The sequence below is a fragment of the Pan troglodytes genome, chromosome 4, assembly GCF_028858775.2.
Source record: "Pan troglodytes isolate AG18354 chromosome 4, NHGRI_mPanTro3-v2.0_pri, whole genome shotgun sequence".
NCBI lineage: Eukaryota > Metazoa > Chordata > Mammalia > Primates > Hominidae > Pan > Pan troglodytes.
This window is the reverse complement of record NC_072402.2, coordinates 46,186,822-46,258,910: the sequence shown is the minus strand read 5'-3', so window position 1 is coordinate 46,258,910 and position 72,089 is coordinate 46,186,822. Positions and strand designations below refer to the sequence as shown.

General features: G+C 41.3%; 1 long non-coding RNA gene across 2 annotated transcripts; it reads right to left on the bottom strand.

Annotated features, from left to right (window-relative positions):
- Nucleotides 1-37,545: 37,545 nt before the first annotated feature.
- On the bottom strand, nt 37,546-63,354 carry LOC104006415 (uncharacterized). Of its 2 annotated transcripts, none has more exons than XR_001717653.4 (3): nt 63,228-63,354; nt 40,700-40,816; nt 37,546-37,813 (listed from the first exon to the last, which is right to left on the bottom strand). It is a non-coding gene; the product is annotated as an uncharacterized LOC104006415 (long non-coding RNA). The 2 variants fall into 2 exon arrangements; XR_010156912.1 differs by lacking the exon at nt 63,228-63,354 and adding an exon at nt 41,215-45,580.
- Between the last annotated feature and the right edge of the window lie 8,735 nt (nt 63,355-72,089).

Below are 72,089 nucleotides of genomic sequence, written 5' to 3'. Positions count from 1 at the left end.
ACCTGGAGTTCAAGGTCAGGGCAAGGGTACATACTCAAGTCTGATGACTTCCCATAAGAACGTTTGCATACTTGGTGGTAGGAACAGGAAGTATTTGCTAGACTGTGCAAAGTGACATGAAATTTAGCTGCAAAAGCTGAACTCAAGATTTATCCACACTGAAAACGTAAATCCATTGTTCCTATTTAGGGTTGCACTGGGCATACTTACACTAAAAAGTTATTTGTTGTTTATCTGAAATTCTAACTTCAATGGCCATCCTGTATGTTTATCTGCTAAGTCTGGCAACTCTACTTTTGTGCCTGTTTGCTCTGGCTACCATGAGTTCTGCCCATGAGTGTGAGCTTTGAATACAAGGGGCTAAGAAGGCTGTGCTGTGGGTGCCAACCTGTCAAGGTAGTACCCAGTCTAGCTGCTGTGCAGATGTGCAGGACAAACTTTGCTGAGAAGCACTCCTGGCGCTATCAGATTTGGCTAGTTTCTGCTGCTGGTAAGCTGGCAAATTCCACTCTTATTTCAAAACCAAAAAAAAAAAAAAAAAAAGAGGTGAGTTTTACAAGCAGTCTTTTGTGGTACAGAACAGAGTAGAGCAGTGATTCTCAACTGGGAGCAAGCTGGCAACGTCTGGAGACAGTTTTGGTTATTACAGCTGGAAGGAAAGGGGACAGTGCTACTGGCTTCTAGCTGGTAGAAGACAGGATAAACATCCTACAATGCACAGGACAGGCCCTGCATCAAAGAATTATGTAGCCCAAAATGTTAATAATGCCAAGGATTAGAAATCTGGACCAGAGGAAACTGAGCCATGTCCTAGAAGCAAAGCTAACCCTGAGCAAATTTGTTAAGAAGAGAAAGTTATAGTTTTCTATCCCTAACCTTCTTTCAACAATCCCCACCCTCAAAGAGTCCAGTGTCTCTATGTTGTCCTTGGTTCCTTTAGTTGAGGGAAAACAATATCTGCCTACTATACCCCAATTATTTATTAACAACTTAATATGCTAATCTCCCAAAATATGTTAATTTTCTAAACCATCTCCTGTTCAAAAGATGGTGTGGCTGACATTGCCAACTCCCTACTTCTGAGCTGATCTCTCCTTTTTCCTTGCTAACAGAGCCCCCAACTTTGTCTGGGGAAGCATTGTGTCCAGTTAAAAATACTGACCCTCTTAAACTTTCTTTCACAAGCGAATATGAGATGGAATTGGAGTTTCTGGAAGGAAATTTCCTTCCTAATATACAGACAGATTTTGCTGGCTCTGAGCTTTGTTGCTTTTGTTCTTTCTCCCCACTCTCCTGGAATGCAGAAGTGATGGGCACAAGAGGAGCAGCTGCCATTCACAACCATGAAGCCAAAAGCCACACACAAAAGGCACTTGAGTAAGAGGCTGGAAGGGGCCTGGGTGCTTGGCAACTTTTTCAAGGTGGTGCACCATTCTGCACTAGTTATAACAAGATTTCTCATTACATTGAAAAAAAAAATAAGTAACTTGGTTAATCCTCTGAAGTTGAGTTTCTGTAACATGCAACCAAGCTCAGCCTTAACTGATAAAAGACCTGGAGAGGAATATGTTTAACCCAAGCATTGAATCTAATGGTGAAATCCTAGGAGTATTGGAGATCCTAAGGAGTGATGAAATATGCAAGAACAGAGGATTTTCCCATCTCTCCTTAGCTCACCCAATGTAGACACTTCTGTACTTATGTAAATGCCCTTGTTCTGACCCAAGAAGCAGGTTAGATATTAGAATATTACTAGTGCCGGTCATTGCCACAAATAGTAGAGAAAGTTCCAAGGGGATAAATGATTATAGGAAGCATTCTTGGGTGCCCCCAGGAGGCCCAGCACGAATGACAAGTGGCCAGCCTTCATTTGGACCATATCTGTTCACTAGGAAAGATGCTTTTGACCATACTGACTGCTGAGAGAAAAGGGCCAGCATGGCTCCAAAAAGAGTCTTAGGTCCACCTGAGAATTGACACAAAGCATTTTATGTATAATCAAGGTAAGGATTATGATGAAGAAAAGGTCATCCTCAATATTAATGGCCTGTTTGCAAAGAGAAGAAAAGGTCCATGGTCATTCCTACTTTTTGAAGAACTTGCCTAGCCATCTAGCCTCATGGGGATGGAAGCTGTGGTGAGGCACTACTTCATCTGTATATTCTGGACTTAATCAGAGAAATAGCCCCTCACTTCCAATTCATACCTGCTCCTTGGCCTCTTTCCCTTTCCAGGCGCTTGTCAGTGTGTCCCAAATAGGGTAAGGCTTAGCCAATGAGAAAGTGGGCATAGCAGTGACACCAGGGATACTTGCAGTGAGGCCAGTCCCCTCTCCTGTCTCTATGTCCTTTCATGAGCCTTATTAGGATGTGACTTAGACCATGTTTCTTGATCTCTCCATACTGTAAGATTCTTCCTCTGCATAAATGCTGTCAATCATAGTACCTACTGTTAATCAAGTTTAGCCTAAAGCTGCCGCCTTACATATTTAAGATAGGCCTAAAGGTTTTTCCATACATCGTGAACTATAACAAGTAGAGGTGTAATCTGACCGTAGCCCACATCTATGCCATTCACTGAGTTTGGGCCAATCAAATGTAGCCAACTGTTCAAACCATGTTCAAATGAGGCAGACACCAAGCTGTAACCAATCCAGTTGTTCCTGTACTTCACTTCAATTTCCGTATGTCATTTCCCGTTTTTTTTAACCTATAAATCTTCTTCCACCACGTGGCTGCGATGGAGTCTCTCTGAACCTGCTGTGATTCTGGGTGCTGCCTGATTCTCGAAACCTTCATTGCTCAATTATACTCCTTTAAATTTAATTCGGCTGAAGTTTTTCTTTTAGCACTACTTCATAAGGTACTTGTGAGGATTGATTGGGATTATCCCCATAAAGAGCCCAGCCCTGGCCTTGGCCCTGGGCTGGACAACTCTGAGAACACTCATTGAATGTCAGCTTGCATGATCCTCATTTTATCCCACTAGAGTTTCATCATGTGGCAAAGAGGTGAGGGGATTTCCCCCATCGGTGTTAAGGAAGGCAGCTTGCTTGTATTCTCCCGAAGGATACATGAAGAATCAGACAATGTGTTATTTTGTTATCTGATTGTCTTCTTGGGCAATCTGTAGAGAATATGCAACAATCAGTTGTAGCTCTCAAAGAGCTAGAAAGTCACCCCTAGCAGCCACTGAAGCAGCTACTTCCTTGGGGGTGGGAGAGGTGCTGCTCTGGGCTGTTTACTCACCACCTACCCTCCACCCCCCAAACCTCGTGATGCTTGGCTAGACCTGAACCCTGAGAAGGGCCCTGAAGGCTGAAAGTCACAGGAGAAGCCAGCCCAGCTCCAGGGGGAGGAGACAGACAGTGGAAGAATGAGGAAGGGGGAGGGGAAAGGAGGTCCTCTGCACCCAAGTTTTAAGGTCTCCTTGAATTCAGACCATCTGCACAGATGGCCAGAAGCAGCCCTCAGGTTGTTCCCACCTAATGGAATGTGTAGGTTTAAATGGGAGGACTTGGGCATGTAAACCATTAACAGGACTCCCAGCCAGGTGACAATGATACAATATGCCCTTGTTTGGGAGCCCTGTCTGAATTATGCCTTTGTGTAATATAATCTGTGCAAACTGCTTCTGGGCCAGAAGCCACTGTAAGCAGGCTGTGTCTCACCTCAGGTTTTTATCTAAAAAGCCTTACCTAAGAAACACAATAGCCCAAGTTGACCTGGCGTGATTTCTTTTAAAGGTGAGTGTGCACATGTGCATTGAGGGGGAAGGGAAGTAGGTAAATGAACCAAACAACTCACTTGCATATTAAACTCTCACTTGTAAAACTCGCAAAGAATAAAGAAACGGGCATAAAACGTAGCATTGAAATCATACATAGAGGGAGATTTCATCAAACGCTGCCTTCATGAGGCAGTGTTCTGCACACACGTACAGATTGTGTGGTGTTTGGGCAGGGCATTTGTCATACTGGCAAGCACTTGGTTAAAAAGTAATCAGGTTCCAGGCCCTCTGTTCTTCCCAGAGAGAAGAGGCTGCTCCTGGATGTGGGCGTACCTGGCTATCTGCACACTAAGGATCCCCAAGCAATCTGTAAACATTACCTCACTGGTTAGGCAAGCTCATGCCCCCTGCAGTGTTTAAGAATGATGGCAAAGAGCCAACCAGGGATCTACCCTATTTCCTGGTCAGAGAGTGACCTTGGGTCCCCTTATAAGCCTGAATAGAATCCTGCTGAAATACTCCCAGACACAGCACCTCTTTCACTAAGAGATCATCTCCAGTTTAATAACAGCACGGGGCATACCCGAGAGCCTCCCTGAGGTTCCTTTGTGTAATTCTACCCATGTGCTGGTCTAAATGAGCCCTCATTTTTCTTAAAGTTTACACCTTTATGAAATTATGTAAGCCATTTCAAATATTTTGACAACCAAATGAAAACCCATAAGTAGAACAAACTTATCATCCATCAATATGATACCTGTACAATATATTCTTACCAAGAACAACTACGCAGTTGCTTAAAAGAATAAGGCTACATGTATTGATACAGAATTATCTCCACAGTGGGTTGAATGAAGGCTTCCAAAAAGATATGTTCATATCCTAACCTCTGAACATGTGAATGTAACCTCATTTGGAAAAGAGGTTTTGGCAGATGTAATTAAGTTAAGAACCTTGAAATGAGATCATCCTAGACAATCTGCATGGGCTCTAAATCCAATGACAATTGTCCTTATAGGAGACACAAGGGAAGGCACAGAAGAGAGAACACAGAGGGCAAGGCCATGTGAAGACAGAGACTGAAATTGGAGTGATGCAGCCACAAGCCAAGGAATGCCTGGAGCCACCAGAAGTTGGAAGAGGCAAGAAATAGACTCTCTTCTAGAGCCTGTGGAGCTCTGCTAATACCTTGATTTTGGATTTCTGCCCTCCAGAACCATGACAGAATAAATTTCTGTTTTAAGTCACCTAGTTTGCGGTAAATTGTAAAAGCATCCCTAGGAAATGAATGGAATCTCCAAGTATTTAAGTATTAAAAAAGATACAAGACACTGGTAAGAGTCTTGTCTCTGGGAAGAGGGGTACTTATGTTCTCCTTTGAATGGCACTCCCTAAAGTTGGGCACTGCTATGGACAGAATAATTGCCCCCCAAATATGTACTCATCATAATCCCCAGAATCTATGAATATGGTAGGTTACATGGCAAAGTTGAATGAAGATTACAGATGGAATTAAGATTAGTTAGTTGAGCTTAAGACAGGGAGATTGTCCTGGACTGTCTGGGTGGGCCTGATGTAATCACAAGGATCTTTAGAAGTAGAAGAGCGATACAATAGAATATTATTTGGCAATTAAAGAGAATTAATAGATGCTACAACATGGATGAATCTTGACAACATTATGCTGAGTGAAAAAAACTAGTCACAAAGGACCACACATTGTTTGGTTCCATTTCTATGAAATATCTAGAATAGACAAATCTATAGAGGCAGAAAGTAGATTACTGGTTGCCCAAGGCTGGAAATGATGGAGGGCTGGGGATGTGGGTGATGACTCAGAATAAGGGGTTTCTTTTAAAAGTGATGAAAATTACCTAAAATTGGTTGTGGTGATGAATGAACAATTTTGTGAATATACTAAAGCCACAGGATTATTATACTCTTAAATGGGTGAACTATCAGTATGACAATTGTATTTCAATAAAACTTTTTAAAAAGTGGAAAAAAAGAGAGGCAGAAAAAGAAAAAGCAGTGACAATTTGACTTGTCAATTGATGGCCTTAAAGACAGAAGGGGGCCGCAGACTAAGGAAGGCCAGCTACCTCAAGAACCTGAGAAACAGCAAGGCAGTGAAGTCTGTCCTAGTGCCTCCAGAGAGATGCAGCCCTGCTGATGTCTTAAGTTTAGCTCCCTGATATGGTTTGGCTCTATGTCCCCACCCAAATCTCATCTCAAATTGTAATCCCCACGTGTCAAGGGAGGGAGGTGACTGGATCATGGGTACAGTTTCCCCCATGCTGTTCCCATGATAGTGAGTGAGTTCTCATGAGATCTGATGGTTTTATAAGGGGCTCTTCCCCCTTTGCTCACTCCTTTCTCTCCTGCTGTCTTGTGAAAAAGGTGCTTGCTTCCCCTTCCGCCGTGATTGTAAGTTTCCTGAGGCCTCCCCAGCCATGCAGAAATGTAAGTCAATTAAATCTCTTTCCTTTATAACTTACCCAGTCTTGGGCATTTCTTTATATAGTGTGAAAACAGACTAATACACTCCTCGAAACTCATTTTGGACTTCTGATCTCCAGAACTGTAGAGAATATATTCGTAATGTTTTGAGCCGCTAAGTTTATAGTAATTTTTTTGTAGCATCATAGAAAATGACATTTCTCGCACCGTTTTTCCTTTCGAATTGTGTGCTCTGTACATACATTACCTACTCAAAATTTAAATGAAAACAAAACAACCTATTCAGGCAATGATTCAATGTCATCTGGCAAAAATTTTAAATACCTGTAACATCGCTGTTCAACAGAAATACAGTCGAAGCCACAAATGTGCATGATATATTGTAATTTTATATTTTCTAGCAGCCAAATATTTCAAAAAATAAAAAGAAACAGGTGAAATTAATTTTAGAAATAAATTTTGTTTAACCTATCTAAAATATTCCCACATATAATCAATATAAAAATTATTATTTTACATTTTTTTCTCATGCTACATCTTTGAAATCTAGCATGTATTTTACATTTATAGTACATTTCCACTAGTACATTTCCACTATAGTACAATCATGGCGGAAGGGGAAGCACCACATTGGAAGTGCTCAGTAGCCACATATGGCTAAGGGCTACTATATTAAACAACAAATATCTAAACATCCAGCAGGAGTGAGGGGTAGGGAAAGGGGCACTTAAAAAAACAATTCAGTGAGAATGGGAACTGCTAAAACTTTTTTGGAAAGGCACTTTCTAGTACTATTTGAAATATATATCATTTTAACTTAGAAATCCATCTTAGAGATTCATGCTACATCATTATACAAGGATGCAGCTACAAAAATATTTATTGCTCAAAAGGCAAAACACTGGATACAACCTAGATAATCACAAATATGTTACAGGCACACCATGGATGTTATGTAGGTGTCACAGAAAATGAGCTGGAGCTTTATGTAATAACTATAGAATATTGACCATGTCCAGGGTATGCCGCTATGTGAGAAAAGCTTAGGTGAGAAGTGTTTTTTGTATATTTTTTTGGGAAAAAGCCAGTTAAGATATAGATATACAGAGAATTATTCACACCAAACTTAATATTGGTTACTCTGTGAAGTAGTGTTGAGGTGTTATAAATACTATTGTTGACTTTCTCCTTATAGACATTTTGTTGTGTATTTCTTTGTAGCTTATAAAGAAAATCAATATATACATGTGATATTGATATGGTTTGAATATTTGTCTCTTCCAAATCTTATGTTGAAATGAGATCCCCAGTGTTAGAGGTGGGGCCTAGTGGGAGGTGTTTGGGTCATGATCATGGATCCCTCATGAACAGCTTGGTGCCCTAGGAAATGAGTGAGTTCTCACTCTGAGTTCACATGAGAGCTGATTGTTTAAAAGAGCCTAGCACCTCCTCCTCTCTTGCTCTTTCTCTCACCATAGGACACACTGCCCCACTTCATTTTCCGCCATGATTGTAGGCTTCCTGAGGCCTCACCAGAAGTAGACGCCAGTGCCACGCTTGTACAGCCTGCAGAACTGTGAGCTAATGAAAGCTCTTTTCTTTATAAATTACATTTATAGCAGCACAAAACAGACTGACACATGTGTATATTATATATATTATGTATATTATATACACACACATATATATACACATGTATGTGTATCGATACTTCAGGAGACACCCCAATGGTTACACCATCGGCAAATCATCAGTGACCACATCAAACACCTCTCCCCAACAATAACCTTAAATGGGACTGACCTTCCTTTGACCAGGTACTATTTTGCTAATTAGAGGGAATAGCTCAAATATGTTCTATGAAACAGTACTTCTTAACATGCACACTAAATTGCTATGCCTTTAGAGTCTATCAGTCTGTAACAGAAACCCATATATTCTGCCATTCAGAGAAACATTTCTTGTTTACCCAAGTTCACACCCCCACAATCCTACCCAATATCCAGGTAATAAAAAGAGTTTTTTAAAAGCTTGAATTTGCAGGAAAAATTAATTATGGACCAAGGAATTATCATGAACTGAATACTAAATATAAATTGAGAGTTTCCACACATGGATTTAAAAAGAAAAATCTCAGATGGTTTATAAAACCACTGAAGTTCAGACTTCAGTGTCTCTTCCACATTCAGTGTTTGGTCAGTATTATTTGTTAGACAGTGTCAGCTCTGGTTAGCATATCTGTTAGATGGTATGTATTAGGCTTTCCCGCATTGCTACAAAGAAATACCTGAGGCTGGGTAATTTATAAAGAAAATATATTTAATTGGCTCACAATTCTGCAGGCTTTATGGGAAGCATGGTGCCAACATCAGCTTCTGGTAAGGCCTCAGGATGCCTATAATCATGGCAGAAGGTGACGGAGAGCCAGCAGGTCACATGGTGAGAGCAGGAGCAAGAGAGAGAGGGGGAGGTGCCAGGCTGTTTAAAACAACCAGATCTCACATGAACTCACAGTGAGAACTCATTCATTATTGTGAGGACAGCATTGAGCCATTGATGAGGGATCTGCCCCCATGACCCAAACACCTCCCATGAGGCCCACCTCCAACATTGAAATCACGTCTCTACCTGAGATTTGGAGAGGAAAAAACATCCAAACTGTATTAGTCCATTCTCACACTACTATAAAGATATGTCTGAGACTGGATAATTTACAAAGGAAAGAGGTTTAATTGAATCACAGTTCCACATAGCCGGGAAGGCCTCAGGAAACTTACAATCAAGGCAGAAGGTGAAGGGGAAGCAAGGACCTTCTTCACATGGTGACAGGGGAGAGAGAGAGCCTGAGGGGAAAATGGCCAAACACTTTTAAAACATCAGATCTTGTGATTACTCACTCCCCATCACAAGAACAGCATGGGGGAAACTGCCCCCATGATCCAACCACCTCCCACCAGGTCCCTGCCTGGACACATGGGGGTTACAATTTGAGATGAGATTTGGGTGGGGACACAACGCCAAACCATGTCACAAACCATATCAGATACATAGGTGATCGTCAGCTGTTTACTAATATTAATTTATTCATAAGACATCTCTGCCTTAATTACATTTCACAAAATAATCATTTTAGAAAACTTGCTTTTTTCTTTACATCTTATAAAGTAATTTTATTCAAACCTTTTAAATCCACTTTTGATATCCCTGACTTTGTCATTATGTAAACCAATTTGAATCATCTCACACTGTTTCTGGAGGGTGTCGTGTTCAATTCTGTCCAACTTGTTTGAGATAAATGTGACGCTGAAACTAGAAATGTCATTGCAAGCCATAGATACCTGTTTCTGTTAACATTAGGGGAGTATCTTCACACATTTATTCTATGGGTGTGTCTACTATTTACTATTTGACTTTTCAAAGTGATCTTTAAAATATTTTCAGTGGCCTAGAACAGTTATTGCTGTGAAGTCATATTCCAAGAATAACGACCAAAGCTTCTTAAACTTGGCCAGGCACGGTGGCTCACACCTGTAATGCCAGCACTTTGGGAAGCTGAGGCAGGTGGATCATGAGGTCAGGAGTTCGAGACCAGCCTGATGAACATGGTGAAACCCCGTCTGTACTAAAAATACAAAAAAAATGAGCTGGGCATGGTGGCAGACATCTGTAATCCCAGCTACTCAGGAGGCTGAGGCAGGAGAATCACTTGAACCCAGGAGGCAGAGGTTGCAGTGAGCCGAGACTGTGCCACCGCACTCCAGCCTGGGTGACCGAGTGAGACTCCGTCTCAATAAATAAATAAATAAATAACTTCTTAAACTTTCTTTACTTCTTTTTCACTGATCACATCAGATGACCTCTCTAAGCATTCCCAAACAAGCAAATATTGAATTTGTTTCAGGTTTATATCTTACACAAACAATAGTAAAGTCATCTATCATATGCAGACTCAAATATAAGGCCACTCTCCTTTTTGAGGGCTAATTTTAGGGGGAAATATGTGCTTCTTATATTTAGGAACATACATTCCAGAGCAACTTAAGATTCTAGCTGGCGTACAGGAAATGTACATTCACATTGTTCCTGAAGCTAAAACACGTTCTTCACAGGACATGTGGCAGATTGTATTTTCCAAAGATGACTGCACCAATATATTACATTCCACCTGCTCTTCTTAAGATGTGATGTTGACACTCCCCCATTGAGAAGTGGGGGGCTTATATTCCCTTCCTTTGAATCTAAGCAGGCCTGTGACTATGAAGAAAATGACACTATATAATTTTTAAGGCTAAGTTATAAAGATGAGTTCCAGCCTGGGACACTTGCCCTTGGAACCCAGCCATCATGTCGTGAGCACACCAGGCAACCACACGGAGAGTCCACATGTAGGTGTTCTGATTGACAAGCCCCACTAAAGTCCCTCCAACAACCAGCATCAACCTCCAGACATGTGATGTATGAGCCTGCAGATGATTCCAGCCCCCAGTTTTTAAGCCGCCCAGTTGATACCGAGTGGAGCAGAAATGAGCTGTCCCCACCAAGCCCTGCCCAAATTGCATATTCGTGAGCAAAATAAATGTTGTTTTAAGCCTCTAAATTTTGAGGTGATTTGTCATGCAGCCATAGATAACCAGACACCACAGGTTTTTTGCAACTTGCAAATGCAAAAGTTATTTTTACAGACTTAAATGAAAGACCTTTTAGTTATTTCTGATAATGTTCATCTTAGTAGTTTTAGGATGAAAACTGTTGAGATTATGGGAAGTTTTTATAGTCATCTAATATATTACTTCTCTAGTTTGTATTTTTTGTAGATGTTACATATTTAGAAAGCATGTTAGGCATTCATACTATGTGGGCAGAAGCCTAAATTGGGGCACTCTTTCTGGAAGGCAATTCATGCTCCCCCCAAAAAGTGCAAAAAACATTAAAAATGTATATGTCTTATGTCCAATAAATTCTGCTTCAGGAATTTATCTTGAGAAAATGCAATGGATATGTGCAAAGAATAGCTCTAAGGATATTTGGATTATTTTTTTAAATATTGGAAATAATCTAAATATTAACATAGAATTAGACAACAAATTATGGAATATTAGTTAGCCACAAAAGATGTAGAAGATGAAGATTTACTAACGTGGAAACAGGGTGAAAATAGAGTGGTCCCTCCATATCCACATGGGATTAGTTCTAGGACCCACCAGGAATACCAAAATCCTTGCACGTTCAAGTATCTAATATAAAATAGTGCAGTATTTACATATAATTTGTACACATCCACCTGCATTCTTTCAACCATCTGTAGATTGCTTATAATATCTAACATAATGTAAACTCTATGTAAATAGTTGTTACCCAGTATTGTTTAGGGAATGACAAGAAAAAAAGTCTATACATGTTCAATATAGACACAACAATTGTAGGCCTAGCTACATTTTCAATCCTTTTGTTGCTTAAATCTGTGGATGTGGAACCCATGTGCACAAAAACATGACTGTGTATTATTAAGTGAAAAAACTAAAACTGCTTATAGAAAAATATAAATTATAATTCCATATTCACAATACTAAGTATGTATAAACATATTAATATACACAAAGATCTAGAAGGATATACATTAAGGTTCTTAAAAGGGGTTAAAGTTGGGAGGATTATGGAGCTTGTTATTTTCTTCCTTCTTTATCCCTACCTCCCCACCTTCATTTTTTTATTTCTGGCTTTTCACTACCTTCCACTCAATTTTTTTTTTTTTAGACACTCAGGCTGGAGTGCAGTGATACAATCACAGCTCACTGCAGTCTTGACCACCAGGCTCAAGTGATCCTCCCACCTCAGCTTCCTGAGTAGCTAGGACCACAGGCAGGTGCCACCACACCCAGCTAATTTATTTTTTATTTTACTTGTTTGTAGAGGCACGATCTTACTATGTTGCCCAGGCTGGTCTTAAACTCCTGGGCTAAAGTGATCTCCCTGCCTTGGCCTCCCAAAGTGCTGGGATTACAGGTGTGAGCCACTGCACCTGGCTTCATTTTTAATAAAGTTACTCTGCTTTTTATAATTAAAAGAACATTAAAATAACTTTAAAACATTTTTATAGCAATGTGTTAGTCAAGGCTTTCCAGAAAAAATAGAACCAAATGATATGTATTTATATATTCTTAGAGAAAAAGAGAGAAAGTATAATGAATTGGCTTGTGTGGGTATAGAAGCTGACAAGTGTCAAGATCTGCTGGGTGAGTCAGCAAGTTGAAGGCTCAGGAGAGCGAATGATATCATTCCAGTCCAAAGGCCAGAAGGCTTATGACCCAGGAAGGGCTGATGCTTCAGTTCAAGACTGAAGGCAGGAAAAAGGTGATGTCCCAATTTGAAGGCAGTCAGGAAGAAGAATTCTCTCTTACTCAGGGGAAGGTCAGACTTTTTGTTCTATTTAGACCTTCAACTGATTGGATATAGCCTACTCATGTTAAGGAAGGCAATCTGCTTTAGTTAGTCTACGGACTTAAACATTAACCTCATTCAAAAACACCCACCCTGAAATACCCAGAAAAATGTTTGATCAAATATCTGGGCACTCTGTGGCCCAGTTAAGTTGACACATAAAATTAGCTATCACAAACAAGAAAACAAAAAGCTATGTAAACCCCACTGAAAAAATCCAGAGAAATCAAGAGAAAAAAAAGAGATTCTTTTTGGATCAAATCTTTTTTGAACCTCTGACATCACTTGTTAAGTCAAGCTATTTTCATTTTTGTTTTAGAACATCATTTTATTGTATATGCAATACGGTCTGTATATACTGGGGATGAGCAAAAGAATATGTACATCGTTTCCATCCCCCTCATTTTGATTGTATTCATAATTTGTATTTTGGGAGCTTTCCCTAAAAGTTCCCAAAACAGTGCCTGACTGGTCTGCATTGTGAAGAGTGCACACCTTCTTCTTGTGTACTCCCATGGCCCTGGTGCTGACCTCTGTCACAGCATTTAACCTCATCATACTGATTCACATGTTTGGGCTCATCTGATTGTGAACAACCCCAGCCAGAGAATGGGACTCGGCACAGAAGCTGTGCTCAATTAACATGTCGAATGGGAATAAAACGTTTTTATCCAAATAATTGATGAAACTATTCAAGCAGGCAGCACTGAGTATTGAGCCCTGTCTTGCATCACAAAACACTTCTCTCCTATTTTACAACTATTCTTACAATCAACTGCCTTTGAGCAAGATTTTTCAGTTAGATAATGGACAATATTTCAAAGTTTTAAAATGCAAAATGCAGACTATTATAATTATCAAGCTATCAACTGGCACCACTATCTAGCCCAGTGTTTTCCAAACTGCAGGGTTGCAACTGATTAATAGGTTGTGAAATCAGTTGAGTTGGTTGTGAGTAGCCTTAAAAAATGTACAGAAAATATAAAAGGGCTGCTCGTGTGTTAATTACAAGTATTGTTTCAGGAAACTTTCATTGCAGAGGTATACAGGGGTGTGTGTGTGTGTGTGTGTGTGTATTCTGAGTCATAATGTAAAATGTACTTATATACTTTTTACTGTGGTTGGAATCTAAAACGTTTGAATGCCATTGATCTGGCCCATATTTTTCACAGCAGACAGATGTCTTTCTAAAATTAAGATAAAGCCAGGGCCAGCTTCATGGGTGTGATACCTGTTCCATCGATCAGTGCAGTTGCACAAGGCTCTGCACTTGCAAGGGCCCACACTTGGTTTAATGCTCTTCTGTCACCACTGTAGGATTCTTAATAATTCTATCTGAGTATTTATGTGAGCAGAGAAGATCTACCAGACAGCAGTGAGCACTCACAATTGCGATCCAGCAGCAGCTGTGCCGAGCACAGCAAGCTGCATGCTCCAGCAATTGGCCTGTTTGTCCAGCACATGAGTAGCCTCCAGGCAGTCCAGGGCACCGAGGGGTCAAAGGGGTTGGCTGGGGCTCGACTTAGGCCCAGATTCATGTCATCAACAGCAGCAGCAAAAGTATCTGCACAACGGGTCACAGCCCCAGGAGAAAGGAGAAGCTTCACCTGGGGACAGGATGGGGACCCGTGATGGGAGGCTAGCTTCTCCGTCTGACCACGCCTTGCCTACACAAATATGAACTCTTCCACTTCTTAATGCTGAAACAGGAACTGCCAGTGTGAAAGCAATAAACTCTGAGAGTAAGTTTTTACAAAACAAAAGTGAACACAGGAACATAAAGCACATCAGGGAGTTACAGGAATTCTTCAGAGCATTTAGAATCTTTGGTTTTAAAAACTGCCACCACAACATTACAAAGCAAATCTCTATAGAGATTTAGCAAAGAAATAGAACAGAAATATTATAGTGTTAAATGAGAAAAACAAACAAGCAAACAAACCAACCAGCCACTATTTTCACATGACACTTTAGACGAACCAATTATTAATGAAGAAAGCAATTTTAATACTAAAAATTTCCTTGTAATTGAAGATATGGCAACAGAATGCATAAGTATGTGTTTTCATTCATATACAAATCATGAAGTAACTTGTGGTTTCTTATACGACCTCCACAGGTTTACAGGAAATGTCAGAGGAAACGTTTAAAGGCCATTGTATAAATTTACATACATAACTAAATTTAAACTTACACAGAACTAATATATATGAAGAGTTAAATCATTTTAGAAAAAATATTCTAGAAAATCAGTTCTAGATGTGTTAAACAATTTATATTTTGAAATTATCAGAAAGTGATGCTTATGTTATCATAGCCTATAAAGAACTCTTAACTCCAGTTAGTTGTATCCAGATTCTTCTTAAAATTAAAAATTATCAAAAATTCTTTTTAATCTTGAATTTGTCAAGATGACATCATTTTCAATATACTTTAAAATGAAGTTACTGAAAGTATAAATTTGATAATGTATTAGTCCATTTTCACACGGATATGAAGAACTTCCCAAGACTGGATAATTTATAAAGGAAAGAGGTTAATTGACTCACAGTTCTGAAGGGCTGGGGAGGCCTCAGGAAACTTACAATAATGGTGGAAGGGGAAGCAAATACATCCTTCTTCACATGACGGCAGGAAAGTGAAGTGCCGAGTAAAGTGGGGAAAAGCCCCTTATAAAACCAACAGATCTCATGAGAACTCACTCACTCTCACAAGAACAGCACTGGGGGTCCACCCCCATGATCTAATTATCTCCCACAAGGCCCCTCCCCCAACACGTGGGGCTTACAATTTAGATTAAAATTCAAGATGAGACTTGGGTGGGGGCACAGAGCCAGACCATATTAGATGACTTAATAAATTTGCAAGAAAGTGAGCCAAAAACATCTTGTAAGCAGTCAAAATATTAATTTATTAAATTACCTTCTAATTCTGATTAATTTGTTGTATTTATTGATTACATAAAATTAAGGCACCAAAAATACTTTTTTCAATTTGTAAGTTTGTGTTGTTACTCATGTATCACTATTACTCCTATGTTTTGCAAGTAAAATATTTTATAGGAAAAAGCTTTATACTTTAGAACTTTGGCAGGATTCTCCTCCCCGCCCCCTTCAATAAGCTGGTCTTTTTTTTTTTTTTTTTTTTTTTTTTTGAGATAGGGTTTTACTCTGTCACCCAGGCTGGAGTGCAGTGGTACAATAATGGCTCCCTGCAGCCTGGAACTCCTGGGCTGAAGTGATTCTCTGACTGCAGCCTCCTGAGTAGCTGGGATTATAGTCATGAGCCACTGTGCTCGGCTATAATGACACTTCCTGTTTTTTGAATATGAGTCCTACATTTGCATTTTGCATTAAGCCCTGCAAATTGTATAGCTGGCCCTGAATACAAAATTGCATTTAAGTCAACAAATTATACTGAGTTGCTAATTTTACCCAGAAATATGCGAATTGATCAAGAAGAAACAGGATAAACAACTTTCAAGGGCCTCATGTTCTAGGATTCTAAGTAATTTTAATATGTGACAGGATCTAAGGATCATATAAGAAATGAAGGTTATGGGAGTGTTTAGATAGCTTAAATTAATTGTTTTATTTATGACCTCCTAGGATTATTAAGTACCTTTGTGGGATAAATCTAATATTTGTCATCTAAATTCTGACTTCATCAGGAGTTTTAGGCCTGGGTCCCAGTTTCCATTCACCTGCATTCCCAGTCAATTTGCAATTGTGTGGTTGGTTGTGTCAGAAAGGACAATGCCGTTATTGAGCCCTTCTCCATTACCAATAGAATGAAGACAAATTGTAGAATAAGTTCAGATCTGGCCTATTCTATGCTTCAATAATAGGTGTATGATATGCTATTTGATACCCTTCCATTTAATGTCATCAGAAGTTTGGAAGTGTCCTCAGGTCCAGTTCATGCATCACTCTAGGTCTATTCACTTTCCTTGATTTTGGCCTTGAGTGGAGCAAAAGCTTGTGCTCATGGAGCCCAGTCATTGCTGCCTCAGCCTTGACTGCAGGCTGCTTCATTGACTGCTCCCCCAGGCCTGCAAATGACTCAAGGATACACCTCAACAGCACCATACTTCAGTCCACGCTTCAAGCCTCTTGCCTCATGTTCTAGGAATTTTCTGTTGCTTCTGAGACATGAGATGCCTTGGACCCACTTGGCATCCATGTACCCGCAACCTAAAAAGTACAGGCAAGTTAAATATCCTTTGGAACAACGTTTACCAGTGGGGCCAGGAATTAGCAGAGAAATTCTCCCTACCTTCTGTCGAATGAGGTATTCAGAGATGAAGTATCTTTGTATAGTTTTTCTGAAAACATTCTGAGACCAAGCAGTTTTCTGGGAGCTATGGGCAGCTCAGTAGGGGTTTTACTTCTAAGTGAAATGAATAAAATTGATGACTTAATACATTTGCAAGAAAGTGAGCCAAAAACATCTTGTAAGCCATCAAAATATTCTATTGATATTAAAAATTATATTAATAGAACTTCTATTCCACTAATACATGCTTTTGGCTCAGGCTTGGCTTTTTAGGGAATGTGGGCTGAGATATTAATATGCTACAGTGGTATTTCTGACATGAACACTTCAGAAGCAGCATGGAAACTGACTGAAAGCAAAGACTCAAGCCAGATTGCTTGCATTTGAATCCCAGCTCTTCCATTCAGCCCCTGTGTGACATGGAGTCCGTCACTCATTCTCCTTTTCTCCGTTTCAATTACCTCACATAAATACATTATACCTTCTTCAATTTGTGTCACAGGCTTGTCTAAGCATTCTCATGTATTTACTCTTACTTTTGAGAATTAAGTATATAATTCTGAGAGACGTGAGAGAGGAGATGAAAAGGTAATTAAAATTAAACAATGAAAAGATGTTGAATTCCCAAGTGGTTGGAAATTCCAGCACTAAGTTGTTAATAGTGATTTCATCTACTTCCTGCCTACCTGAGCCACATTCAGCTCCTTGTTCTCCATCCTCATTCTAACCCCCTTTTGCAATCTGCTCATGTCTCTTCTACCTTGAGCACTCTTTCCTCCAATATACTTGCCTCCTTTCTCCCTAGCCCTACACATTGCCAAACTCCTTTTTATGGCACAGATCTCTGTTTATATATCACTTGGGAACTCTCCTAATCTCCAGAATCAGGAGGCAGTCCCCTTGCACATATTCCCATTGTAACCAACATATTTCTTACTTCTCTATCAGAAAAGCCAGCTCACTGTATTTTTTGTTTATCATTGAATCTCAACATAATTTTTAGTTCTTGGCCCACAGTAGGTGTTCAATAAAAACTGATAAGTTATAGCTTTATTTATTTTTTAAAAATAGATTTTTAGAGCAGTTTTGGTTCACTGAAAATTGAGTGAAAGGAACAGATATTTACCATATACTCCATATCTCCACACATATATGGCTTCTCCCACTGCCAACATCTGTGCCTATATTTGTTAAAACTGATGAACCCACATTGGCATGTCATTATCCCCCAAAGTTCACAGTTTACATCAAGATTCACTCTTGGTATTGTATATTCTATGGGTTTAGACAAACATATAATGATATGTATCCACCATTATAGTATCAAAGTAGATACAGAATAGCTTCATTGCCAAAAAATTCTCTGTGCTCTGCCTATTCATCCTTCCCCCAACCCCTGGCAACCACTGATCTTTATACTGTCTCCATAATTTTGCCTTTTCCAGAATGTCATGGTGCTGGAATTATATAGCATGCAGGATTTTCAGATTGGCTTATTTCACTCAGTAATATGCATTTAAGTTTCCTCCATGTCTTTTCATGGCTTGATAGCTCATTACTTTTTAGCGCTGAATAATATTCCAGCGTCTGGATGCACCACAGTTTTTTTTTTTTACCCATTCACCTACTGAAGGACGTCTTAGTTGCTTCCAAGTTTTGGTAATTATGAATAAAGCTGCTATAAATATTCCTGTGCAGGTTTTTGTGTAGACATAAGTTACCAAGGAGCATGATGCTGGACCATATGGTAAGAGTATGTTTAGTTCTGTAAGAAACTGCCAAACTGCCTTCCAAAGTGGCTGTGCCATTTTGCATCCCCACCAGCAATGAATAAGAGTGCCTGCTGCTTCCTTCACATCCTCACCAACATTTGATATGGTTAATGTTTTGAGTTTTGATCATTCTAATAGGTGTATAGATAAAAAATTATTTTTATTGCCCATAATTTCTAATATTTATATTTTAAATATTTATATTTTCACAGAAGGCCTATTTTGCTACAGAACAGCATACTAGTGCAAGTAGAAAATTCACAAATGTATCATGAATAGTTCAGGAATCTGCAAGGCAAGGTCTAATGAATGACATAGATAGGTGCATACACTGTCACTAACATTAATCACCCACTCGGGATTCTTAAGCTAGAGTATTCATTTCCTAGAAAATAACGGGGAATAGGGCAGGCTGAGAGCAAAGGGCCCATTTCTGAAGTCTCTGAACACATATTTATACAGACGGGTCCTCACACAGAACTGTGATACTAAACTCACTCCATGGCAGAGTGGCCATTATTGTCACTTAGGCCATGTGGTCCTCTATTCCAGAATATTTCAAGGAACATTTTATGTTTTTATCAGATATGAGTTAGCTGTGCATATCGGAAATTTAATTCAAGTAGACAACGCTTTCATATACTCTGGCTTTGAACCAAGGAGTCAGTCACTAATGGCAGTTATACTCAAAAAGCTATCATCAAACCTAAACACTTGAAACTCAGAGCTAAATGTATATATTTGCACTAAGATTTTCTCTTCCTCATTGGGCTTTTATTTTGGAGGGTTTCCTCAATAACATCTTCTCCAAATAACCTCCCTCCCTAGAATCTTCTCTAAAACAAAGCAGCACTGGTGTTTGATGTCATTTTAAAAATCGCATTATACCCTTAGGATCTTGTCATCACATTTTTTTTTTTTTTTTTTTTTTTTTGAGACGGAGTCTTGCTCTGTTTCCCAGGCTGGAGTGCAGTGGCGTGATCTAGGCTCACTGCAAGCTCCACCTCCCAGGTTCACGCCATTCTCCTGCCTCAGTCTCCCAAGTAGCTGGGACTACAGGCACCCGCCACCACGCCCAGCTAATTTTTTTATATTTTTAGCAGAGACAGGGTTCCACCGTGTTAGCCAGAATGGTCTTGATCTCCTGACCTCGTGATCTGCCCACCTCAGCCTCCCAAAGTGCTGGGATTACAGGTGTGAGCCACCGCACCTGGCCTGTCATCACATTTTTTACTGGAATTGAGACATGTTCATCTTCATTATCCATTTCTTACCAGAACATAGAAAAACATATAGTTCTCTGAATTAAGTAGAAAATTATCCTATGTAATCTAAGCAAGTGTCTTTTTCAAAAACGATGCTTATCAGTGTAAATCAAATTATTTAATTCCCCTGCTTAATACCCTCCAATTAAAAAAATTACCAAGAAGAAAACCCCAGATTCTTACTAAGTCTATAAGGGCTACATGGACCCTCATGATCTGGCTCCTGCCCAGCTCTGGCTTCCTTCCTCCCTTTCAGCCCTGCCCTCTGCATCTTCTATCATGCCATCTTTGCAGTTTCTTAAATACATCAAGCTTATCCTTGCTAACCCTGTGCTTGGAAAGAGCTACACGGTTAGATCCTTCTGTATGTTTACATCTCAGTTCCAATCTCCTCTTTACCGGGGAGGTCTTCCATGGTACCCAATTGAAATAGTGCCCACCTCTCCTCCCAGCACCACTTGCTCTCTATCACAACACGCTGCTTTAAGAAAAATCCCATTTATCGTTATCTGAATGCATCTTATGCATTTATTTTTTATCTACTTTCCCCTTGGTTTCCATGGATAGACACTATAATCCAGAAGATAGAAATCATGTATGGTTTTCATAAGAGCAGGAACTTTGTCTCTCTTGTTCACATTCCCAGAGCCTAGAACATACATAGTAGGCACGTGGGAAATACAAATGAATGGTTGACTCAGTTGAGGCCCAAAGTCCTTACTGCATCATGGTCTGCTATCTTTTCACAGAGACAGATGCAAATGATGCAGCTTTACCAAGCCACAAACTTGCCTTAGTAAACAGCAACCCCACCCATACACTTCCAAGGGAACCACTGCGTTACAAAATGCTCCTAATGCCCCAAAGTCCCAGAAACACAAGGAGACCTGAGATGATAAAAGGCTCAAAGGTGCGAAAACCTTCCTTCCATGTCCTGGATAGCGTCATCGCTTTGGGTTTGGAAACTATTCTTGGGAATCTCGTTTGTGGTCAAGATTCAGAATGTTCACCAATTTCATGAATAGGCTGTGCTTTGGGCTGTACCTGTGGATGAGACCAAGAAGTAGAACTGAGATGCAATCCTTTTCTAAAAGGGAGTTACTCACATTTCTTGGGAAACAAGATAAATTGAGGTAAACAATCGGAAGGAGGAAGGTGTCATTACTGACATCTAAAATGCTTTTTTCACATGACTTACATTCTATCTAATAAGCATCATTAACCTCAACTTGAGAATACTGAGAAGAAAAGCCACACAGAACAAGGTTCAAATCCCAGTTTCTCAACCGGGATGTTCTTCAAGACTCTCTGGCTCCAGAGCCCTTTCTTCTGCATCACAAAAGCCTCATATGAGTTTCTTGAATAGCAGCGATACAGGGTTCAAGAGAGGGACCCGAAAAATTACACCACTGATCCCTTAACTCTTGACCCACTCCCAACGTATGTTCTATGCAGGTCATGTTTCAAAGACTCCATTTCTCTCACTTCATGTCATCATCTTATTTGATAGGCTTTTGGGCTAAGCCTGGCATCTCAAGGTTTGAAAGGTTCAATGAAGACTTCACTGTTCACAGTAGCATGTTCTTCATTATAAGAACTGTGGTTTTGGCCCCCTGCTCTAATTTATATTACTCCTAGTTTAATTTCAAAATTAGGTACATGTTACCATATCATTGTATTTGTGTTTGCTATAAGCTAACAAAGTCATTGTGAAATACAGTATAAAGAAATATAATTACATGACACAATATATGCTTATTGTGGTACATGACAAAAATGGCCACGAATTTTCATGCCTCCATTATCCATGCCCTTTGCCATGTGACTTCTCAGCTCCTTCCAGTAAGAAGTGAATATCTTGATCACCTTTTGAATCTAGGCTAACTTTATGACTCACTTTGGCCAATGAAATATAGTAGAAATGATAATGTGCCAGTCCTGAGTCTAGGCTCAAGGTCTTACATGTCTTTCTTTCTTTTGGACCCTTGAAATCCCCATGTGAATAAGCCCAGATTGGCTTGGAGGTTGAGAGACATGTGGGCCGTTGGTCCCACTGTCCCAGGAAACAGCCAGCCATATCCCAGAAGCCAAGATACCTAGTTGATCTGTCACTGACTTGTGATTCCTGAGGGAGCCCAGCTAAAACAAGAAGAACCACTATGCTGATTGCGGCCCCAATAAGCTGAATAAATGGCTGTTTTCTCAAATAACTAAGTAAGCAAGGGCTCCCTGATACAACTATACTCACGAAAGCTATTCATATATGCAATATTGTAATAAGTGACTCACTTACATAATCTCAGCCTTCAAGTTTAATACTATCTTCATTTTATATCTGACCCTTACAGAGGTTTATTGACTTATCTTTTCTCTTCTCCTATATAAAGTAAACCTATCTATTGTACTGTCACTATAGGAAATGTTAGTTAGAGCTCCTTAGCTGTGAACTTTATATTTTTATTGTTATATTTACATATAAACCCCTTCCTATTTGGCGTCCAACTAAGCAGACTAAAAAATGTAAAGCTTGAAAACCCTTTTTACAAATTCTTCTTCATATTTTTTTGCTTAAAAGGCAACCTTAGAACATTGAAAGGAAGAAACAAGCTCAAGTTACACTGAAGAGCCAACTTATCAGGGGAGGTTTGCCCATATCCTGACAGACTTTGATAAAGTGCTGAGGAAACCATGTGCCCTCTGAAAAATCCAGCCTGGCCCTGGTTGCCTTAACATCCCCAAAGGTTACTCTGTAGATCACTCCTCAGAGAGCCTTTGATAATACAAATTACTTGCTTGCAAATTTAAGGGATAGTGTGTCTTGAGAATGTCTTTGAAGGTACACAAATGAATGCTCTGTTTTCCTCACTACAAAACTCAGACAGTACCAAGTCATGGGCCAAATTCTGTTTGTTCTACTTGTCTTTGTCAACTAAGCATCCTTCCCCAGGGGACTGATATAAATCAGCCTTCCCAGTGTCAGTGTGTAACAACTTCCTGCGAGGGCGGGAAAAAGGAAGTGTCCTCTCATGTTGGCTCTGCAATTCATAACCTGTAAGACTCAAGATCTCCAGCAAAAAAGACAATTCAGGCAGTCCAGCGGTTGGCTGAAGGTTGTATTATTTCAGGATGTTAATAAGGTGAGACAGAAGAGAAAGCTGCTCAACAACCACATCTGTGTTCCAGAAGGAGAAAAGCAAAGTCATGAATTAAAATATGTAATTAAAAAATTTCTGCTTGGTATCCAAAGAAAATAAAATGCATTTAATTTTTCTCTCACCTTGACTTCAGTTTTTTTCTGCTTCTTGTTGCTCCCAAGTATTTTATACACTTTATCAACACCTTCTTTCCCCAAGGACTGTGTGTGCCTGTGTGTGTGTATGACTTTAAGTGTACACATATAGAGGTAATGGGCTTTGGGGACAATAAAGGCAGGAATGGGTATAGCCAAAGAATGAGAGGAGAATGGGCCCATTAAAGTCAAGGAAAATGAAAAGCTGTTTGATAGTAAAATATATACACAAATGGATAACAAATTTAATCTGTGAGCCTTAAGAAAGACTCAAAATTATAATAGGCCACATTAAATTTGATTATTGGAAACTTTCAAAAGAACCCTTCTTATGTGCCCCAGTTCCTACAATGACATTTCCAATTCAATTTATGAAATGATCACTCTATAGGATTGGCCCTCAGCCAACTGACACCTGCTTCATCTCTGCTTTCTGGTGTTGAATATAAATTAATGTTCTTCATTTATTGTACCTTGTTTATTAAACTAACCTTCTGACATTTCACCAGTGCTCATTAGGGTTAAAGTCTGTCTCCTACTCAGAAAGGGTGACTTTGAGTTAGATGAGGCTCAGGCTGGTTGGGCTCAGCTGTGGGGCTCCTTAACAATTGTGGGAGGAATTGTGGGAAGGAAGCAGGTGGGTCTGAAAGTCCTGGTGGGAAATGATACTGAAATGTAGACAAAGGAGACACTGAAAATTACCCTTTTGGTCTGTGTTTTGCAAACTATTTGTATGGCCTCTTTTTAAAGGAAAAATTTGACATTTCAGGATTTTCAGTGTTTTATCATTTTACTTAATTACGAAAATGCTTGTAGGTACTGAACACATGTACACACCTGTAGTACAACTCTAAATCCCAAAGAAATAAGCTATAAAAACTATAAATTCAAATTAGCAAAAGTAATTTAATAAGGATGGTTCTGTTTTACTGAAACAGAGTCATCTAGATTGATTTAATAAGACAAATGCATTTGCATGCTTTATGTCTCATTTTTTGGACTTGATTCTTTTGCTTTTGATAAGGCATTATTTAAGACATTATTGTTATTTTTCTGTAAAAAATTAACTCATTTTAAACCAATTAGGTTCATGGGCCACTTAAAACTGTGTTTCAAAATGCAATACTAGCAGGAAAAAACCCATTGAATTCCACTGAATAAGGAGTTTTCCACTGTCTTTTTGTAACTACCTGTACTGCCCCCTTATGAACTGCTCGATGTGCTGGAGTACAAAGATGGGTGCCCACTAACATGTTTGCTAGCCACAGGGTCTTGATGCTGACCACTGTGACTGAGTCTTTGAACAAGGCATGACTGGGCTGCCAATTGCTGAGGGTATTCAATTTCTTCACTATTCAGTTTCCTCATTTAAATTGTGAATGCTGCTTCTACTCATCATGCTATGATGCCTTTTGGTCTTCAGTAATGCTAAAGGGATAGGAACATAAATGCAAATTCAGACATAGAAACTGAGTAGCGGAGCTCAATTACAAGGTAATTGTTTCATGTCCAGAATTGCTTGTAGTAATGTACAAAATTACAAAGCCAAAACTATCACAGAAATTCTACACATTAGAGAACACATCCATGTTTGCACAACATCTTCCTAGTTTATTGTTTTGCCTGGGACTATTTGACCTTGTTAATAGATTCGTCTAAGCACAGTTAATAAAATAACTTTTTGGCATTCAGAAATGTACTGTAGAGGGCTCTTATAATGGGACTATGGGACTGTGGAGAGATGACCCTTATAAAAGCATGTGATCATCATAGGTAAAAAGATTTTTTTTTTTTTTTTTTTTGCTAAGGTGTGCTCCTAATTGAATTTTACTTTTCTGCTTTAGCTAACAAAGTTTTTTTAAAAAATGTAATGACTTTTGAAAATATATCATTACTTTTAACTTAACATATGTGCAAACCAACATTCACAGTTTCAAGTTTATGTGTTTCTGGTCAAGCCAGAGGCTGCTCCCTTGCAGCATTTTAATACCTCTGGTGGAAAAAAAAAAATCATTTCTTGTTTGATACAGAAAAGAGAAAAGAACAAAATTAAATAAAAATGTTTTATGCCCCTTTAAAAAAGTTAACCTGAAAACCCAAAAGTTTATTTTGATTTCTGTTGGATAGAGACCATCACCCAAGGGATAGGTTTGCCGACAAAGGCACCAGAAATTTTTATTAAGTGCCTTATTTCATGCAGTGCTTCATTTAATTCCTGAAGACAGATTTCCAGTCTGCACAAGTACCAACACACATGTATTCATACTTTCCCCACAGCTTGCCGAAACTTAGGTGTCAAAGTCTCCCGCAATAGATTACTCTTCTGTGAGGGAATATGCAGACTTGCTAGTCCATGGGCCATTGTTCCCTAGCACTAAGTTGAAATGATTCTGCCAACCAGGACCCCAGAGATATCAGAGATTTCATCATCTGGTGCCTGGCTGAGCTGCTCAAGGTCATTGACTAACTTAATGGCTCAGAAGATTATTGCAATCCTGAAGGAAACATTCCAGGACAAGTCATTCCTATTTATAGAAATAGCTTAAAAATGTTCCCAATAAACTCTTTACTCTGTCTACTTGACTTAAAATATAATTCTATTGCTCAAGTATTTACATATATATAAATTCGTGTGTTTGTATCTGGACAGGTAATGATGTGCACTTTAGGGACAAATCTTTGGTTTGCTTCTTAGAAATACATAGTCTTCATTCCACCAAACGCCCCCCAAAATTTATTTTTTTAAAAAATTGTGGCAGAGCCTGCCAGTTGTCCTCTACTATTCATTTTCACCTTTTCTGGTAATAGAATTTTCAGCAGACACAAGATTGTCCTAAATAAAGACCATGTTGCCACGTTACCCTGCCTCCCTTGTAGCTAAGTGTAGTCATGTGACTAAGTCCTGGTCAATGAGAAGTAAGCAAAAATGTTAGAGCAACTTCTGGGACCCTCATATGAGAGTTGGCTCACATATGCTCTTTGCCTTTTCAACATTTCACCCCTCCTGCTGCCTGGAAACAGATGCCACCTTGGACTATGATAATGAGGCCACACTATACAGGTAACAGCACGGTGAACTATTTTCTGAGGATTTCCAGGAGCCGATCCCCCTTACCCACCCAGTGCTGCTTTTTTCCACTCTTTTACACGAGAGAAACCCACTCATTTTTCTTGAGCTATTTTGTTTAAGATTGTTAATTTTGGATTTTTCTGTTCCTTGCATACAAACCTAAAATTACAGAACGCAATTTGGTATGAAGCAAATTGCTTAACTCCCCTCTTCCCCCACCCACCGCCCTCAATCTGTCACCCAGGCTGGAGTGCAGCAGCACAATCACAGCTCACTGCAGCCTCGTCCTCTTGGGCTCAAGTGATCCTCCCACCTCAGCCTCCTAAGTACAGGCATGTACCACCACATCTGACTATTTTTTAAAAAAATTTTTATAGAGACAGGATCTCACTATGTTGCCATAGCACTGATATGGATGATTACACAAAGATATACTAACATATAAAAAGAGAGATTACATCTATGCACGAACAATAAAGAATTTATAGCACATGCATATTAAAGCTAGGTAGATCATTTAGATAGAGAACAGAGAAAGAAACTATGTTCCAAATCTGCATAAGATAGGGTGAGGGAAGGTCAAATGTTAAGAGCTGTTTGAACAGCTTGGTGGACTAAAATGAGATAATCCAGACCCATAGTCTCTTGGGAATAAGCTTAGAGGTTGAAAGGAAAGAGCAGACGGAGGGGGCTTTGAGAAAGTATGTGGATCAGGCTGACAGCAGCCCAGCTCACTTTCCACGGAGCTGACTCAGCCTGCCCTGCTCCACCCTAACCTCTGACCTCCTGTGCAGTCACACATGGAGGAAAGCCCTGGGCAACTGTACTTCTTGTTCCTTTAATGCCCCTACTGCAAAAATAACCTCCAGCTGCTCCAGTAGTGCTAGAGGCCGTGGGGAAGAACCCGACCCCACTCTCAGAGCCCTTAGAGGGAAAGGCAGCCCACTCAAGCAAACATCTGATGCCTGAAGATTCCTCTTCCTTCTCTGAGTGTGGCAGCTGCAGCAAGAAAGGAGGAGACCAACATGAGACTTGGTAAACACATAGGAATGGCAGCAGAGGAGGTAGCCATTCCTGGGGGCCCAGGCTCCCCTCGGGAGGTTGTGAAATTGATATGGGCATCGAGCTAAAAAAGTCCCTGGAAAGCCCCCACCTATGGGGAGCTTGGGATGAAGCTGGAGCAGGCTTCTATCTCTCCCAGAGTCAACACCAGGAAGGGACAGCTGGTGTGACCTGGGCATAATAAGAAGAAACAAAGCTGAAACTAAAGAAGCAGGAACTGGAGCCTAGAAATGTCAAATAAGTGTAGAGAAGCCACAGGGTCCCACTGGAGACTGGGGTGGGATGCAGGAACGGCTAAGCGATTTGTCCAGATAATCCAGACGAAATACAGGTGTTTACAATTCTGAGCCATTTCAAGGTAAAAGAAGTTTATAGAAGTTGATTCAAGTCTCTGCCTCATGATTTTCTTAATGGGGCTTGGCTATATTCCTCTCTGCAGGAGTGACACACATGTGTGCTCCAGCACATCTTTTTAATATGGGAGACTCCTCAAGTTTTGGTTCTCTAGACTCTCACGCTAAGGACATAAATCCTGACAACTCTTTACATTTCCCCACCTGATAGTCCCCTACTCACTAATTTGTACACTGCTTCTGTGGAAGTGACCAGGGCGTTTCTGCCTGGTAGGCAGAGGAGTACTCAAAAAACAGAGGGCGATGCAAGGCCACCCAGCAAGGTGTTGGCAGAGTGCCTGACTCGGGGTGCCTGTGTCAGCCTGATAAGCCCTCCAAAGCACCACGCTGTCACTGGAGGGTAGGGCCGGGGTTGTTGAGGTCAGGGATGATGCTGATGAAAATACTGTTAACCAGACTCAGCCGGTTTTTACATGAATTCATCTGAGTATCTAGAGACTTGATTGTCTTTTCTCTCTCTCTTCTCTCCTCCTCTCTTTGGTCAGCTTGTAGCTTTGAGGTACCAGGCCACCTGACCACATTCTTTTAGATTCTCTCCAACAAAGATATTGAAGAGATCGCTCATCCAATGCTATACAATATCAGATCATTTATCTGTCCACTCCTCACCCCAAACTAAACTCTCTTAAGTTTTCTGAAATTAAAAAAAATACATTCACCAAACACAGGCATCATAGGTATCATGAGCACAATGAGATTAAGAAGATGCAATGGCTATCTTCAAGGAGCTCATATTCTATTTGGAGAGAACACACATACATGCACGTCCACACATGCACAAATTGTTCAAAGACAACAACCAAAGAGACGCAATCAAGGCTTCATGTGTCCTTTTTCCAAATGAATGGACAGGGATAGCTGTGTTGTTTAAACGAGGGAGAGAACTTCAGCCTGTGGTACAGAGGAGGAAAGACAGCAGTAAACAAAAAGGACTGTGATAGGCTAGTGTTACAGATCAGATTGTATCCCCCCAAATTCATGTTGACAGCCCAACCCCCTGTACCTCAGAATGTGACCTTATTGGGAGATAGGGTCTTTACAGAGATAATCAAGTTAAAAATGAGTTCATTAGGATGGGCCTAATCCAATATGACTGGTTAGTTATAAAAATGGGAAATTTGGAAAGAGACACATATAGAAAGAAGATGGCCTTCTGCAAGCCAAGGAGAAAGGCCTTGGATGGATCCTTCCCTCACAGCCCTCCATAGAAACCAAACTTGCTGATACCTTCATTTCAGACTTCTAGCTTCCAGATCTGTGAGATTATACTTTCTGCCATTCAAGTCAACCAATCTGATATATCACAGCAGCCTGAGGAAGCTAACATGTCTTGACACCAGGGTTAGCTCTGAGTAAGCAGAGCAGGATGGGAAAAGGCTTAACGTTGGAGAAACAGGACCAACAAAATAAGCCCTTCCAAATGCCAAGTATATTCTGAGAAAACCAGTTTACCTGAAGCCGAGCGTTTATGTGGGAGAGCGGTAGAGCATAACGTGTCTGTAAGGAGTCCTCATGTCTGTGCGAGCTGGGCTGTGTTCTAGGCTGAGGAGTTTGCGATGTGTTCTAAGGGCAGACGGGAACTGTGGTGGCACTCAGAAGCATGTCATAAGACACAGGGTGTGTGAAGACGATGGTGAGCAACAGGATTGAGAGACAAGCATGGAGAAAGGATGCTCAGTCACAAAAGTAGTTCTCAAGCTTGGTTGCCAACTAGAGTCACCTGAGGTAACAGGCTGACACCAGCCCCCAGGGTTATCCAGGACTTAATCCTGGGAACCTGTGAATGTTTGTTTCTGTGGCCAGAGACTTTGCTGATGTTGTTTAGGATCTTGAGAGGAGGAGAGTACCCCAGGTTATCCAGGTGGGCCCTAAATGTAATCACAAATATCCCTCTAGAGGGAGGCAGAAGGAGATGTGACTTTACACCAGAGGAAGAAGGCTGAGTGACAAGGGAAGTAGGGGGAGAAAAGGCAACGAGATGGGGCTATGAACAAGCATGGAGAAAGAAAGGAAATGCATTCTCCACTAGAGTGTCTGGAGGACACACCTTAATTTCACCCCAGTGAAACCCATTTTGGACTTCTGGCCTACAGAACTACAACTGTAGGAAAATAAATTTGTGTTCTTTTAAACCAGTGAGTTGGCAGTAATCTGCTACAACAGCCATAGAAAGCTAACACACCTGGGGAGACTTACAAACATCTGTGGCCTCGACCCCATCTTGGAGGGGCTGAATCTGTTTTGAGAGTGAAGCCCAGGCTGTAATGTCTCCCAGGTTTGTGGCAAGGTCAAGGACCTTAGGAGGCTGCAGTCCAAGTGTGAGGCCACAGGAGCCCGACCAGTGGGAGCAGCCAGAGAGAGAAAGAAAGGAATGCAAAAGGTATCATGAACAACACACTGGGACCAGGAACTACTCGGTTACTTCATTTAGGGAAAAAAAGCAAGAGTCAAAAATGAAATGGACTCAGACCCCATATCCGGAGAGCACCAGACCCTTCATACCGGGGAGGAAGGGCAGGTAAGCTGGGGTGGAGGTGGGCCTGATTCTAATTGTCTGTCTGGGGTTGTCCAGCAGGCAATTGTAGAAATATGAGATGAGAGCTGGAGAGAGAGAAAGCAGGCCTGAAGGTAACATTGGGGCATCATCAGCAGAGATGGAAGTTGAAGCCTGGCCATGAGTGAGATTTCCAAGGGAGTTTTAAAATGAGAAAATGAGAGTGAGGAAGAACAGAACCAGGCTTCCCATACCACTGTGGAGAATGAGATGAGTAAGCAGACAGAAGCAATAATCAGAGAGGCAGAGAAGTACAAGAGAAAAGCTCGGTGCATGTGTGGGGAGGGAGACGACAAAGCCACATGCTACAGAGAAGGTCAAGAGAAGGATGACTAAGAAATGATGGCAGATTAGAGGCCATCGGTGACCTTTGAAAAAGCAGTTTCCCTGTTGTAAAGAGGTGGGGACAGATATCAGATGACTGGTCTATGGGAGAGAGTGGGTGGGGAGAATGTGGAAGCAACAATAGAGGCTAACTTTTGGGGCCCTGGGAATGAAAGCAAACTGAGGAATGAAGTGACAGCCTAGCCAAGTAGACACAGAGCTTAGCGGCATGGGCTTTGCACTCAGACAGACCCGAGCCACCCCAGCTCCTCCACTGTACTACCGCAAACAAACTCTTTAACCTTGCATAGACTCAGTTACCTTGTTTATAAGACAGGCACAATAATTAATGCCTACACCAAAGAGTTGTGAGAGTTAGATGAAATACCATAGGTAAATTGCCTATTTTTACTGCCTGCAACATAGTGAGTTCCCCAAACTGATATAGAAATGAATAGATAGATAGAGGCAGAGATGTACAAGAGCTCTGGAATCTCAGGTTCCTATAAAATGGGTTGCCAGGTAAAATACAGTATTCAGTCAAATTTTAACTTCAAAATAAAAATAATTTTTAGGATAAGCGTGTTCTAAATATTGCATGGACCAAACATACTAAAAAATTCTCTGTTGCTTGTATTCATTTTCTATTGCTGCTCTAGCAAATTATCACAAACTTAGTGGCTTTAAACCAACACAAAGTTATTGCCTTACAGTTCTGTAGTTCAGAAGTCTAATACGCATTTCACTGCGCTAAAATCAAGGTGTCAACAGGGCAGGCCCCATTCCTTTCTGGAGGTGCTAGCAGACAATGTGTATTCTTGCCTTTTCCCACTTCTGGGGCCACCCACACTCTTTGGTTCATGGCCTGTTCCTCATCATCAAAGCCAGCAATGTTACATCTCTCTGATCCTTCTTCCTTAGTCAGATCTCTCTCTGATTGCAGTTGGCAAAAGTTGTCCACTTTTAAGACCTTATTTGATTAGATTTGGCCCACCTGGATAATCCAGGCTATTCTCCCCATTTCAAGGTTCATATCTTTAATCACCTCTGAAAGTCCCTTTTGCCAAGTAACATAACATAGTCATAGGCTCCAAGGATTAGAACATAAATATCTTTCATGGAATATTATTCTGCCTACAATATTGTTTATCTGAAATTCAAATTTAGCTAGGTAACCTGTTGTCTCTTTGCTAAATCTGGTAACCCTACCTATAAAACTTTGATTAACTGGAAGGAAAAATACTAATTTTCCCTTTCCATAGAGCCTCAACTATATCTTTTATTAATTCTTATTTCCATTCTATGATTCCTCCATATGCATCTCCCTTTATGCTGTATTATGTGTATTTGTGTTTCAAATTTTATTTTTTTTTAAATAAAATTTGAGCCTTGAACACCCAGGCTCATGTGATCCCCCCACCTCAGCCTCTCAAGCAGCTGGCACTGCAGGCATGCACCTCTGTGCCTCGTTAATTTTTTCTATTTTTTGTAGAGATGGGGTTTAGCTATGTTGCCCAGGCTGGTCTCAAATTCCCGGCCTCAAGCAATCCTCCCACCTTAATCTCCCAAAGCACTGGGATTACAAGCATGAGTCACCACACCTGGCCTAACGTTGCACATTTTATGGAGGTCTGTAGCTGTTTGTAAAATGCATATGTGTGTGTAAAGAGAAATTCTGTATCTTGACTTTCGTTAAGTCTAAATGAGATTTGGACTTATATAATCAGAAGTAGGAAGGGAAAACAGAAACCACTCTAGGTATTTCAGGCAGGAAAAGAACTTAATACACGGAAGTGGATGCATACAAAACTCCTGTAAGGGCTATGAAAGGTCAAGGGTGAAAGTTCAAGGAAGGAAGTTCAGGGAAAGCCACAAACTTTCAAATTTGCTGCTAGCTTTCAGAGACAGAAGGTTTCAGGGACTACAGGAAACTGCTGGTGATGGTATCATCTGTTTCTAACACTGACATTGATGATTCACAGGGAGATGTCGGGGAGCCAATACAAAATCTGGTATTTGCTGAAACCCACACATTTGCTCTCTTCTGCAGAGTAGCATTATGTGGCTTCTACCTCTCTTGTACCTTCTTAATCTCATGTCAGTATATGATCTGGAACTCTGTTGGCAAGGATGCTGGAAAATGTGGTTTCCAGGCATCCAGCCCCCAATAATAAAAGGGAAGAGGGTAACAGACAAGCTGTCAGATACAGCTAAAGAAAGAACTCCAAAGGCTGGAAGGGATAAAACTTTTGCCAAAGGAAGAGGTAAAAAACATTACCTGTGCATAGATTCCTGATTATTGTAAAATACCTCCCACTCTAAGTCTTCTGTACTGTATGCAACTTCTCTTTTAAGGCGATACTTTGGGCTTGACATAGTGGCTTATGCCTGAATTCCCAGCACTTTGGAGGGCTGAGGCAGGAGGATCGCCTGGAGTCCAGGAGTTCAAGATGAGCCTGGGAAATCTGGTGAAACCCCGTCTCTATAAAAAAATACAAAACTTAATAGGGCATGGCGGTGAGTGCCTGTAGTCCTAGCTACTTGGAATGCTGAGGCGGGAGGATTGCTTCAGCCCAGGAAGTTGAGGCTGCAGTGAGCTGAGGTTCCACCACTGTACTCCAGCCTGGGTGACAGAGTGAGATCCTGTCTCAAAAATAAATTTTTAAAAATAATACTTTGTTAATTTGTTGTGGCTGCCTCATTGTTTTCTGGGCTTAGCCTAGTCATCAGATTTCATTGACTATATACTCAGAATTTTGTTTTTCACATTTAAGGTGCCATCATGTAAAGAGAGAAATCTTGATAAATATGTTTGTCTCTAGGGCTAATTACCAAACTGTAAGAATATGATCGTTTTGTTATCTATTGTTGTGAAACAAACCACACTCCAAAACTTAGTGGCTTAAAACAATAATTTACTCCTTCTCATAATCAGTGGCATAGGAATTCAGGCAGGGTTCAGCTGGCTCTTCTGTTCCAGTGAGGATGGCTGGGTCACTCGCTCAGCTATAGTCAGGTGGTGGCTAGCTGAGCTACAAGATCTAAGGAGGATTCCCACACCTGTGTGGTGCCTTGGTGCTCCTCCACATGGCTTCTGTCCATCCATGTGGCTAACTTAGGCTCGGCACAATACAATCTCAGACAGTCAGGCTCCTTACACCATGTTTATACACACACACATTATACACATGTACTACGGACAATCTGTTAAATGGTAGTCAAGCCTAATGTCTTTTATTTTTTAACGAACATAAATAGAAAGAGAAGATCTTATATTGCTTTTATGACACTCTACTGTGGCAATCACTGATCTACTTTTCCATTTCAGTCTCATCATCCCTTTCTTAGTTTTCTTGTTAACTCCCTACCCTGATCCCTTCTACCTCCCACGAGGTGACACGGGGAGCTTACTCCATCTTTGTATCCTCTTCCTGTCACCTGGATTTTTCAAATATGTAATAGAACTTGGATTTGTTCCACACTTCACAGTAGGTATCTAGGAAATAAATACATCATGTACTTAGACCTGAGCATTGTGAGAGCTTACAGCTTGTAGTTGGGTAAAGTGGATTTGTTCTTCTTTTATTTTGTTTTTATTTGTTTGTTTTGAGACAGGGTCTCACTCTGTCACCCAGGCTGGAGTACAGGGGCGCAATCAAGGCTCACTGTAGCCTTGTTACACTCGACATCCCAGGTCCTCCTACTGCCTCAGCCTCCTAAATAGCTGGGACCACAGGCGTGCACCACCATGCCAGCTAACTTTTTAATTTTTTGTCTAGAGAGGGTCTTGCTATGTTGCCCAGACTGGTCTCAAACTCCTGGGCTCAAGCAGTCTGCCCACCTTGGCCTCCCAGAGTGCTGGGAGTACAGGCAAGAGCCACTGCACCTAGCCTGTTCTTTTCTAAATGCTGCCAGCTACACATTTAGATCCCTGACACTTGTATAGATGTATACAGATACTCACACATCCTCATTCCTCTAAAAAAATCATTTGGGAATTAAACACTGTTAAGAATCATTTGTGTTCTCACATCGAGTGGAAGTTTGAGGATAACTTAAACTTTTAGGAGGCAGGCATGTGCCTTTTCATCTTTGTGTCTCCACATCTTTGTGTTCTCCCACAGGGACTGGCAAATAGTAGGTGCTTAATAAGCATTTGTTTTACTGAAGGCTGGCCATTTCCATTTAACTAATCCAGCACATATTGCCCTTTTTTTTTTTTTTTAGTTTGCAAGCTGAAATGTATGATTTGTTTTGCAAATACTTATTAAGAAATTCAGAGACACACAGTAGGTGCTTTTTTTTTTTTTGAGACAAAGTCTCACTGTGATGCCCAGGCTGGAGTACAATGGTGTGATCTCGGCTCACTTCTACCTCCACCTCCCAGGTTCAAGCGATTCTCCTGCCTCAGCCTCCCGAGCAGCTGGGATTACAAGCGCCTGCCACCACACCCGGTTGATTTTTGTATTTTTAGTAGAGACAAGGTTTTACCGTATTGGCCAGGCTGGTCTCAAACTCCTGACCTCAAGTGATCTGCCCGCCTCAGCCTCCCAAAGTGCTGGGATTACAGGCGTGAGCCACCACACCTGGCCCAGTAGATGCTTTTTATAATATACAAATAAAAGTCAAATCATCACAGAAAATATCGGATAGAAAATGAGGCAGAAAAAAATACTGACCATTGCACTTATAAGTGCTGTATCCTTTTAGTTATAAATACAAATTAATTTTCTTCAAGTCTAAAAAATTGTGCCTGGGCGTGTGGAAACAGAAGGGAAGGACTTGAGGCACAAGCCAGGATGGAGGGATTCTAAGTAATGCATTGTGATCCCCTACGCATGTGTTGGCCAGGATGCTCTCCAAACAGGCCTCAGTAGAAAAGAAGAAGGAGCCCAGCTTCCTTTCTAATCAGACCTGAAGCTCATGTGTGCAAGCCCCAAGGTCCAGGCTGCCTGCAGGCTCCTGATAGCTTAGGCAGAAGCAAGGGAGAAGTTGATAGTGGGGCAGAAGACCTGGGAACCGCTAGGCAGCCTAGGGCCTCCCTTCTGGGCAATTCTTGTGCCAGATGTAATGCACACCTCAGGGGCCTGAGCGAGGGCCAGGGAGGGCCTCTCCCTTTTTCCATCATGTCTAATTGAACCCAGTTTCTGCCTGGCACCTCTCAGCTTCAAACGGGGGACTGAACAGTTTGCCGACGTGACAGTCCTGTGGCACTTTCTCAGCAGTATTTTGAAAGAAGCACTGGAGGCAGCGCCTCATGCTGAGAAGCATGAAACAGGCGCAGGGGTGTGTGTGGGTGTGGGTTTGGAAGGGAACCTGGGCTCTGACTGGATGCCATTTGTTTCTTTTATTTCAGGCTGCTGTTCTTGTTGTTTTTACGAAGACATTTTTCTCTCGCAAATGCAAAAGCTCGAGCTGTGTGGGCCATCAATTTCTGCCCCTTCATACAGACAAATCACGGCTGCATGGTGGCTCGGCCTTCCTCTGCTGGGAAGCAGCCCTGGCTCACCTCACAGGGTGCCCATGGGCCGGCCAGCAGGGAAGGGAGTCCTGTAGGTGGCAGCTTCTGGGGGTGCTGCCAGAAGGCACTGGGTGCTTACCCTTATTGATATTGCAGAGACAAAAAATCAGAATATTGCTAAGTCGTTTCAAGCCTGTCTAGCAGTCACAGAAGAGAATTCCTGTTAGATTTTCCGAGCTGAAGTCTGTATTCCCTAAGCCAGGCCCTCCTTCCAAGCCTCAGCCCCTCCACTGCGAAATGAAAAGGCACATGCCCTGGTTGCTCCCACTTTCTATCATCCCACGACCTCATCTGGACTGGGAATGGTGGAGGTCATTAGAAGCCTGGAAAATCCAAAAGAATGGAAACCCCCAGTATATTCTTTTCGACTTAGAGGAGAGTGTGTGCATCTACATACTGAAGCCACACCATCAAGAACTGACCCAGAAGCTTCCCCCATGTCTCCATCCTGCCCCCCTGAAATCCTGAAAATGTCTCTGCTCACCTTTCTAGAAGAATACACATGACTGTTTCTGCATTGGCTGTGCTCCCATCCCATCCCCGACTTCTCTTTCTCATTTGTCTATCTAGTTAGCCCTGTCTCTGATTGGGAGAGTGATGCTTGGTTTAAAAGACATCTCTGCAGGAAAGCTCAAGAGGAAACAGAGAGGCTAATATATCAAGCATGTTTTAAAATAACCAAGGTGATACATATAATAACATCATGCCAGCTCGCATTCTGTTGCTCTTACAGCTCCGTGTAGGTAAGATGGGTATTCATATCCCCACTGTACAGATGCAAATACTGACTCCATGAGATAACTGAGTTGCCCAAACTTTCAAGACCAGTTAAAGGCAGAATGCGAACTGAAAACCAGATCTTCTGAGTCTTAGTGCCCCATTCACAGAGCTGTTTAAAATATGGATCATCTTTCTGGAGGAAACAGCTTTACCTACTCTGCTCACTTGCTCTAGGATTGAGAGGGTAGAGTGAAAGAAGCGGGGAGAAGTCATCTCAGAGTTAAAACTTTTTTCAGAACCATTTGACTCTTGCTCTGCTATGCTTAAAAGCTGCTTCTGCATCTAGGGTTTACCCAGAAACCCATCATCACAAAACCAGTAGCTCCTTTTGTCATACGTAACTACTCGAAAGCATGCAAGCAGGGGTGATCATCCAATTACAAGATCAGCTTTCTGTTGTCCAAGATAATAAAGCCGCAGTATTCATGGGTTATGATTTGGATGGGCACCCGCTAGAGTGGCATCGTCTTGTTGGCCATCTTCCCTGCTCTGATCACATCCTTTAGTACCTGTAGAAATGTCGCAGCTCTTGCTACTGACTAATGGGACTATTTCATGTTGAATGTGAACAGAGAGAAACTAAGAAACTTGAATATTATAACTGGAATATGAATTTGGAAAATATTTAGATGTTCTCATTTATTCTAATTCAATACTTTAAGAAAGGGCATGGCTTCAGTTCTGATTCTGCACAATTTACTGGTAGATTTATGGGGAGGAACCCGTTTGGATTTGTTTCAAAATTTAACTTAAAATATTGCTGACTGGTTTTTTTGGGGGTTCATGTCAAGGTTTTTCTTCATGGTTTTGTTTTGTTGAGGTCCTGGGAAGGTCCATGAATATTTGGAGCATGAAGTAGATCTGTTGAAAACAAAAACAAATCTTGAGAATGCTACTATTTTTTGAAAAATACTAAACAATAGGCTTCTGATGTTCATTATTTAAACAAGATGAACTGAAAGAATGTTTGTCAGTCCATTTTGGATTGAAAAATGTCAGGTTCTTCTTTTTTAAAGTTTGAAAAAGCATCTCCTTTACAATGGATTTTTAAACCCAAAGTGTACCATTTCATCCTCTAAAAATGTAACTGACCCCTGAGGTTGGGAGTTCAAGACCAGCCTGACCAACATGGAGAAACCCCGTCTCTACCAAAAATACAAAATTAACCAGTTGTGGTGGTAGGCACCTGTAACCCTAGCTACTCAGGAGGCTGAGGCAGGAGAATTGCTTGAACCCAGGAGGTGGAGGTTGTAGTGAGCCAAGATCATGCCACCCACATGGGCAACAAGAGCAAAACCCCTTCTCAAAAAACAAAACAAAACAAAATGTAACTGATGTGAACTTGGAACTATTGTGGCAGAAACAGTTTCTGGTTGTGCATTTTTGATTGGTGGGGGAGGTTTTTAGAGAGGTCACATTGAAAAGTCTGAAATATCCAAGAGTGCTCAGCAGAGCTTTTCCTGTAACTTGAAGGTATATAAAGCTGAAAGGCAGAACATAAAGAAGAGGTGCCAATGGAAATTCTATTTTAGGGGCATCCCTGCCCTTCACCAAATGGGTAATTTTTAGTACACTTACCAGGTTATATTACTGTGCCAAAAACAGTGTGGTGGTTTTGAGTGTCTTTTTTTTTTCCACTTGGTTAACTACTTGTAACCTAATGTTTCTAAACCACAAGAATTCAACTAAATGCTTTAGACTACGAATACCTCTTTACCTTTCTTCATCACACGCACATGCTCATTCCCTAATGGCAACCTGCTCATTCCTTTTAGCCTTCACCCCAGTAAAGCTGGTCATTTGGATATTATCTTTAACTGAATTGCTTCATTTTTGTTAAAAATTATTTAATGCAATCACAGAAGATGTCTGTTTATCAGAGATCTATTAAAGTAGCAGCTTTTAAATCAGATGGATCTCAAAGGCTCTCTGTGCTTCAGTTTTCTCATCTAAAAGATGGGCATAGTAACAAGACCTTCCTTAAAGGAGGCTAAGAGAATTACAACCAGAAGATGCCAGTGAAATCCTTAGTAAGTGTCCAATAAGCAAACCATGGGATTGTCCTAAGTTCAAACAGGCATCTTTCATTGTTTGGACCAGGGCTTTGCTGGGGCGGTAGGGTTAGGCAGGGACACTGAGATGTGTGTCCTTGGAGAACTCTGAGAAGGAGTGGGGCAAGAGCTCAGTAGCTCACTCTCAGGGAAGCTTCCAGTCTCCTTTAGCTTGTCACAACTGCAGAACCATGTTTTCCTTTTCAGATCAAGAAACAATGTCTTCAGTCTCCCTTTCTCCTGTGCCTATGCTCAAGCTCCACACTGGCCCAGAGCTTCCTCCTTCAAGTCAATTCAAATAGTTACACTCAAGTAGCAGACAAAAACAAGCTTTCTCTTCATTTGTTAAATTTTTAAAATTGCTTCATCGTGATAAAATACACACAACATAAACGTTACCATCTTAACTATGAAGTGTACCATTAACGATATGTTAAGTATACTCACATTATTGTACAACCAATGTAATCTCCAAAACTCATCTTACAAAACTGAAACTCTGTACCCGTTAAACGACTCCTCATTTCCCCCTCCCTTATAAAAGTCTGACTGTTCTTGATATCTTACGTAAGTGGAATCATACAGTGTTTGTCTTTTTGTGACTGGCCTATTTCACTTAGTATGATGTCCTCAAGGTTCATCTATGTCAAAGCATATGTCAGACTGTCCTTCCTTTTTAAGGCTGGATAATATTCCATTGCATGTGTATTTCACATTTTGTTTATCTACTCATCTATCAATGGACACTGGAGTTGCTTCCATTTTTTTGGCTACTGTGAATAATGCTCTATCAACATGGTGTACAAACATCAGTTGGAGTCCTGCTTTCTACTCTTTGGGGTATATATTATACCTATAAGTGAAAATGCTGGGTCATATGGTAATTCTCTTTTCAATTTTTTGAGAAATGCCATAAGTTTTTCCACAGTGGCTGCACCGTTTTACATTCCCACTGACAGTGTTCTCTTCACTTTTATGAGGTGGCCACTCTTTCAGAAGGAGAGGCACTCTGGGTAAGTTATGTGTCTAGAAATAGAATAAGATCAATCAGCCTTGATTCACGGAAGTGTCCTGTTCCAGCACCACCTTGCCAGGTGAAGTGAGTCACAAGCTCCCTTTCCGTTTCATTGTCACCGGCGGAAGGAAGTGATAGAGGTGGCTTCCAGCCATGCTGGGATGCCACATGCGTTTGCTGCTTGAGGAGGGACTTCCCATCTTTCCCTTGCTCTCTTTTCGCATACCTACTGCTAGGGCGCCTCTGACATAAGCCCACCTGCAACTTCTTCCAGGATGTGCTTCCACTTTGCCCCAGGAGCTACTTTTCTCTTTATCATTTTCTTTCATAGGATCTGAAAATGGTCTAGCAAAAGGTTGTTTCTTTGTTAGTCTCATGTTCTCGTGTCCATGTCAAATAGGGAAAATGGGGAAGTTAATTGCTGTCTCTCTCAGGAACTCAGACCAACATAAAAATAAGACTCCTGAACTTAGAGCCTGTTTTGTCCACAAGATTATCCAACCTGCAGCAAGCACCAGAACTTGCCTGAGATCCTGAGATCCTAGTCACCTGGACATACACCAAGATCTAGCATGGAAGAAGGGAAATCTGCATCAGGAGTTCAGAGAAGAAGGATCAGTGAACTAACCTTAGCTCCTCCCTTTCAAATATCCACCCGGAAAAACAAAAATCTGTTCTCACCCTAGGCCACAAAGCTTGATGCTTAGGAGGCAGGCAGCTCGGAGGTGTGTTTCACCACCTGCTGGTTGCATGACTGTGAGCTCAGGACTTCACCTTTTTGTGCCTCAGTTTCCTCATCTGTAAAAGGGAGACAAGAGTTGTATACCTTATAGCATTCAAAGCAGTTTTATCACCTCACAACAACAAATTCTCTCACACTAGAGGCTATTAATCATCCTAGCAAGAGAAAAAGAGAAGGATCTTCAAAATTCAAATTTGGTTCCGTGTTTAGGTTCCCGTAAACAAGTCCAACACATTCTCCCTCTGCATCTTTGTTCAAGTTGTTTGCCTCTGTTGGTTCTCTCTCATGGTCCTCCTCCCGATCTTCTGCCTCTTTCTTCCCTTTCTTTTTGTGGGTTTAACTCTCCAGGCCCATAAGGATCTGTCCTGCCACATCTCTTATTTGAGATGCTCATTTTTGCTCTTCTTTTTACTGTGTCCTTCTCAGAGCTCCAGAACGATTTATTTTACATTACCCATTAAGGCAGGCACATTGCTAGGCGCTCGCTGGAGACATGTGGTTGATGCTTTTTGAAGAATGCAGAATGCCTGGCTTAAAGAAACCTACTTTCTTAGAAAAATTCCAGCTTAGAGCAAACCACCTCGTGATCACCCGCGTGGAATCTCGGGCTGAGTAATGTGGTTTGCAGATCCCTGAGCAGGGGCCTGTGAAATCTGGGAAGCAGGCGTGTGCTGTGCGCAGAGGCATTCCAATAATAGTTTCAGATGCAGAGGATGGGCGGGCTGCTGTGACTCATGTCCCCAGCGCACGCACGTCTCCAGGCAGAGGGGGGGACGTGGGCGGGGACGCTCACCCTTGGCCGAGGGGAATTACCTGGGGAGGCCAGGAAACAGGCCCCGGAGCACAGACAGGAGCCTGGCGTGCACAAGGGCAGCCACGCTGACTCACACAGGAAGGCAAGAGGGCGATGACCAAATTTGAAAGAAGCAAGTCGTCTATGTCAGGGAAGCCCTTAGAGAAACAGGAAGCATGATCAGCTGGTTTCAAGCTCAGAAAAGGAAAATTCAGTGTGTCCCCATGCCTTTGTTCTCACAGAAGTTTATCAAGATGAGACTCTGCTGAGCCTAGCACTGTGGTTCTGAGAAGTGAGAGTCAGCTACCTCCTCCAAGGGGGCCTCCACAGTGAGAGCGCACACAGTTGTCCGTCTGCAAGAACTGTTGGTACTTACCATAGCAAACATGTACGGACAGGGCCTCCACCTTCAGTTTTGTGGGTTGTGACCAGCCAAAGGGTGGCCAGCCGAGGGAGGAACTCTGCTTCCCAAGTCAGGCACCAGCCTGAGCCAGCCCAGAGGAAGGGACATCTTTTTCTAATGTGTCTACCCAAATGAGCACACCCCTCTCCAATTACCACAAAGACACCCTGCATGCTAGCTGTGGCCCTGTCTACAGAACACTTATTATATTCCAGACTCTGTTAAGAATTTGGTAAACATTGTCTCATTTAATTCTTACAACGAACCTAAGAGACGGATTCTTCTTTTTTTTTGAGACAGAGTCTCACTCTGTCACCAGGCTGGAGTGCAGTGGCACGATCTCGGCTCACTGCAACCTCCGCCTCCTGGGTTTGAGCGATTCTCCTGCCTCAGCCTCCCGAGTAGCTGGGAACTTCAGGTGCGCACCAGCATGCCCAGCTAATTTTTGTATTTTCAGTAGAGATAGAGTTTCACCACGTTGGCCAGGATGGTCTCAATCTCTTGACCTCGTGATTTGCCTGCCTCGGCCTCCCAAAGTGCCGGGATTGGGGTTCTTTTATTAACTCTGTTTTATAGATGAGGAACTGTAAGCACAGAGAGGGAATCTGCCTAACGCCACACAGCTATTTGTATCAGAATTGAAATTTGTACAAGGGCATGCTGCCTCCTAGGATGATTTTGTTTAGAACCAGATAATGATGATGATCATGATTTCAGTCTTAGGTAGTTGAAGCTTCCCTGTGTTCTCAGGGATGTCTCAGTCAGTCTAATATGCCTCTGGGGTAAACAGAAAACGGTGGAGTGTTGGAAAGTTCTTGGAGAGGTTGGCTCCACCTGTCCAGGGCCAGGCTGCCCCAGGGCCATGTGCCCTGGCTGAGTAGCCGGCCTCTCTTCTATGCTAGAGCTTGGTATATGCCCAGCTGGCTAGGATCTCTGGATTTCAGGATCTCAGACAAGTTCTGGTGCTTGTTGCAGATTGGATAATCTTGTGGACAAAACATAGGCTCTAAGTTCAGGAGTCCTATTTTCATGTTGGTCTGAGTTTCTGAGAAAGACAGCAGTGAACTTCCTCATTGCAGCACAGGGCACTTCCTCCGGCAGCACAGGGCAGGGATCCCCCTAACTGAACATAGGCTTGCCACCACCCTATTTCCCCAATGCCCTGAGTGTGGTGGGACTTCTTGCTATGCAGAAGATTTCTGTATAATTCTCCAGGTAATGACAGACAGGATAACCTGCCACTCAAATGGAGTTGCCACTTCAAGAGAAACAGCAACCTTTAGTCCAGAAATTCTAAAGCATCAATCCCCTTAAAATCATATTCTCAGCCCAGGATTGGCATGCTAACAAGTTCCCAGGGAGTTTGATACCCGTAGCTGACACTGAAAGTCCTTTTGTCCGATGAAAGCTAACAACTCTAGTATCTTGGCTGACCATCACATCATTTAAGGATCATTTTATTTTTAACAAATAACTGGAAAGTTGGCTTGCAATACCTTCAGGTGAAGGCTTTGGGGGGTGGGGCCACCTGTGATGACATGAATTGCCCTGAGGAAAATCATAGGAAGAAAATATATAGGTTTGAGTGACCTGGGCCATATTTTTGGGGCCCAGTGGTTCAGCAAATCTAAAGATTTTCATATAGAAACACAAAACATTTGGAAAATGAGAGTAGATAAGGATTTGTGTTTCAGAAGGGCAGCTTACACCTCCAAGTTCAGGGATGAAAGGTTCTTCAGGCCAGAGGGTGCTGTACTTTCTCTAATTTCCCACCCAGACTCCCTCCTTCCTACAAACATAGCAGGCACGACCTGGGTTTTGATCTGAAAAGCATCACACAGGCTTGTGGCCCAGAAATGTCTGTCTAATCTTCCTGACACTTCATGCTTCTGTGGCTTTCCTTTGGCTCTGGAAGAATTGGGAACTGTGAGACAGCCCACCTGAAGGGCTAAGTCCCTGAGAGGGAACCCCTTAATCTGTTAGCCCTCTGCCATTTTGGGACGGATTTCTTATCAACCCTGGCAGCTAGCTGAGATAATCAAGGCAGGTAAGGAGGCGGTGCCTGGATAATGAAATGGGAGAGGGTTAATGAGATCTGATAGGACATCGGGAGGGGGGCATGTGGATGCTGTTTCACATGCCGGAGGCCAGGTCTGCTGGTCTGCTTACTTCCTTTATCCTTCTGATTAGAGCTGGAATGGTCCCTGCCCTCCCCACCAAAACCATGAGTGCCCTCCCCACAACTTGCCCCATTACTTAGACTCAACACTCTCTAAGAATCCAAACAGCTGACCACATCACATGTTCTGGCTTCTTTCTGTTTTAAAGGAATGAGGGCGTGTGTGTGTGTGTGTGTGTGTGTGTGTGTGTGTGTTTGTGTGTGTGTGTGTGTGTGTGTGTAGAAGGCATGTTGGGCTCTATAGCTGCAGATTTCCTTCCCTTGGGCTCTCTCAGCTTCTACCAGTTTGAACAATCCCAGGAACTGCACACAGAAAAGACAGCTGGCTCTGAACATCCTCCCCATGGGGAGACAGCTCCCAGGTAGAGCTGAAGCTGCAGCTGTCATCCTCAGAAAGGAGCTGTCTCCCTGCCAGATGTAAAGCCCAGACCTTGACCATCTCACAGCAACCTGAATTTCATTTATTGGGTTAGCTGGGCCACAACAGGCAAAAAGTAAGGAGAACTGGCCTTCCTCTGATTTCCTCCTAGCTGTGAGCAGACACACAGGCTCCCAAAGCTTGTTGGAAATGAAGGTAGACAGTGAAGTTGGGCAAGGGACAGCCTCTTTGTGCCTCAATTCTGTCAAATGTAACACAGACCACTTGACCATAGAAGTTCCCTCTGGTTCTAAAGCTGTAAAACTCTGTAAGATGTTACCACTGTTAGTCTGGCACACATTTAGAGGTATGCATGTGTAGAGAGACATTATACAGGTGTTTAACTTACATGAATTCAACTAAACAAGTTCTGTCTCTTTTGCATACTTAAAAATAAAAATGCTGTAAAATTATATTTTACATACACATACACAACGTTATATACTTATACAAACATAATACGGGGCAGGGTTATATGCCCAAAACCTTGTATAACTAACTATACTTTATCAGTGACTTAGGTTTTTTCTAATTTACCTTTGATTGCACTTAACTTTAGAACCTAACCCCACAGAAGGTGAGATTCCACTGTAATTATTACTGTGTTGCTAAGGAGGCAGTGGAGTATAAGGAGAAAGATGTGGGTTTAGGAGACAGATTGAGCTGGATTTGAGTCCTGGATTTGAATCTCGGCTTTGTTCTGTATTAATTGTGTGATCTTGGATAAGTTACTTAAGCTCTTCCAAGCCCAGTTTATCATCAAATAGGAAGAATAATGCCCATCTCGCAGGATTATTGTGAAGGTTAAATGAGATCATGTATGTGACACTTATTACGTGCCTGGGACAGTGTATCACTCAGCATATGACATTTATTACACATGATTCAGCCCACATACATTTACATATCTAACACTATTTTATACAGCAAAATCAAACACTTCAGTAGTCATTTACGCACAGCAGAAAACTTCTCTGATGATCTGCAGATCACACTTTCCCAAGATGTGCTCCAGATTTCGCAGATGATTCTGTGGCCATATAAATTTGAAACATTTTACCTGTTATATACTTCTCCTCGAGACTCATGATATATTAACGTTAAAGGGTCTGAGAAGTCCCACAGCAAAAACACTTGATTAACTTGGTTTATCTCAGCCCTCTAACACTTATTAAGATCCCTAGGATCAGGTCCCTAGAGTCCAAAATACACTTTGGGAAGTGTTTTCAAGTGACCTAGGTCACTGTGGGCACAGGTTACTCTAGCTTCCAGAAACCCCTGGCTAGGCAGATGGGCTCAAGTGTGGCTGTTGGGTATCTGCATGAAGAAGGTCAGTATTTCTGGGTTTCACTGGTATCACAATCACCTGGGGAGCTTTACAAAAATGTAGATTTTTTGGCTCCACCTCAAAGTTGCTGAATTAGACCAGAAGGTCAGAAGTGTGCATTTTAAATAGGCATTACAAGCATCGAGCTAAATTTTAAGATGCACTGGGTAGGTGCTTGGAGTTAAATTCAAGCAAGTGGTAGGAAGAAGACCTCACATACTTCTCCCTCTCAATCTCCAAGTTTCTAGAACTAATTTAACATGTGATTCAATGGACTAAAAGGATTCTTTCCCTGCTTCTTCACATGAACAGCACTAACGGGCAGGTTGGAGGGCTGCCATCAACAGAGTTTAATGTAGGTTCCTTTAATCAGATTGCTTTCCTCTTTCTAGCTTGCTGAGACCCTGGGCCTCAGGGAACGGCCATCTTGATCTCTAAAGGAGCTGTTTCTGCCAAAGGAGGGTGTCACTTGGGAAAACCACACTGTGTGACCTGACTCTCAACTACAGATGCTTCTACACAGAAGTATTCAGATAATGGGTGGCATTGAAGGAGAAAGCCACAGAGAGCCACAGAGAGCCTCCAGGCTGGAGGTATGAAAAGGGACAGTATGTTTTCTAACTATGGGAGAGGGGTATATTAGAAGTTGATTCTATGCTTACGAACCTTTCTGTTATTACTATTAGTAGTAGTAAGACTCTCCTTGAAAACCAGTAGGCTTAAGTCCTTGTTCTAACCTTTCGGAATGTAAACGGGTCTTTCCAGAGGTGAGATAAGACCAGTCTCCAGTTTTACAGAGATGTCTTCAAGGTCATGGGTCCCATAACCCAAATGCAAACATGTGCCTCTGGAGCTAACCTGAGAGCCTGTCTCAAGATGTAATTGTTTGTTTCTTAAGGTTGTGGGAGATGTATTATTGTTATTTCTTCTGTTTTGCTGCATAAATTGTGTAAAATTTCATTCTGACCTTGTAGCCTTTTGCCAGCTACCATATGTGTGTGCTGTGTTGTGTGAATTCATAAATCAGTGTTGCTGTTGTTTTTTTTCCACAGTGATGTAGAGAGGTCTCTGTTTTTCGGCTAGACTTTGAATTCCCTAATAGTAGGAATGGTAGGTTGGACTTCAATTGTACTATTCTAAGCAGTAATGTGAGGTTCTTAAAATTATGAAGACAGGGTAAATTCTACCTTTGCTACAGCCAATGGGAGCTATCTGGGGGGAATTGAGGGGGAAGGAAGAAGGAGCTTGTGAGCCTGGAGCACATTGAGCAAGAGCATTAAGAGTCATGGTGGGGAGTGGGGATATGAAGACCCTCCCAATGTAATTGCCCAGTGGTTTCTTCCTGCCCACTGCACAGGCAAAATCAATCCACTGAGACTGCAGTATTGCAGTAGAGAAAGTGTTTAATTGATGTGAGGCTGTCACATGGGAGACTGGAGTTACCACTCAAATCAGTCTCCCGAAAGGCTCAGAGGTTACGGATTTTCGAGGATAGTTTGGTGGTCAAGGGACTAGGGAGTGGGTATGCTGATTGGGTACACTCAGTGGGTATTGGGGATACAATGATAGGGGTGTGGAAAATGGTCCTTATGTGCTAAATCCATCTCTGGGTAGGGGGCCATTTGACTGGTTGAGGGATGCATTATGATTCTGGGTGAGGTCAGTCTGAAAAACATCTCAAAAGACCAATCTTAAGTTCTACAATAATGATGTTATCTACAAGGGCAATTGGGGAAGTCACAAATCTTGTGACCGCTGGTCACATGACTCCTAAGCAGTAAGAGATTATAGAAATTATACCTACATTTTAACAGAATTCAGCCCCTTACATAATTGTAATCTTGTGGCCTTTCATTAGTCTTACAAAGACAGTTTCAGCCCCTGAATATGGCACAGATCAGTTTCAGGGAGGGACTATTATTATCCTTGCTTCAAACCTAATTTATAAACTAAGTTCCTCCCATGGTTAGCTTGGCCTATGCTCATTCCTGGGCTTTTTTATGTTTAACAAATTTGGAAAAGTTACTGGAGATTCACAGGAATTTGATTCCTCTCCAGGGATGATCTGCTTTGTAAAATGCAGAGGGAATGGGACAGTGGGAAAGGCTGGGGCCCTCAGACCACTCCCTTGCCATCCTCTTCTGGCCTCTTCAAATGCTTGTCAAGCAAAATTTCTGGTTGAATCATATGGCTTTGATTGAAAAAAAGGAGGTTGGTATGTGGGGAAAGAGCAAAATTTTTTTTACAATGGCATTGTTACAAGCTTGATCAAATATACCAAGTAACCTTCCCTTCCAAGAGTAATTAGTCAAACTCTTCTCTGTTTGACCTCCACTTCACTCCACCACCACACATGCTAGCTGTTGTGTTTCTCCATTTGGCATGACACAGGACAACTGGTCAGCTTTCCGTATAAAGGAAAGATAATTTTTTGCTTTTAGCTAACATTTCCCTTTAAGGAACAGAAAGAAAAAAACAATTGGGGTCCCATGTTCCCATGGCTTCTATCCACTTTCCATTAGGCACCCCATGCACCTGCTAACCAGAACTCAAGCAACACTTTTGGACCACCATCGTGTTGCAGCTGCCCCCCATCTGGGTAGCTCTGTCTTGAGTTTCTTCCTGTTCCTTGGCTATCTTTGACACAGTGACCCATTTTACCTCTTTCTGGCCAGAAGTGGCTGTTCCTCAGTGGGGATGAATCACTTTGTACCCATAACAATGCTGGCAATCCCCAAACAGCAGACACTTTCCACTTGTTCAAAGTCCCTGAACAGCCTTTGAAGGAAACTTAACAAACAGTTACCCCTGGGTTAACACCTGGTGTGAGGCTGCATAGCTTGAAATATAACTTTATAAACCACTTCAAAGTTGCCGGAGATACAGGTTTGGAACAGAAAGACCATTTCCCTCTAACCACTACAGCATATTTCCTTCCAGCCAAGCAGTAAGCCCCAATGTAACAGCAGAATTCCAGAGTCTTCCTGATTTAGCACACTGCCATTTTGTCATGGCTCGTTTTGATCCCTCTCATTAGTCGGCCCAGTGTTACCATATCCAATAAATCAGGTATAGACTGGTTGCCTCCCAAAAGAAAGAATTTGCCTTTATTTTCTGCACCACACAGAAGCAAGCAGTAATTTATACACTGCCTGGAAACCAGTAGCACAAACACTGATAAGTAAATGTTCAGCTGAAGCCAAGCTCCCCCTACTATTCGTGAAAGGAACTTGGATGCCCACTCTCAAGTGTCAATCATCTTGAATCACGCTGCTGTTGAATTTAGCTAATTTTTTTTTTTTTTTTCCAGAGTAGCATCTCTCATTAAGCCAAATGATGCCTTTGGGCGCATTTTTCCTTTAAAATGTTTTACTGTATTTGAATAGAAAATAACTGAAATAGGAAAAAAATGTAAGTCTATTTGGGTGGTTGGTTATATAGCCAGGGTTAAGTGTTTATATTTTAAGTTACTATTTTTAATCAAAAGTTTCCCGATAATTACAGCCTAAAGGAAACCACAGTAAAAATATTAACCAGAAATTTACTCAATGTAATGGATAATTACCAAAGAACAAATAAATCATATTTAGGAATAGGAAAGAAAGAAAAGTGACCTTGTTAAAAGCTGTCAGCTTCACAGAGGTGAACGTCTTCTCCCCACTCTCCTCCTCCACCCTCCTTGTCTCTCCTTCCCACCTCAGCCAGGAGCTCAGTGACCTTCTGCACTTCCCCTCCGTTTCTATTGAAACTTGCCCATGGGAAAGATCCAAAACTCTTTCCATTATGACATAAATGATTGATAACTTACATGTTCCATGTTTTCAGATTATTCATTTATTTTAACTGACTGGAGAATACTTTTGACTAAAGAAAGAAGCTGTAACAGATGTCTTAGCAGCCAGACGGTGGGTAAAGGATAGTTTTTGTCAGTAAGGATGGTGGTACTGGGGCATTGTCTTCCAAACCTAAGTGAGATTGTAATAGAAGTTTTGAAGCTATTAATGAAATATATCAACAAACATGAGATAAAACTACATGGTTTGACAGGCATATTGTTTTTTTTTTTAATGTGTTCTAGGAATTTCAGTGGCTTCACCAAATGGAGTCAGTCCGACATGTAAGGTTTGGGCATTTGGGAAAATGAGCAAGAATGAACATTGAGGAGATACACACACACATGAACACTTTAAAAGAGTGTACTGTAGTCTTACAGTAAGTGGGTAGGAGAGGAATGGGGCAGAGAAAGCATCTGAGGTTCTTGGAGGACCTTGAAGGACCTGGGAACTATAGGACTATCAGACCCAAGGCCATTGCTCTGGGGTGCTCCAGACATCTGGGGAGGAAGAAACCTGGAGAAAGGCTGTAATATTAGGTAACTGGCAGGACATGGTGACCTTTTGTGAAGATAATTCCCAAAGCTATTGTTCTCATGTTAGAGACCAAATATCTCACTGTTATGAAGAATCAGCCCCTGCCTTCCTCTCATCTCTCTCCACCACCTCCCATCCCCACACTAGCACTTTGCACTCCAGCCAAAGGCCTTTGTACCTGAATCACCCAATTTGAGACACTCTTACATTCCCCTAAACTTCTCTAGTTAACTCCTGCTAATCCTTCAGGTTTCAGTATGACAGTTACATCCTCCGAGAAGCCACTCTGTCTCCTTGCACAAAAAAGACTTCGTTGTTCTCACAGATCCTGTACTTTGCCTTAAAAACTACTGGTTTATTTGGGAGGCTGAGGTGGGCGGATCACGAGGTCAGGAGATCGAGACCACCCTGACTAACATGGTGAAACCCCGTCTCTACTAAAAATACAAAAAATTAGCCAGGTGTGGTGGCGGGCACCTGTAGTCCCAGCTACTTGCGAGGCTGAGGCAGGAGAATCGCTTGCATCCGGGAGGCGGAGGTTGAAGTAAGCCGAGATCACACCACTGCAGTTCCAGCCTGAGCAACAGAGTGAGACTCTGTCTCAAACCAAACAAACAAACAAAACCTACTGGTTCTGCTTTGTAATTATGTGTTGATATGACCATTGATATATGTCTGTCTCTCCCACTGCTCTGCACACACTGCAAAGATGGGATCATATCTTGTTGGTTTACCTTTGTGTTCCCAGTGTGAAGCACAATGTGTGACATATAATATGTGCTCAATAAATGTTAATTAATTATTTGAATGAATGAATGGTACTTCTCATCAAGGCAGCTCAGGAGAATCAACAAGCTGTTTAGCCTTGAGTAAGTGGCTTAATCGCTCTAAATTTCAGTTTCCCTATCTCTAACAAAGCATTAGTAATAGCACCTATTTCCAAAGTTGTTTTGAGAATTAAATGAAATAATGCATGCAAATCACTGAGTACAAATCTAGTATGCAAAACACAATAAACGTTTATTATTATTACTGTTACTACCTGCATCTTTGCACCAGCTTTCTCATCTATAAACTGATTGTTTTAAAGTTTCCTTCGGCTTTAAACAGGCTATGACTCCTACCTAATCCTAAAAGAAAAGTTCTTTGTTCTCTGGATTTGTCAATCTGGCAACTCTAACCATCAATATATTAACATTTTTTTTCCAGTTACAAAAATTCTGCAGGAACCAGCAATGATTCATCAACTTGTAATAACATGCATGAATTTAAGACATGGCCATAATTATTTTATGAACTTGCATTTAATGTACCAAAGTCTTCACTGTTCTCACAAGATTCTGGGAAGTGGAAAGAGAGGGTGATTTGGAAGGATAAAGCTCCTTTTCATCTACATACCTAAAGAGGGGTGCTTTTATTTTCCTTTTGATGATCTTACAATAGGGTATCCTTGAAAAAGAAAACCAAAAGTAAGATATTTGTATTACACAGCCAAAATATTCAAGAGACCTGTGTTCCACTTGGCACTTTCTAACTCTATTCTGTATCTTTCTGGATTTCAACCCACATGAAAGAAGCAATATTTATTACCTAGTAACTGGATAAACTATGTGTGATATTTAACTTCAAGTACAAAATATTATCTTCTATGATCTTACAGTGTACTGGAGAGCTTTATGTCCTTTTTATGCAAGAGAAAGCTGAGGCTTCCTGGAGGAAGAGAATGACGTGAAGCCCACACAGCTATCCAGAGCTGAAACCAATGCCAAGCAAGCTCAAAGGTTTGGGCCTCATGATTAGACACCCCACTTCGCTTTGCTTACCTGCCAAATCCTGTAAGTGTGAGCTATACTTCATGTTTGTTTCCCATAAATACATCCTTATTGATAATGTCAATAAAGTAAATTTCATCACCCACTTGGAATGGCTCCGTCCTCGTCCCGGCAGTATTTTGCCTTCCAGAAGAACAGAACAATGCACCATAGTTTCCAAGTGCCTTTCATTTGCCACTGGGACCTTTGCTATTTGGATCATACTTCCGCCTTCTCAGACCTTAACAAATAAAATATCTTGGTGCAAGCAATTTTCTCTGTAATGGAGGGAATTGCAATGATAAGCAACTTTTACCCAAATTCCTGTGAGTTTTCAATGCTTTATTTTAGGTTGACCGATGCTGTGTAAAAATGTTTCAATGACATCTAAAGCCAGAGGGCAAAAAAGTATCAAGAAAAACAATTATTAAACCCAACAACCAATGTGTGTGTAAAGTAAAAAGTTTATATATAGTTCACCAAGCATCAATACTATAGAGTTACTGGACTTTCAGCAACCCAGTAAGGTAGCTATGGCAGGTCTTATGATTCCCATTTTACAGATGAGGAAATTGAGGTCCATTCCGATTTTTTACTCAAAATCCTATGCTAGAGTTAACAATCCCTCAAAGTTCTTGAGTACCTTATTTATTACTGTTATTGTTACTGTTACCATTTGAAACCAGAGGGGCATTCACCTAAATTTTCATTTGCATGAGCAATCAAAGAAAATCAGAATTGGAATCACCTGCCAACATTTACTTAAAATAAATGTACTTATTATTTTCCAGACGTACTTTGGACAAGTTATTTTAAACACAATTGTGCATCAGTAAAAATCCACAGGAACAATGAACACTCCACAGGCTTCTGACTGAGAAAGTGAATAGGGAGCAGACCTTGTTATGGTGTCAGAATGAAAACAATGCCCGGGAAGCCTCCAATACTGTTCCACAAACAAAACTAAGGAAATGGGAGAAGAAAGAAAAGTAAAGTATATTTATGTGCTGCAGGTCTAGCACTCCAGCAGGAAATTCCGAGTGAGAGCTCTCACCAGTGCCCTAGCCCTTGACCCTGAGGTCGTGGGGTTTTTGGGTCCAGCCAGGCATTGGTTGGCCACATCCACAGACTCCAGAGTCTTAAAGGGCCTGGGCCTCACTTGCCTCTCCCGTGTGCCCCAAAACCTGGCCACTCTGTCTGAAGGGTAGCCTCCCTTCTTGCTTTCACAAGCCTGTGGATGGCTGGTTTAAAGCAGGAAGAGCTGCCACTCTCCCTTCACACTTTACATCACCTCTACGCAAGTCATTCACTGATTCCTGCCTTAGTAGGTGTTTAAATGAAGTGGTTGTTGCCTATTGACTGAGAATGGACAGCTTGAAGAAACATATGATGTGCTTGACACACACTGCAAGTATTCCCTAACTTTATTACCTAAGAATCACTTGGGAGGCTCATTTACAATGCAGATTTCTGGATCTTATCCCTGGAGATCTATCTGGTAGGTTTGGAATGGGGCTGCAGCCCAGGATCTTAATCAAACAGCCCAGGTGATTTTATGTGGGGAATCTAGGTTCATATTTGAAAAATACCATAGTAATTGTGAAATAATTAAAATAATGAATGAATGGTAGCATTATGAATGTCAATAGATGTTTCCCGAATTTGTCTTACCAAAAGAATCACTGGGACTACTGTCAAAAATACTGATTCCTAGGCCTCCCCTAGACAGACCTAGTAATCATAATCTCCAGAGAAGGTACCTGGGAATCTAAATTACTAAACAACTGCCCCCAAATGAGTCTTCTGATCAGGCCCATTTGGGGAATACCACTATAGGCTGTGGTCTCTGCAGTTCTCACAGCATTCGTTTCTTGTTCTTTGAAGCAGTAACTTGGTGTGACCACATTCACGCAGGTACCCAAAGCTCTTATTGTCTCAGTAAAATTGCTCCTTCTGTGCAGTACCATTTTAGAAAAACTTGGACATCTCAGTCAGACCCCAAATGATACTTCCAATACATAGCCTATAACTGTAGATCCAAATGAGTTTTAATAAAATCAGATTTCAAAATATTCAATAATTGATACAGCATGAGCGCCAACCAATGTGGATAAACAGTAGGTTGTCAATAACCTGTACTTACCTTCTATTATTAGCCCCCAGTATATTTTAAATGACAGTTCTCAATTGTGTCAGCCTCCTAGAGCTTAGGAATACTGATTTATTTTCAAGATCCCCTTCTACTTTATCTCTCCCATCCCTATTAAAAGAGCTTGAGATTGGTAAATATCTTCAAAGTAATGCTTGGTAATTGTGCCTGGGTTTGGTTAATATATTTTCCCCTGTTTAATTTGTTGCATGCTCCATGCCCTGACATCTTATTCCTTACCAGACCAGAAGTTTTCAAATGTGCAAGCCTATTGTGCCTGGGGAAAAATGTTGAACTTTTGCCTTTGTAATAAGATATGCTCCAATTACCAACTTTAGCAATTTAATATAGTTGAATAATAACTGAATGGGACACTTTGTCACTCAGTCATTATTCAAGCTCCTACTAGGGGTGGAATGAACAGTTGCTGGAGGTCAGTCTATTCCTGAGGGAGCTCAGCCTCGCAAATCAACACTCTTGAGAATTTTTTAAAAAGCGATGTTATAAAAAAATAATTCTAGGAAGTACAAATCAAACTATAGATTTGTAAAATGCTATAAGAGCTTGGGTTCCATTTTTAAGAATGGCACAGTGTTTAATGTTAAGATAATTTTATATGTGGAATGCATGGTGGAGAGATAAAGCAATCACCTGGATAATTCAATCTAAGAAGCACTTTGTGGGTGGAGATGATACAGATAGATGAGGTCATTTTCGCCTGGGCCACAGATATTACACATTTCCCCTCACCCTACATTGCACGTAGCCTCACATCCAGAAGGTATTCCAGTACCCATGACAAGCTTTAAGCACCTATATCTTGCTTTGATGTGCACAAGACATTTCTGCTGAGAATTGCAAGGTCTCTTGTTTGTTTATAGCAAAGTTTGAAGAAGCCAAGGGTGTTTATTTGTTTGGTTTAGGCTCAGGTTTGCTTGTGTGTTTTTTTCAGACGTACTGTAGGGCAATATTTTTCCATTTTGGGACTAAGACTTATTTGCCTATTAAGAGACTATTACATGCAGACTTTTAATTTATGTACTTAGTGCATATAATGTTCCTAAAGTCTCAGGAAAGTTAATCAAGAAAAAGTCAAGGGCAGGCTTCAGGAACTAGAATGTAGTCATTCAGGAAGGCCGTCTCTCCCTCTAGAATGACACTTTGTTGGGACGTGGCTGAGCCACAGAGTCTGGGGCCAATGATGGCCACCTCAGTATCAGAACAAAAAGCAGCTCTAAGGAAAGATGTGGCACTCTTCCAGGACATCCAAGCCCTGCCTCCTGCAATCCAACAACCTCGTTTTACTCTCTGTGTGGACATTACTACCAAAGAGGTCATAGAAGCTTCCTGACCTCATTTCTCTAAAGCAAAGGAAGGATCTCACCTGCTATCTAGACCAGAAACGTCCTTCCTAGGGATGCTTAGAGGACTCAGAAGAGTTTCAGAATAAGTTCTGGAAAGAGTTCTGGAAGATGTTGGGGCGTCCTGAGAGATATGTACCCCTTCAACAGGGGGCTGAAGATCTCATGGTAGTGCCTCCCCATCATTCACCTGCTCTCCTCCCCCTAGCCCACTATATGCCATCCCTAGGGTTCTGTAAGCCACAAACCAGGTTGAGGGACCAACTACAGGTCAAGAGAAGCTCCAGATCTGGGGCTAATAAATTGATTTAGGGGTTTTACAATTGTTGATATACTCTAGGACAGTGATTCTTCCTCCTCCTCCTCCTTCTCCTTCTTCTTCTTTTTCTTCTTCCTCTTCCTCTTCCTCTTTCCTTCTCACATGGATACAGATGTAAATTGAAGAACCCTTTTCCTAAATCACTAATTTTCTCATATCCACATTCTGATTAGATATCGCATGGCAGGGACCTTTCTCCAAGCCCTAAGAATGAATAGAAATCTAGATTCCCTCAGAGTCCAGCTCAGGAGACAGCACTGCTTACCCAGACTCAGTGGCCCTGATCCAAAGAATACTCAGCTTTTGTTCCAATGGAACCAGTATCCCCCTTTCCTTGCCCTGGCCCACTGCACACCAGGTCTTAGAGAAAACAGGTAGATTGATTTCCCCATAGCGGAGCTGCTGGGAGAAACTCTAAGCCATGCTTCAGTGAATGGAAGCCTCCATCAGCACCACATCTCCCTTGAGAAGCATCTGGAATGATCTTAGTTATTGTCTTTAGCTATATCCAAGCTGTGGCCTTACCTGACTCCTCAACTTCTATCCTTCTGAGCCCAGCCTGGTGGCCATACCCACCTCAACAATCAGCGCCAACCCAAGTTCCCCCTTCTGACCCATCCCGTCTTTCCTTTCCTAGGGCCGCTCTCAGCCTTCGCTTCTGATTTCATATACCCAACCAAGCCTTTGTCTAGCCCACCATAGCTGATTATTCAGGCTGAACATATATCCACTGGCTCAATCCAGGCCTATGCCCATCAGGAAGGCCTAACCCCATCCTAGGCCCTTGTGCTGGCGCAGAGCCTCCAGTGTCTGTTGCACAATTTGGGCACCACAGGGAACACATGACTGGCATCCACAAAGACAAAGATGGAAAATATGAGCCATCCATTTGGCAACAATGTTGGCATCTTCCTAAATTCGTGCTGCCAAGCTCTGACCAGAAAGATCTTGGCCTGTTTACTGCCCGATGCAGTCAGTCCAGACTCAGGGTGGCTCAGGTCATGGTGGTAGAGCCAGCTATAATGAGATTTAGACATGCAAGAAAAAGACAGAGAAAGGGATCCAGACTCCATATCAGACACAAGCTAAAGGGAACACTAGAAAACCTTCATGAAATCAAAGAGGGAAGGTTTTTAAAATTTAGTAATTGGCCAAAAATAAACGTTACATTCTGCTTTTCTTTTTTATTTGGTTTTCATAGGAGAAACTGTTTTCTGTCCACATAAAGTGTGTACGATCTTTTTTCCAGAATAAGGGAAGCAGGAAAATAGGTGAAGAATATCAAGTAACTGGAGGATGGTGTGTGTTATAATGGGGGAACAGCTGTGTCATTTGCTGCCTATAAAGTATTATTAATAATTTTGTGGCCAAAATAATTTCAAAAGAACTTTAAAGAGAAGACGGAAAGAAAAGAACCAGTGCATACATTGATCTCATCCTATGCTCCCCCCAAATCTTTCAAGTTAAGTGTTATTTCTCCCACCTTGCCAACTGAGGCAGCCTCAAAAAGGCTAAAGGATTGCTCAAGATTACAAAACTAAAAAGTGATTGAGTTAGGAAAGGATTCCAGTCCACCAGACACAAAAGCTCACAACTGTCAAGGATTGTCACTAATTTAGACAACTGTCTTCTCCCTAAAGTGTATACTAAAAGAAGTTTATCAGCATTCCAAGACGATGTCATCAGAGAGACAGCATGGTCAAGTTACCATTGAAGGAGTCCTTCCAGTCCATTTCCCAAAACTAAGAGTTGAAAGGTGAGTTTTGTAATTGGTTCGCTTTGAATAGATTATTTATTTTAAGCCGCCTGGTCTGATGATGCAATAAGCAGGGGAACAAGCTTGGTTTGAAGATAGATTTCTGATCTTCTGGGAAGTGTTTCTACTTTAATAAGCTTTGATTCCCCAAGGAAATTCCTAAAGGCATTCAGTCACAACCCACTGGGCTGCCAGGTCTCTGTAAATACACACATGCGTGTGTGCACACACACATACAGGAATAGATAATTTTGTAGTCATGACAGAGAATGCTGCTGACAGTAAGCAGAGAGGAAACTATTGGGGGGTAAATTTTTCTTCTTGCAACTTGAATCCAGTGGTAGGGGGTTCACAAATTAAGTGATGATGGACAGATTAAGAGGACAAAAGATGGCTGGGCATGGTGGCTCACACCTGTAATCCCAGGGAGGCTTAGGCAGGTGGATCACCTGAGGTCAGGAGTTCAAGACCAGCCTGGCCAATATGGTGAAACCCCATCTCTACAAAAAATAAAAAAAAAATTAGCCGGGAGTGGTGGTGCATGCTTGTAATCCCAGCTTCTTGGGAGGCTGAGTCAGGAGAATAGCCTAAACCCGGGAGGCAGAGGTTGCAGTGAGCCAAGATCGCACCATTGTACTCCAGCCTGGGCGACAGGAGTGAAACTCCACCCCCAACCCTCCCCCCCCCAAAAAAAAGAGGAGAAAAGACATGATTTATTTATACTTACAGGCAGGAATACTCAGTAATAAGTTACTCACCCATTAGCCAGAGGAAAAAAGGTTATATACCAAACTTAACCAAGAAGGAGGGAGAGTGGTTAGGGAAAGTATGGAAGGTTCTACTGGACTTTTTTTTATGCTAGTGGAAACAGGCAGTCTATTTCCATGTCAGCTGAATTTGTAGGACACTTCCTAGGAGGAGGGTTAGTGGCAGCTGTATTTTCTGGAGACTCTAACTTAATCAGATAAGAGAATTTCAGATAAGATTTCTTTTTGAATCTTCTTTAGCTCCAACATTTTCATTTAAAAATTATCTTTATATCACGTCTAGGGGTCCAAGTGGGTCCCCACATGTCCTTCATCTGAAACTGTTCTGGACATTTCACCAAAAAAAAAAAAAAAGTGAGTTTGATTGCTGTGGAGAGTGATTGATGTTAGAAATTGTGAGGTAAGAGATCTGCAAAGGGACAGAAAAATGAAGATTAAAGGTTGGAACCAAGCAGAACCAATTTCTGAGTATAGAAGGCAGCCAGTCCAGTCGAGAAGTTTTCTAGATGTTGAGTCTGAAGCCTCTTGAGTGAAGATGGTAGTGAGAATGTCACAATAATGGTTATTTGCTGGAGCAGGGCATGGAAGGTGCACATGTTCTGGTAAACTTGCTGGGTATCCCACATTGTTGTGGTGGTTATCAATCTTTTGAAGCTATATCAAGTTGTCCAGCTTCAGCACTCAGAGCTTCAAGAAATGGGCAGTGCTAGTTCTCAGTGATAACAAGTCAGGAGAATGGGGGAAAAATGAAAGTGTTAATTATTGACAAAATGTGCAAGATGGTAGAATCCAGTTTAGAAGAGACGAAAAATAGCTCAAAGACAATGAACAGAACGACAATCTGCTAACTCACAAGGGGTGTTATAATTTTCCATTGAAACATAAAATTTCTCTCTACAATCACCTCCAATTTTGTAAAAGATAAAGTAAGATTACTCTTATTTACAAAATAAGCCTAGCCTCGTTAAATATGTCCTGATCATGTAATAAATGAAGCAAGAATTGTAATTGACCACACAGGCCTTTTAAAGTTTGCTTTGCTGGAAGTTTTATAAGGAATCTCAGACTGGACTTTTAAAAGCCTTTCTCGGCTAGGAGGCCAAGCCAAGAACTTGTCATGAGAACTTTATCTGCAGTACCTATAGATTTGGGTGAAATCCTCTCCTGTTGAGGTATCCAAAGCATTCTAAAGCTCCTGGGCCTGCCAGGAAGTGATCTTCATTACTCATCTGTGAGGCGGGGGACACTGTAAGCCAGGTACAAGGTCAGTTTTGCTGAGAGGGCTTTGTGAACACTGGCTCCACAAAGTCAACCTTAGTTCCTTAAAACTGCCTGGTCATGTCTGTTTCTATGCACATGATTCTCAAATATGACATTTCAGTTAAAGCCTTGGTGATATAACTAATTTCCTCAATTATGTCCGGTTACAAGGAGAATAGATACTTATGGAACCTGTGCAAAAAACCGTATCGCCATAAAAATAAGAATATTCAATATGAGTTTCTGAATTCTGTAGGGATTAGGTAGGGAGAAAAATATAAATGTTTCATTCTTGTTTGTAAGATATAATCTACTAAATTGTCAATTATAAATAGGTTAAGAGAAAAGAGAAAGGAATTCCTTATATTCAGAAAATGGAATATTAAAGAACCAGCAATGTTCCAAACAAAAATAAAACCCATAAAAATTATAATCAATCTTCATCAGTTCATTCAGTCCCAGATGATAACTTATTTTTGTTCTGCTCTATCTTGGGTTAGCAGTTTTATGAACCCATCAGCCTCTCCACTAGAATTCTGGAAATTCTTACTCAGTCCAGTGGTATGATCTCAAAGTCATTTATGCAGAGCCATCAGAATCCTTTACCTTGGATAACCAGTCATTTCTATGGGTCTCTAAAATGTTCCCTTTTCTGAAGATGATGCATTCTGCCTTACAGCTGATTGTAAGAGCTTTCAGGAAAGCATCAGAATAAAACAATAACTCCCTGTGAATGAAAAAAGACAAAATGGCAATGGCTAAAAATTTGATGAGAGTTTGTTATAAAAATAATGCAATTGACAAGGATATGTGGTTGTTCTGATGACATAAAACATTTAAGATAGTAACTGGAATTATGACTACTAACATTATATTAGGACATATGGACAATAAGCGTTTTAACTCATATACTTTCTGACGTACTTATATTCATAGCATTTACCCATACAAATATAACATAGGGAAGGTTAAGTATATCTTCTCATTGGATAATTCTTCCCTTTTCTAATGTCCTGACTTCTTTAAAGTATCAGCAAGCATCATGAGATAAATAGGAGAGGCTTTGGGATTGATAAGAAATATAGGTGGGCTTTGGGTTATCCTTAGAGCCCTATTACTGTCTTTGTAAAGACTTAATTAGTAAGGTGAGGGCAGTATTTTTAATTCTTCAAAGAATTAGGGGACAGTGTGTTAGTCTATTTTGTGTTGCTATAACAATATCTGAGACTGTAACTGCCCAAAGGGTTCTTCTTGCCTCCTGCTCAAATAGTGATGATTTATCAAGACAGGAGAATTGCAAAGGAAAAAGGGTTTAATGCACACACAGCTAACCAAATGGGAAACATGAGTTTTATTACCCAAATCAATCTCCCTGAAAATTCAGAGACTAGGGTTTTTAAAGGATAATTTGATGGGTAAGGGGCTAGGGAGTGGGGAGTGCTGATTGGTTGGGTCAGAGATGAAACCATAGGGGGATCCAAGTGGGTTCTTCTTGCTGTCTTCTGTTTCTGGGTGGGATCGCAGAACTGGTTGAGCCAGATTACCAGTCTGGGTGGTACCAGCTGGTCCATCAGAATGCAGGGTCTGAGAGATATCTGGAACACTAATCTTAGGTTTTACAATAGTTCTCTTATCCATAAGAGCGACTGGGGAGGTTAGGAATCTTGGCTGTATCATATCCTGAACTATAATTTCGAATCTTGTGGCTAATTTGTTAGTTTTAAGAAGGTGGTCTGGTCCCCAAACAAGAAGAAGATTTGCTTCAGGAAAGAGCTGTTATCATCTTTGTTTCAAAGTTAACCTATAAACTAATTCCTCCTATAGTTAAGTTGGCCTATGCCCAGGAATGAACAAGGGCAGTTTGGAGGTTAAAGGCAAGATGGAGTCAGTTAGGTCTGATCTCTTTCACTGTCACAATTTTCTCACCATTATAATTTTGCAAAGGTGGTTTCATAAGTGAGTAATAATAAACAGAAATGTATCGTCACACAGTTCTGGAGGCTGGGAAGTCCAACATCATGCTGCTGGCATCTGACAAGGACCTTCTTGCTGCATTATCCCATGGTGGAAGGTGCAAAAGCAAGAGAGAGGACAAGAGGGGGTCATACTCATGCTTTTATAAGGGGACCAATACCACCCATGATGGCCTAATTATCTCTTAAAGGTCCTAACTCTTAATACTGTTACAATGGCAATTACATTTCAACATGAGTTTTGGAAGGAATGAACATTCATACCATAGCAGATAGCCTCAATAATAGCATTAAGGAATTGGCCTACCTATCCAACTACAATATTTTTAAATTTGTTTCTTTATATTGGAGATAAGATTTCCAACTAGGGTGGAAACCAAGAGATTTTCAATGATCCAGGACTCTGGATTTAGAGCTATGTGTCTTTGGAATGTTTTTATAAGTCATTCAACAAAGACTTTAGGATGTATTCCTTTCCTCTGAGTACATTGCTCCACTTTAGCCCAATTAACCTTCAGAGTAGGAGGGAAGACGGAAGGGAAAACATCTTCAATAGCTCCTCTCGGGCCCTGAATATCAGCCTCCAACTGGGCCATTTGCAGGAGGAAGATGGTGGTGCAGGGGAGGGGGAGAGTTTATGGTGAGTGTGAATTTCAATTTTTGTTCTAGATCTGATTTCTGTTCTTTAGTTTTGTTAAGGGAGTCTTTTAGGCTAGCTGTGATACTTTTTTTTTTTTTTTTTAAATGTCCTTTCATTCTGATCCTCCCATATTGGTAACAGGACATTTGTTTAGGATGAGAGCTTTCTGAAAATCCTCTCAAATTTAAAAGCTGTTCCAAATCAAAGGATCTGCTGTGTGGCCATTGATGATTTAGTATCTCCAAAGGTACACTTTTTCCAAAATGTGACTCATAATGAATAAACCTATTTTACGGCTTAATCGTGGACACAGGAAACACCCCCATAGAGGGTGCAGAAGATGTAGCTCCCATGATACAAAATCAACTCCAAAGACAGCCAAAGAGAAGGAAAGCAAAGATCATCATTGCTATAGGCAGTAAGAATGATACTTGTGAAAACTCTTATCTCCGGTTGCCCATAAAAATGATATGACTTTGATCATGTACCTGCGAATCCATGACTCTGGGCAGATAATACTGAGATGGGACTTCTCTCCACTAGCAAGACAATAGGAAAGAGAACTTAGACAAACCCCCTTAGCACTGGCAACAGTCAGCACGGTGCCAGCTGAAAATGGGATGCCCAGGATACCCAAATTTCTCTTCAGTCAACTACAAATGCTTGAGCCCCAACCTGACAATTGGCTGCTTCTGAGCACAGACCAGACAATCTGCACCCCACAGCATGCGGAAAGCCAGAGAGTGAGCACTCTGACTGAATCCAAACCAAACTATCAGGACACAAAATGAGACAGAAAGGACACAGGAGCTATCCCTGGGAAGGAAAAGATCTATTTTAAAAAGTATTCAAACCAAGTCACAATACAGTAAGTATAAGTTCTGAGTGTTTTCTCCCACAAATCTAAATCTTGGGAAGAAAAGACAGAAAGATGCTCTTACCATCCTCACTTGACGGGATTCTGAGCAGAGATCTGGGAACCTGGCTGCTAAGAAATTTATCTTTGTCAGCATAGTCAGAGATCCTGAAATCTTAGCTGCACTTTCTGGAGGAGCAGAGAGTCCCAGCCATCCCATCCTCATCACCAAAACTATTGGGAGAAAACTTTTCCTCATCCAATTTAGTTCCAGTGGTTGAAGGCCCATGAATTAACTGACAATAGACAGATTAACAGGAGAAAAGATAGGCGATTTACACATACACAAGAGTTCTCAGAGATAATAACTCACTCAATAGCCTGAGATTAAAGGATTCATATACAAAATTTAACAAAGGGGAGAGGGGTTAGGGCTTCAATACGAAGGTATGGAAGGTTCTGTTGAGGTTTTTGATGCTAATAGCAATGGACACTCTGTCTCCCTGGCAGCGGAATTCCAGGAAACTCCCTCAGATGGGGGTTAATGGCAGCAGTATTTTCGGGAGGCCCTGCTTTAGTCAGGTAAGTGCAGTCGAGATAAGACTTTTTTCTGTATCTTCTTTAGCTCAAATGTTCTCACTTCAAAAATCTTTATGCCAGCTCCAGGGATTTGAATGAATCCCCACAAGACTCAAGACATATATCATCTCAAGAACTTTTAAAAAGGAAAACTTCCTGGTTCCTTTCTAGGGCAAATTTTGAGATAGACAATATTTCTATGACATGCTTGAGAGCTTCAGGAAGGCTCAGTGAAGTTCCTGGTGACAGAGACATCACTGCCTAATACAAATGCACTGTGGGGTTACGGATAAGGTCTCTGCCCAGGATGACATCATCCTGGGCCTCATTCCAGCACTGTAAGCTGTGACTTCTGTGCCCAGAGTGAGGACTGCTGTTTAACTTCGTTAGGTTCTCAAGATACAAAGCCTGCTACTTACCTTCAGAAAATCATTGCACAATATTTCAAGAGTGAAGTCATATCAGGTTTCTTTTTTCTGTTTACTTTTGCCTTTCACAAACAGGATAAAAGGTGGACCGTTTATATTTTTGGGTCACAAATTGATCTTATAACTCCAAACACTGACTTCCAGGGAAATTTTGTTACCAGTGGAAATATCTAGATGAAAAGGTGAAATTCAAAGCGCTAATTTCAAGAGGCAGTATCTTTTATAAGTAATATGAATTCGTGCTATTTGTCTATAAGGAAAACATGCTTCCTGTTCAGTAAAGTCATCTTCACAACTTCAGGAATGCTGCCATTATTAAGATAGTTAACAGCATCTTCTAAAAAAATTGTGGACTCAGGTTCATCATTTCAAACAGCTGATACACAATACAAAATGTAGAAATTAAAGATAACTTGGCCGGGTGCCGTGGCTCACATCTGCAATCCCAGCTACTCGGGAGGCTGAGGTAGGAGAATCGCCTGACACCCGGGAGGCCAAGGCTGCAGTGAGCCGTGATTGCGCCACTGCATTCCAGCCTGGGCAACAGAGCAAGACCCTGTCTTAAAAAAAATAACTGAGCCACCAAGTGATCTTATCTTAGGAGATGGAAATCCCCATCATAAGAAGAGTAGGTAAATGTCTGCAGTCTAGCCTCTGGGAATGAAATTTCTTAAGGATGGGCTTCATGGATTTGGGGCTCATGGATTTGGGGCTCATGAACCTGCAAGAACACTGGCAATCAAGAGAGTAAAAACATAACCAGAAGGGTTCAGAGTTTGGGAAGCTTCTTCGTAGCACTAACTGAGATATTGCTAATTAGTGGCTCTCCAAAATATTATTAAAATAATCTGTTGATTCTGGACAGGCTTTATTAGGGGAGGAGGCTGTCCTGTGCATTATAGGATGTTTAGCAGCATTCCTGACTTCTACCCTCTAGATGCCAGGAGCAGCCCCAGTCATGACAACCAGAAATGTTGCCAGACATGGCCAAATATCCCCTGGGAGGCAAAATCATCCCCAGTTGAGAACTGATGGCTTAAAGTTAATGGAGAACACTATTTACAAAAAATCTCACTAGAGTCTCGGGGTGCAGGTAGGGGATGGAGCAAAGTTGGGAATATTTTTGAGATTGTGAAGTCTGGATTTTTTCCAATGTGTATCTTTTAGTGTGAGAGCCAGGGAGCCCTGGCTGGGGTCTAGTGAGGACCATAATCTAATCACTTAGAATGGGCAAACACAAGATGAAGATTTTGAGGGCAAAGACTCGGAAATGCTCAAATTTTAAAATTTTCCTTGAATGCTTTCTATTGACGAGTTGATGTGTCTTTGGGGAAATTCCTGGAATGAACAATACAGTTATTTGTAACTGTTATCTTCTTGAGGAAGAGTTTTCTGGAACAGTAAAGTTATGCTGATGAGGATCCTGGAATAGTAAAATCATGTTAACGTAGACTGTGTGGATATAAATATGTTTTAGATCTCAGTGAATTCCTTAAGTTCCTTGATTTTTTGCCCCTGCCCTTTTGCCCGTTATTACCACATTCAGAAAAGCCAATAAAATACAAAAAAAAAAAAAAAAGAGAGAGACTAAAGAGGCAGCAGGAAGAAGGAGGGGCTCGGATGTTGCTGCCAGGCTCCATCCTGGCTTCACCACACTGACACCTGCATGACCTGGGTGAGCAACATACTTTCTCCAAACCTCAGCCTCTCCATCAATATATGGAAGTTGATAATAGTGACTCCTTCATCAAGTTGTGGTAGAGTTTGAATGAAATAATACATGACCAGTGCCCTAGACATACTATGCACTCAGTGGGTATAAATCAACTGTGTAAAACTAGGAAAACATGCCATCACTATGGTGCTTCCATGCTTAGACCAGCATGCCTTTGGGAACCGCCTCATTCTTTCTGAAAAGTAAGCAAATACTGGGTTTAAAAGGAAGCAGAAGTGTTGTCTCTGCACCCTAGAAATATTGTGTAGGGAGAGGTGGCTAACTCTCCTAAATCCTTCCACCCATGTTTTTAACTGAGCATGCTCTTGGATCACCACTAAAATGCATGGAGGAATTTAGGCTGTAATTTAGTAATGCCACTGTTTATAAAAGTAGAGAAACAATGAGAACACCATGGCATTAGCTTGGAGTAGGTTAAAAATTACTTTTCTGAAGCTTATCTACTAGAATGTTTATCTAAGCTATTTTTCATGGGACGTTTTAAAGACAATACCTTCCTTCAATAGCCATGACCTTGAATTCATTACATGGTGGAATTCTACTGCTTACTCTCTCCTAATTCTGAAAACCGGCCATATTCTTCAAGTGGGAGACTCATTTGTACAGTGCCAGGTGCTGATCTAGGCACTTCATATGAACTTTCTCCTTTAATCCTCAGTCTGTAAGGTAAATACCGTGATGAGAAATCTGATACTCAGAGTCAAGCAATACAGTGAGGAGACCCAGCTGACACACAAGTGGAGGCAGAATTTAAGCCTTGTCTAGTGGGCTCCAAAGTCGATGGTTCTACTGCAGCATGTTACCACCTACATGTCTATTTCTCAAAACAGCAACAAACAGAAAAACCCTAAGATAACACATCAAACATCCTAGTCATGGTTTTACAGAGTCTGGGTCCATATGCAGTATTTGAACAGATAAACTGGTTTCTAGTATGTTGGCAAGGAAGGGGCAATCTTGCAAAGTGGATAGATCTAATCTGATTGTAAGGTGACTGAAATAACCAGACACCAGCCTCAGGGAGCCACATTGCCAGTCCAGTTGTTTGCCTAATTTTAACCAGTGAATGAAGAAGATCCAATCCATTGGTTGACACTTAACTGCTGTTGATAGGGCTGAGAGGAAGAAAAACAAGTCCGTCCCCTCTCTTATATACCATCCTGTCCCCCAGTGCAATCTGAGTGCTGTGTAAATTTGGCAAAGGGATGTTTAGACAGCAAAGGTTATCAACAAAATGGTTATGGGCCAAGGGAATTTCACTGAATAACCCTATGGCTGGGAGTGACACTGGAATTAATTGTCTCCTAGTGTCCTGAAGAGTAGGCTTCCTAGGATGGTCTCCTTTTTTATGGTGATGGTAATCTTTTTATTATTTTTCACGGTGGGTGATTCATTAAAAGAACAACTAAATGCAATTCAATTTCTAGGCCTTTGTAAGGTTTTTGGGTTTGGTTTTTGTTTTTTAACATGAACCAGAGTTCTTTTTTCCATCTCAGCTCTGTGAAAATGCCAACTGTGTGATTCTGAGCAAGTCGCCTAATCTCACTAGGGCTCAGTTTCTTCTCTGTAAGAGAGGGATCCACTATGTGACCCCTAAGGTCCCTTCTTGCTTTCAAGTCAAACTGATTCAGATGTTATTAACTGACTAGTGCCCTCTACAGGCAACTTCCTCCACCGTGTAAGAATCCAGGAAGAGGATATTTGCAAAATTCTCTTATTATATTTAATGTTGTGACTTAGTGTGCAACATAATATTTTGTTATGTAATGAACCATGCTCTGAAGCAAATAAAAATGTTAGATTTCATCTAGACCTAATTTTACAGATAAAGAATATGAGGACCACCATGGCTGGGAACTTTTCCAGTTCCTTTGGGATAAGGCTGGGGCTTGGTTACAAATCCCTGATATTCAGCTTAATAGTGTCCAGTAGTGACCTTTCTGGTCTTTTATGGTTTTCTTCAAAACTCTCTTTCCTTCACTTCTCAGATAACATTGGAACTCAGCATTTTCTAAATTTTCTATGTATTTACTATCCTTAACAGTTGATAAACTGTGGATTTTTCCACTAGAGTGGGAAATGGCTGTGTAGAAGTTGCCTGGTAATGATGTGAGCACCTCCTGTGAGGGTTACTTTCTTGCAACCTTTCCTGCTACTGATGGGAAGGTCCCTTACTGACATTGCTAGTGGAAAATGTATGCATGCTCAATATCTGATTGATTCACTTTTAGTTCAAGGACTGCAAAAATTTTTAATCCTTCATGCGGAGACCTACTCAGAAGTTGGGACACACTATTCATTTCTAAGGTGGAGGACGTAGAAAAAATGTCCTGGACAGCTTTCAGTGAAAATCTGGGTCTGCTTAAGCCTGCTTTAAAATTTTCTAAAATGAATTCATGTTTTAATTTTTATTATTACAAAAGCAGCATTTGTGCCTTGTCGAAAGTTATAAATTCAGATAAAGAAAAATAAGAAAACGATAGCACCATATTCCTACCACCCATAGATTACCACTGTTAACACCTGTGTGTATATCCTTAAAGCTTTTTCTATGCGTGTATAAATATACATATACATATTTTTACCAAAATGAGATCATGTTGTACATGCTGTTTGTAACCTGCTTTTTTTAGTTAATGATCTCCATCTTTCCTTGCCAATAAATTTTCATCTTATCTAAAACCCAGTCTGTATTCAAATTCCTCCTGCTCGTCCCCAAAAATGTCCTTTCCAGTTGGTTTGTCCAAACCGAACTCAAACCTAGGGCCCTGCATTGCATCTAGTATTATGTCCCTTAAAGCTCTTTAATCTAGCATGGTTTCTTCCCTCCTTTTATTATTTTTTTCATGAAACTCCTTGTTGAAAAAAACAGGGAAGCTTTCTTTTGTTTTTTTCTCTTTCAGATTTTGTTCTTTACATAAACCAGATTTTTTTTTTTAAATTGCCCAACTTTTTGCTGTATCTTCACCTGCAAGAGATACTGCCTTAATGGTATGACAGATGGTCAACTGCTGAAATGTAAAGCTTTTCGTCTAAAATGAAATCTGTAAACCTGCTCAAAAGCCTGGAAAACATCTCTATTTTTCTTTAAGTTTCCCCTCTGCCTGTCCCTCCAGCCCAGAACAAAGGATAATCAGTCAAAACTTGTGTCAGGCCCTATGATAAGCTATAGTGGTGAACCAAACAGCCATGGTCCCTGTCCTCATGGAGCTTATAGTCTAGGGAGGGAATCTGACCTTCAGTTAATCATTAACATTAAATGCTTAATTAGGTGATGACAAAGACAAATGCTGAAAAGGCAAAGGATAGAGTATAAGGTGTCCAGGTGTGAGAGGTGGCTCAGGAAATAAAGGGGCCTTGTCTGGTATATTACGGCAGCCTTTTCCAGAGAAATGGCATTGAGATTAGAACTGGTTAAGAAGAGAGGAAGGAGAAGACTGTTTCAGGCAGTGAAACCAGCATTTGCCAAGGTGCTGAGGTTTGGGAGTAGTTTCTAGCATGGCTGGGATAAAGGGGATTAGGGGAAAAATGGAATGAGATAAAGCGGGAAAGGAAGGCATGCAGCAGCTCATTCAGAGCTTATAGGCCATGTGAACAACTTTGGGCTTAATTATGTGGGCAAGGGGGAGCAATGAAGAGCTCTGAGATTTATATTTTACTAAGATCAGGCTGACTATTGTGTAAAGAGTATGTATTAGTTCGTTTTCACACTGCTGATAAAGACATAACAGAGACTGGGTAATTTCCAAAAGAAAGAGGTTTAATTCGACTCACAGTTCCATGTGGGTGGAGAAGCCTCACAATCATGGTGGAAGGCAAGGAGGAGCAAGTCATGGCTCACATGGATGGAGCAGGCAAAGAGAGAGAGCTTGTTCAGTGGAACCCCTCTTTTTAAAACCATCAGATCTCATAAGACTTATTCACTATCACGAGAACAGCACGAGAAAGACCTGCCCTCATGATTCGGTTACCTCCCACCAGGTCCCTCCCACAACACATGGGAATTCAAGATGAGATTTGGACAGGGACACAGCCAAACCATATCAGAGTACATGAAAGGGATGGGACTGGGCATGAGTTACCAGTTAGAAGGCCACTGTGGTTGCGCCACTGAGAGATGATAGCTTGGCCTAAAGTAATGGCTGGAATGGATTGAAGAGGAGTGATTTCAGAGATATTTAGTGAATCAGCAAGTGGAACCAAAAAGACTTGGGGACTGATTGGATGAGGAGAGGTTAGGGAGAGGTAAAGGAAGGAGAGGAGCTAAGGATGATATATCTGTCAGCATTGTTTCTGTAGGGGTGATTGCAATCCCATTCAAACTGGCTTAAGCCTAAATGAAAATTTATTGATTCAAGTGAAGGAAAAGTCCTGGGGGTAGATCAGATACTTCATATATGGCTGGATCCAGGAGTTCAGATGATGTCTTCTAGAGTAGCTCTCTTTCTAATTCTTTATCTGGTGTAATGGCTTCACTATCTGGAAAGCTCTCCTTGTGGTGGCAAAATAGCTGCTGGCAGCTCCAGGTTCACATCCTCAGAGGTTAGCAACTCCAGAAGAAGGCAACTTCTCAATAGTTTCAGGAAACTTCCTAGAATTGAGCCTTATTGGCTAGTCCTGGGTAACATGTTTACCCATGGAGCTAATGGGTAGGATTAATCTCACCTGGAGTAAAGACATTGTGAGCAGGAAAGGAAATTTGAAGAGCTATTCCCAGTACAAAGGTGAATGAGTGCTAAGAAGGCAAGAATGACAGTACTAATAAGGAGTCCAGGTAACTCCGAGGATTTTTATAGGCAAAACTGAGTGGATGGCGGAGGGATGGGGGTAGGGTTTATTCATCGAAGGAAGGGTAGAGTGTTGAGGGGAAAGATCACAAGTTCAGGTTTGCACGTGTTCTTTTTGAGGCCTATTATCACATGGGGATATCAAGTGGGCAGATGGATCCATGAGTCTGATCCATGAGTATCAGTAGAAAATTCTTGGCAGTAGTTCAAGTTCCTGGAGTTATCACTGCACAGGATATGGACAGGATCATCTGAGGAGGGAGTCAGATGAGAAAAGGAAATTTAATGTCTGGGTAGAGGAAGAGGCTGCGGAGCCCAGCATAAAAGAAGGTCCTGTCAGCTAGTTAGAAGGAAACCTAGTGGGAATGGTGCCATCAAAGTCAAGCCTCTGTCCTGACAGTGAGTATGGAATGATTAACTATATGCCATGCCTCTGAGAGAGAAAATCAGATGCAGAAGTGTTCCTCAAATGTAGCAACACTGAGATTGTTGGTGACCTTAGTCAGTGGAACAGGTGTCCTTAGAGCACTGGGGAAGGAAGCCAGGTTTGGTAGGTGGTGCAAGGGTGAATCAGAGTTGAAAATATGGTAAAGATTAGAAATTTACTATGAAGAAATGGAGATTGACAAAAGAATGGCAAGAGTAGGCAAAGGGGGTCTAGGAGGAGTTTTTGTTTTATGTTTTAAAAGAGACACTTGAACTTATTGAGAGGAAAGTTGGAAACACAAGCTAAGAGACAGAAGATGGGATCCACGGCATAGGTGGATGGAGAGATGTTGGAATTGAGAGGGACAGTGTCCTCCACTGTACCTGGAAGCAAAAGGATGAACACAAAAGCAGGAAAGTTTGTATAGATCTCATGGCCAGAAATTGAAGTTGTTTCCATGTAATGGTTTCTATTATTTCTGTGAAGTAGGAAGTTACATTGTCTCCTTAAAGCGAGCAAGAAATCCAAGGTTTGAAGAGAACAGAGATTTGAAACAGAGTGTAGAAAAACAAACCAGAGGTAGAGTAGGATTTCAGAGCAGTGCCTGTGGCCCAGCAGGAGAGGAATTGGCCTCATCAGATCGGTTGGTGATTTCCCGCAGCAGTGCCCAGCAGCCTGAGCGCTCAACCTGAGAAGATGAACAGTGAGTCATCCAGATATGATGAAAGAGCACAGGAAAAAGGAGCTGATGGTAGAGTCAAACCCCACCACAACATTATATGTGAGATCCAAAAACTGAATTGCATAAAATGGAGAGCCTTGTTATAACTAGGTTAGTGAAATGAGGATAGGGACTGGGTGGAAGGTGGGAGCCAAACACCAATTACAGGCTGCTAACTTCGCACTGCAACAGGAGGTACCATCATGGGGGTTTTACTACATTTGCAAGGGAAAGATTGAAAGGATGAACCATAGAGTTCATGTTAGGAAG